The sequence below is a fragment of the Phragmites australis genome, chromosome 16, assembly GCF_958298935.1.
Source record: "Phragmites australis chromosome 16, lpPhrAust1.1, whole genome shotgun sequence".
Taxonomy (NCBI): Eukaryota; Viridiplantae; Streptophyta; class Magnoliopsida; order Poales; family Poaceae; genus Phragmites; species Phragmites australis.
Genome location: NC_084936.1, coordinates 15,104,800 through 15,176,888, shown reverse-complemented (window position 1 = coordinate 15,176,888; position 72,089 = coordinate 15,104,800). Strand labels below are relative to the sequence as shown.

At 42.4% G+C, this 72,089-nt stretch overlaps 1 protein-coding gene across 2 annotated transcripts; it reads left to right on the top strand.

Annotated features, from left to right (window-relative positions):
• The first annotated feature begins 51,473 nt into the window (after nt 1-51,473).
• LOC133896503 (pre-mRNA-splicing factor ATP-dependent RNA helicase DEAH1-like) lies at nt 51,474-70,216 on the top strand. Of its 2 annotated transcripts, XM_062337133.1 has the most exons (27): nt 51,474-51,866; nt 51,985-52,115; nt 52,206-52,403; nt 52,480-52,563; nt 52,673-52,759; nt 56,233-56,266; nt 56,350-56,404; nt 60,989-61,048; nt 61,149-61,220; nt 61,392-61,455; nt 62,162-62,241; nt 62,345-62,412; nt 62,567-62,624; nt 63,541-63,598; nt 63,679-63,741; nt 65,381-65,449; nt 66,201-66,290; nt 66,567-66,653; nt 66,773-66,888; nt 66,970-67,036; nt 67,127-68,167; nt 68,263-68,325; nt 69,152-69,275; nt 69,416-69,516; nt 69,640-69,702; nt 69,784-69,856; nt 69,951-70,216. In XM_062337133.1, exons 1-27 carry the CDS (start codon nt 51,767-51,769, stop codon nt 69,995-69,997), a joined length of 3,153 nt encoding a protein of 1,050 aa, XP_062193117.1. In that variant the 5' UTR covers nt 51,474-51,766; the 3' UTR covers nt 69,998-70,216. The 2 variants fall into 2 exon arrangements, with proteins under 2 accessions (XP_062193117.1, XP_062193118.1); XM_062337134.1 differs by lacking the exons at nt 51,474-51,866; nt 51,985-52,115; nt 52,206-52,403; nt 52,480-52,563 and adding an exon at nt 53,076-53,211.
• Nucleotides 70,217-72,089: the final 1,873 nt, after the last annotated feature.

Sequence of the window (72,089 nt, the reverse complement as noted above, 5' to 3'; positions counted from 1 at the left end):
AACCTCTTACAGTATGTTCCTTTATTTAAGGTTGCATGTCATTAATTTCCACACTTGCGAAGTACGATATGTATTCACACTTACTATTTTCATCTAAATGTACATCAAACGCTGCTCAGATAATGAAATAGAACCAGACTACTACATCGATGAAGATGAAGATTGCTAGGCTGGTGAACCCCGGGTCAATTGCCTGTGAAAGATGGGAGCTTCGCTGTGTTTTGTTAGTGTGTTTTAGTTAAATACTTTGAGATCTTTCTATCTTGTTTAAGTTAAATGTTGTAATAATTGCAATATGTGCGATACACTAATGAAGTCGCTACATGTATGAAACTTGATCCTGGCATATATGTTAGAATGGTAAAGTCTTAAGGATTATTTTGGTTAAGAAAACTATTTTCAAAAACTCTGTCTTTGTTTTTCTATGCTTTTCTTGGCTAATTTTGTTCGAATCCTGTTACTGACTTCTTTTTTCCCTTTCAAAATGTTGTAGATGGCCCATACTCATCTGACTACACACAAGAGCACAAATGGTCGTCTCCTTGCTAGATCGTTGACCCTGACCCGTGTTATGGCCTTTGCAATACTGCAACCGCCCCGTGTTTAGCATTGGAGCCATGTCTACCACTCTGATGGATGCCGCGCAGGATGGTTCCTCGTCAACCTTTGGGAGATACTTCACAATCTAGGATCCGAGAAGGCACCTGAGTACGCAGAAGTAAAGACTGAGTACGCCGATGCTCCTCCTGAGTGGAAAGTCAAAGTGGTGATCTATGGTTCGCTACCAGAGCGTGGAGCCTATGAAGTGACAAGCATCCACCACGCCATCTCACCAAGAGCTACCTTCAATGTGGGAATCCATGATGCCGCACGCCAAGCCCTTCTGGTCCCCTACCACCGTCACAGCGAAGGGCTGATCTTCACCCAGTTTCTTCACTACCCTCAGTGTATTAGTGGATTCACCAACGTCACCGTTCTTCCTGTCCTCGCAAAAGGCACTACCAAGCTTGGAGAGCAGACCACCCTAGCTTTGGAGCTGAGTCGTGAATTGGACCGTACCACTGAGGAGTTGCAATATGTCAGAGGCAAGCTACCTCAGGCATAGAGTGAGCTACGCAACAAGAAGCACCACTACCTGGAATGTTGGGAATCTTCTTCTTCTGACTCCGAGTCTAAGGAAGAGACTCCACGTTCTCTGCCCTACCTCTAGGCCCATCGTTTCCCAGCACCAGCACCCTGAGGCTTCAGCAGAGTCATGAGTTCGTTTAGGAGGTTACCCCTTTAGATGTTATGAGTCGTTAGAATCATGTGCTAGTTAGTGAGCTAGTTGAGTTTGGTGGTGTGCTATGTAATGATTTGGATCTTTGTTTGAGTGGGTGATGTATTGTGAAGAGCTTCACAAATGCATCCTTATAATAATAGTAATATATTAGTTAGTTTAGGTATCTATCTTTGTTTATCTTGTTCGTTCTTGCTGCTATTGTTCTACCTTTCTCCCCTTCTCCTCAACTTCTCGTCTCTATGTCAGATGGTGAACCTAAGGAACCACGCCAATGCTAATGGAAATGCTTGTGATGGGCAAGGCAATGACAATCCACCTCCACCACCGCAGCCTTCCCTCGAGCAGCTTCTGGCAGTGAAACTCAGATTCTACAAGGAGTGGCCCAGATAAAGGCCCAAATGCAACAGAATCTCCTCGCCACTGCCACAACAACCTCGTGACAAGCTCGAAGAATTCCAAAGGACTAAGCCGTCCAGCTTCTCTTATGCTATTGAACCTATGGATGCTGATGACTGGCTCAAGGTCATCGAGAAGAAGCTTTCAGTCGCTCAGTGCAACATCAGGGAGAAAGTTTTGTTTGCGTCACACCAGCTGATGGGACCTACCATAGACTGGTGGGATGCCTATGTCGCTGCTCATGAAGAACCGGACAGCATCAACTGGCAGGAGTTCAATAATGCTTTCTGTGCTCATCATGTACCCCAAGGAGCTATCAAGATCAAGAGAAAGGAATTCCTAGTACTCAAGCAAGGAGGAATGACTGTGAGTGAATATGTCACTAGATTCACTCAGCTGTCCCGGTATGCACCAGAAGATGAGGATACCGATGAGAAGAAGCAAGATTGTTTCTTGGAAGGACTTAATGATGGACTTTGGTATTCTCTGGCTTCTCATGATTTCAAGAACTTCCAGGCCCTTGCAGATCGTGCTCTTATCTTGGAGCATAAGAGAAACAAGATTGAGCGCAAGTGCAAGATGGACCGCCTAGGTCAGTCAAGCAACAACACCAGGCCTTGTTATGAATCTTCTTATTTTGGATCTATGAATCATTCTGGTCAGCAGTACAATCAGCCCAGGACCTAGTCTACAAATTAAAGCTCCTCTAGGAATGCAGGACAATATCAGCGCTCCAACTTTCAAGCGCCCCGCACTTCAAATCAAGATCCCTCAAAGGAACAACAACACTGGCAACAACACTCAAGCCTCCGCCAAAGAAAACCTTATTTCCATTGTGGAGTAGAGGAACATTTTGCTTTTCAATGCACTCAGAAGCGTCCAAATCAGCCACACGTCCAAGGTGCAAACCAGCAGAACCACAATGTGTATTAGCCCAGAATCAAGCAAAGCAGAATGCTGTAGAGGCCGTGTGAACCATGTGGTAGTTGATGAAGCTCAAGATGCATCATATGTCATGATCGCTATGTTTCTTATCAACTCCAACCAAACTGCAGTGTTATTTGATTCTAGAGCATCATAATCTTTTATATCAACCAAGTATGTGACAAGATATAATTTACCTATATCTCTTATGAAGCATAGAATGGTTGTTAGCTCCCCGGGTGGAGAAGTAAAAGCAAGACATGTATGCCCTAACCTTAGTATTGAAATAAGGGGGGTAGAATTTCCTACAAACCTTATCATTTTGGAATCCGAAGGGATAGATATTATCCTTGGAATGGATTGGTTAACCAAATTCAACGGAAAGAGTCGTTCGTCTATCTACTAAAGAAGGTAAAAAAGTGGAATACGTTGCAGAAATATCGCCAATGGCTAGAGGGACAGTCAATCAAGCTGATGAATATCCAATCAAGAGCATTCGAGTCATATGTGAATATCCATATGTATTCCCAGAAGATTTGCCATGTATGCCACCTGATCATGACATCAAGTTTTTTATACACCTAGTACCTGGAACGGCTCCTATCTCAAAAAGGCCATATAGAATGGCTGCTAATCAGTTAGCAAAACTTAAGGAACAATTGCAAGAGTTGTTAGACAAAGGTTATATCCGACCTAGTTCATCACCATGAGATGGACTAGGAATTTTCGTACCCAAGAAGGATGGTACCCAAATGATGTGTATAGATTATCAAGCCTTGAATGAGGTAACCATCAAGAATAAATACCCTCTTTCCACGATCGATGACTTATTTGATCAGCTTAAAGGAGCATGTGTGTTCTCCAAGATCAATCTTCGCTCAGATAATCATCAGTTGAAGATTCGAGCATTAGACATCCCTAAAATCGCTTTTATCACCCGTTATGGACTATATGAGTATACGATCATGTCTTTCGGATTGACCAACGCCCCTGCCTACTTCATGTATTTGATGAACAAGGTATTCATGGAGTACCTAGATAAATTTGTAGTAGTCGTTATTGATGACATCTTAGTTTTCTCCAAGAATGAAGAGGAACATGCGGAACATCCGAGATTGGTTCTACAGAAGCTTAGGACAATTAGTTGTATGCTAAGCTAAGCAAATACAAGTTTTGGCTTGACCAAGTTTTTTTCTTGGTCATATCATCTCCGCCGAAGGAATAGTAGTTGATCCCAGAAAGGTGGAAGACATTTTGAATTGGAAGCCTCCCCATAATGTCTCCGAGATCCGTAGTTTCCTTGGATTAGCAGGTTACTACCGTTGGTTCATAGAAGATTTCATCAAGATTGCAATGCCTATCACAGAGTTACTTGAGAAGGGTAAAACGTTTGAATGGACCCCTGCTTGTGAGGTAAGTTTTAAAGAGTTGAAGAAAAGACTAACATCGGCGCTAGTATTAGTCACACTAGATACACAAAAGTCGTTCTCCATCTTTTGTGACGCCTCTCGTTAAGGATTACGATGTGTTCTTATGCAAGAAGACCATGTTGTAGCATATGCATCAAGGCAATTGAGGAAGTATGTGGAACACTACCCTATACATGATTTAGAGTTAGCCGCCATGGTACATTCACTCAAGATATAGAGACACTATTTGATTGGAAAAGGATGTGAGATATATTCGGACCATAAGAGTTTGAAGTATATCTTTACTCATCCAGATATCAACCTTAGGCAACGAAGATGGTTAGAGTTCTCCTACAACAATAGTTATCAGGCTAGTTTGTTGAAGCTTTGTATGGAAAAAAATGTAGGACATCGTTGTACTAGAATGAGACTGGCGAAAGTCCAGTGCTTGGTCCAGAAATTTTGAGAGAAGCAGAAAGGCAAGTACAATAGATCAGGGAAAATTTGAGAGCAGCTCAAACACGACATAAGAGTTATGCTAATCATCGACGTCGTGAGTTGACTTTTGAAGCATGTGACTTCTTATATCTACAAGTCTCACCGATCAGAGGTTTCTGTAGATTTAAAGTCAAAGGAAAACTTGCACCCAGGTTTATAGGACCTTTTAAGGTGTTAGAAAAACTTGGAGAAGTAGCGTATCAATTGGAGTTACCACCTCAGCTAGTAAAAGTTCATGATATTTTCCACGTATCACAGTTGTAGAAATGTCTATCAGTTCCTGAGGAGCAGATGCCCCTAGAGGAAATAGAAGTTAGAGAGGATCTCACATACCTGGAGTACCCTATCAAGATTCTAGAGACGTCATAGCGAATCACCAGGAACCGAAGAATCCGTATGTGCAAGGTGCAGTGGACTCACCATTCCGAAGAAGAAGTGAAATGGAGAAGGGAATCTGATCTGAAAATCGTGTTTCCGCAGTTCTTCCTCTATCCTTCAAATCTCAAGGGTGAGTTTCATTCTAGGGGGGGTAAGTTTGTAACACCCTAATTTTTTATTTTGTAATTCCCTAAAATTTTGCTAGAGTTTAATTAGGGTTTAAAATAAATAGAAAGGTCAAAACCTAATTTCTAAAATAAATTTTATTTTGCATTAGGATATATTTTTATATTGCATTCATGCTGGAATAGATGCATTGGAGTTTTTATTGTGTGAAAAATGAATTTTTGAAATCTCGAGGTGTGCCGTTTGAGTTTTGGAATAGTTAGAAAAGGTTTTGCAAAAGAAAAATCTTTTTTCTTCTTTTTGGTCTCGTTTTCCTTCTCTTCCTCTTTTTCTTTCTTTTTCCCAGCGGCCAACTCTTCTCTTGGCCCAGCCCGAGCGCTCCCTCCTCCTTTCCCCCACCTCCCGCATGGGCCACGTGTGCTGGCCCAGCTACCACCCTCCGGCTTCCTCTCCATGCGCGCTCGCCCTCTCCCGTCGTGCGTCGCCGACAGGTGGGGCTTGTCCCTTTCCTTCATCTCCAACCCGGACACCAGCCGAGTCTGACTCGAGCTCGGCAGGCCACCACGCGAAGTCCCAGCTGACCCTGAGTGTCGTAGCCCTAGCATGACCCCTAAGAAGAGCCGCGTATATATAGGACCACCACCCCGCTCGTTTTTCACATATGCTCGAAGCCCCAGTGCCACCACTACCACCATTGCCGCTGCACCTGAGCTTTGCCTCCAGCCATTTTGACCGCCTCTTGTTGTAGCCGAGTCACCCACAAGCTTCACCGTCACCCGCTGTGTGCACCGGTGTCTTTGCCTTCACGTTTCGGCCACTGGAGCTCCTCCCCGACAAGCACCCGAGCGTCGTAAGCATCTACCTCACCGCCGACCGTCATCCTGTGCCCCACCGCTCGAGGTATACCCTCAAACAGGTTCCCCGTACCCCCAGATCTCTCCTCTGTTGCTCACCGTCTCTCCCTGTGCCCGACGACGTGGTCTCCGCCCCTCTCCGGCGAGACCACCATCGTGTTCCCCTCCCGCTGTCGTCTTCTCTCTACCGGTGGTTGACAAATCCCCTCACCCACCTCTGAGCCGTCGGATCGAGATGGATGGCTGTCACATCCCAAAAATGCTAATTACGTAATTACTCCTGCATAATCGTAATCGCATGTGGTTACATGTGTTTTTTCTATCAAAAACTAGTTGAACATATTTCAAACACCTTAAGGATGGTTTAGAGCACTTTTGAGAATCCCTAAATACTTTGTAGAAAGAAAAGAATAGAAGGAGGATGATGTGGGGAGACTTAGGAAAATTCAGCAAAAGAACCCCCTCACAGTCTGACCAGAGTCATCCGCGATCTGACCACCAGGTGCGCTGCCACATGGCCTGTCACGTGGATTTCCCGCGGTCTAACCACCTGAGCTTGCAGTCTGACTACCAGCACACAGATCTTTGGGTTAAGTAGATCGATCACTTTCTTTTGCTCTCTCCCTCTCACTTTTCTCTCACTCTCCCTCTCTTCACTCGACCCTAGAGAGAGAAAGAGAGGTACGTTCGTTGTGTTCGAAGGCTGGAGATTGGAGGTGGGAACTCCGACGAGCTTCCTGGAGGATTTTCCCAAGTTTTCCCTCTCTTTCCCTCGCCGAAAAAGCGTTCCTTGGGAGTTTCCTCCTCCATGAGCTTCACCACCACTCCAGGAGACAATCCGTGAATTGGAGCCTCCCCGAAGCATTCCAATCTAATAGAAAGCTTCCATAAGTTGAGGTGAGCTATCCCATACCATTTCCCCTTTTTTTTTTGAGCTCGATTCGACCCACGTGTCATTTAGGCCCAAGTTCAACCTAGCCTAGAACCAATCCATGAGGTATTTTGAATTTAGCTCGGTGAATGATGTCAAAATCACTTTAGGAACACTCCACTAGTCTCATAGAGCATTTTGATACCCTTCGTTGTCAAAGATTTCACCGGAGTCTTTGTCAGCGACCCCGCAAAGGCGCTGCCGGCAAGGTCTAGTAGTTTGAACGCCACTAGGGCTAGTCTGACCGCTAGTTGGGACCAGAGAATCCGAATTAAAAACTTATACATGAGTCTGACCGCCACTAGGGCCGGTCTGACCATTGGTGGGCGGTCTGACTGCCACCATGCCTACGGTCAGACTACTAGAGGCCAAAACTCTCTGCTGGCCGCCAGTCAGACCGACACCTACACGTTGGTCTAACTGCTAGCCTGTTAAGGCTAGGTATACAAATGTTTATGAAACATGACGCTCTATTATACTTCAAGCATGCATCATTTTCACATTTTTTTCCATCATTCATTTGTTTGTGCAATGCATTTTGATTCGTTTAGAGGGCGTTACACCAACGGTCCAAGCGAGTGAAGGCGATGCCAACCTCCTGGAGTTTTGCGAGTGTTGTGCGAGAAGTATCAAGCAAACCCCAGAGTAGTAAGGTAAGCATCTAAGCATATTGCACCCTTTGATTTGAATTGTGGAGTCTAAAATTGATAAACTATGATTTATGTAAGTTTGCATATTCAATGAGTCGATATCGGGCGCATATGGGTAGAACCTATACGATGCATTGTCCTACCTTTGTATTTGATGATCCATATCCTTATAGCCTTGATAACATTATTGATGTCTAACATGAAAGTTATTCGAAATGCATAACGATGCATAGGTCATCGATAAAAGTAGAGCGATGGTGCAACTATTGTTCACGAGCTTAGGGCTTACTTATTGTTCACAAATATTGATCACGATGTTGATGGTGGGATGAGATGTGAGCATGAGATAAGATGTGAGCGATGTTAGGGGTGTCTTCTGCCATAGAGGAGTTCCTCGGGGTAGTTCGGGAGAGGAGTCTAAGCACCATACACCGCTTTGCATCGGTTAAGCACCATTTGTCAGTGCAGTTGGCTTTAGCACTTTCTGTACTTACTACATGTCGCATATGAGAACGATAAGCCGAATACCTTTGTAGTGAGCGGGTGGGCTTGTAGGGGTATCCAGTTTGCTCCGAGAGTAGTTCTGGATGATCCCCGCATCAGCGCATGATCAAACGGTTGGGGCTTATTGGGAAATGTTGACATGAGTACCCCCTCGCATGGGCCTGTGTGGACATGTGAGTCGTATGGTCCTCAAGTCGTGTAGGTAAAGGAGTACCCTCCTGTATGGTGTAAACACAATTCAAATTGAAGCGCTCTCAGTTATGAGCATCCTTCTGTCCATTTGCATCGGTTGTAGAGTTATGAATGTGAGATATTTGTATGGTTGGTATGTTGGGTATTGTTGATGACTGGCTATTGATGTATTACTATGGTTGCATTTACATTTATGTGCAGGTTACTAGTTACAAGTTTAGAAGGGTATGTTGGTGATGTTTAGATGCTCACACATATGTGTCTAGGTTGCGGGCGCATATGTTTAAATCAACCTTGTGGCCTTTTTCCTTACTAATGACTCAATGCATAATCCTTAGAGTCGAGTTATTTATATGTATCTTATATGGATTAAATCTTGTGAGTACCTTCGTACTCAGCTGCTCTACAGGTTTTGTAGGTGAGGAAGAGGCAGTGTTTGGCTACTTCATGCCCGTCGATGCTAGCGACGGGAATGAGTAGGCAACTACTCAGAGGTCGTGCTTTTAGGGTGAAGCCTAAGGGCATATGGCTTCACTCTTCTTTTGCTGTCTTTAGATTTTGTTTCTGCTTTCTCTTTTGGCTAGGAGTTGATCAGTTTTAGTATCCTCCTAGATCCCTTTTGTTGTAAATTGTTAAACATATAAATGGTTAAGAACTGATTTAATTCCTCACTCTTTATTAAGCTTGGTTATGATTGCTTATGTTCGAAAGGCATGTGTTCTGATCTTGGGCACAAAACACGTGACAGGACTACCGGGATGATATTCTGGTTAATCATTGAAGTCATGATTATGTAAATAATTGACTTGGTGATTAACTGGAATATTATTTGGATGAATCACCCACAGCTAGTATTAGAGCCTAGTTTAATGGAGTAGCCTAAAAACACTTGGAACGTGGGTTAAGCGTCAAATCCACTAAACAACCCACAAAAATTTCTTTTATGCCTCCACATGATTAATATGTACGAACTTGTCATATTATGCCCCTAAGTGTAATGCATTGTTATGTGCGATGCTCATGTCATTTAGTTTCGTATTGTGATGTACCTTGTCATGAATCATGTTGCATCGACGAAAAAGGTAAGGAATGCACTCCGATGGCGGTAAATATCAAGGGCTCAACCAGCGCGAGGTAGGGGCCTAGTGTGTTCCATACGGTGATGGTACGGGACGTGAATATGTTGGCAACAACGTATGAAATAGTGCTTGTAAAACTCACACTGTTCGCGCAAGAAATAAAAGGTAGAGCGAAGGGTGATGATTAAAAACTAGTGTATGTATGAATGCTTGTGATCTTGATGTTTGTTGCAGAGAGACGCATTCGAGAGAGAAATGTGTAGATAGGAATCGAGCATACTTTCATTTTCTATAGCTCATGAGCATGCATTTTTCCAAATACGGGGTGTTATGGGTAAGGGTAAATGATACGGCTAATGCTATTATACTAAGTTGGAATTTGACTTTTTCTTCTTCATATTATCATCATAACAGGATAAGAACCTTCCTGAGGGTTCCAATGAGAATAACCCGCCTCCACCACTCAATATGGTGGATGTTCTGATGCAGATCGAACAAAACCGTCAAGCCCAGACAACGCTCCTTGATGCTCTTGTGCACAACATGGCCCCTCATGGGGGAGGTGGGGCTGGGTGCCGAGATGACTTCTTGGATTTTCTAAGGACTCAGCCGCCTACCTTCACATGTGCTGAGGACCCCCTTGATGCTGATCATTGGCTTCGCACCATCGAGCAGAAGCTCATGCTCCTTCGGTGCGATGACCACAAGAAGACGCTCTTCGCCGCCCATCAGCTCCAAGGCTCGGTGGGCGTGTGGTGGTCCAAATTTCTAGCCATGCACCCCGCCAATCACCAGGTATCTTGGGCGGTGTTTTGCCAGCAATTATGTGACTTTCATATTCCTAAGGGCCTTATGGGGATCAAGAGGCGGTGGTTTATGGACCTCAAGCAAGGAGGCAGATCGGTGATGAAGTATGTGCATGTGTTCAACCACCTTGCACAGTATGCTCAGGGTGAGGTCAAGACCGATGAGCAGAGGCAATACCACTATGTGAACGGCCTTAACTCCAAGATGCAAAACCGGCTATCAACGCATGAGTTCGCTAACTTCAACAAACTAGTGAGCATCTCTCTCATAGTGGAGTTCAAGCTTAAGAACCACCAGGAGGAGAAGAAGAGCAAGAGGGTCCTATCACCTTCCTTGGGTGGGAGTTCTCAACGTGCACGGACGGAGAGTCAACCTCCACCATCTCACATGTCAGCTTTGACTACTCCACAGCCAATGTGGATAGTGTGTCGTCCATGGTTCTCTGCTCCATAAGGACATCCTCCAAGACCCATTGGTTCTCAAGCGAGTGTGAATGGTGGCCCTGGCGGCCCATGCTACAACTGTGGACACGTTAGGTATTATGCGCGTCATTACCCTTATCTGAAGCCGGGAGCCATGGTGACTGCTCGAAGGCCGTCACTGTCAGCTCAACCCCCTCAGCAAGCCTCCTGAGCTACACACGTCCCCAAGCATGGCCGAGTGTTGATGGGTATGTTATTTGTGAATTTATCCCCTACAATTGTGCTTTTCGATTCTGGTGCATCTCATTATCTTGTCAAGGAGAATTACATCTTGAGTCACAGCATGGTCACCAAGATTTTACCTTCCTATTATCATATTGATGCACCCACTGCTATGTTGAGAACCAACCATGTCGTTCCTTTGGCTAAAATTCTAATTGAGGGAGTTCAATTTTCCGCAAACTTGATCTGCTGAATACTAGAGGAGTGCATGTCATATTGAGAATGAATTGGATTACCAAAAATAAGGCCGTTATTAATTGTGCTCATAGGACTGTCACTCTTAATGGCATGTCTGGCACCCAAGTCCATTTGAAGCTTAAGCAGATCCATCCTTACTTTTATGCCCTAAAAGTCATCTTAGCCATAGATCTTCTGAGTATTTCGATTGTTTGTGAATTTCCTGATGTCTTCCTAGAAGAGTTGTCAGGAATGTTGCCCGACCGAGTGGTAAATTTATAAATTGATCTATTTCCCGGAACGGTCCTAATTTCAAAGAAGTCTTATAAGATACCTCCAAATGAGTTAGTCGAGTTGAAGAAACAAATTCAGGAGTTAATTCAAATGGTTTCATTCACCTGAGTTCCTCACCTTGGGATGCTTGACACTCTTTGTGAAGAAAAATGATGGCACTCTATGGATGTGTGATGATTACTGTCCGCTGAATGAGGTCACGATCAAGAATAAGTATCCTCTTCCTAGGATCAATATTCTGTTCGATCAGTTGACCAGTGCTCAGGTTTTCTCGAAGATTGACTTGAGACTGGGCTATCATCAAATCAAGGTCCAACTGGAGGATATTCCAAAGATAGCTTTTTCAACTCTTTACGATCTTTATGAGTTCACCGTCCTGTCCTTCGGCTTGACGAATGCGCCGGCATTCTTCATGTATTTGATGAACACTGTGTTTATGGAGGAACTTGACAAATTTGTTCGTGGTTTTCATCGACGACATTCTTATATACCCCAAGACTTAGAAAGAGCATGCAGAGCACCTCCGTGCTGTACTTGGCCGTCTTTGAGATCACCAACTATATGCCAAGTTCAGCAAGTGCTAGTTCTAACTCAATGAGGTCGCATTTCTGGGTCATGTGTTGTCTAAAAGTGGTGTTGCAGTTGACCCGAGCAAGGTTCAGGAGGTTCTCGATTTGGTTTAGTCCAAAAATGTCACTAATATCCGGAGTTTTCTCGGACTTGCGGGCTATTACCGCAAGTTCATTGAGAATTTCTCCAAGATTGCCAAGCCAATGACTGAGCTATTGAAGCAAGGAAGTGTATTTGAGTGGTCGAGTAAATGTGAGTCAGCTTTCTAAACCTTGAAGAAACTACTCATGACCGCTCCTATTCTCGCTCAGCCTGAAGTGGACAAAGGTTTCAACGTCTATTGCGATGCCTCCCGCTTATGCCTTGGATGTGTCATTATGTAAGAGGCAGAGTTGTGGCCTATGCCTCACGTCAGTTGAAGCGTCATGAGGAGAACTACCCAAATCATGACCTAGAGCTTGTGGAAATCGTGCACGCTCTGAAGATTTGGCGCCACTATGTCCTAGGAAATTTGTGTTGTATCTATACCGACCACAAAAGTCTCAAATACATCTTCACTCAAGCTGATCTGAACATGAGACAGAGAAGATAGCTTGAGCTGATCAAAGATTATGAGCTGGAAGTACATTATCATCCCTGGAAGGCGAATGACGTCGTCGATGCACTGAGTCCAAAGGCTCGATGCAATTGCCTCTCGCTCTAGCCCAGGGTCATCACACTTTATGATGATTTTTGACGGCTTGGACTCAAGATGGTTTTGAAGGGATTAATTATAAATTTGCAGATCAAATCCACCCTCATGAATGACATCAAAGCAGCTCAGAATGATGAAAAGGGCATGGCCCAAATCCCAGACAAATGAAGAAAGACAAGGCTATCTATTTCTCTGAAGATGATCAAGGTGTCTTGTGGTTTGGGAACCGGCTAGTGGTTCCGAGAGTCGACGCATTGAGGAAAAAGTTCTGGATGAAACTCATGACTCTCTGCTATCCATTCATCTGGGGAGTACTAAGATGTACCAAGACATTAAGCCCAGATTTTGGTAGACCCGCATGAAGCGAGAGATCGTTCTATACGTTGTTGAATGTGATGTCTAACGAAGGGTGAAAGCCGAACATCTCAAGCCATCCGGTACACTCTAGCCTTTGCCTATTCCCTCCTGGAAATAGGAGGAGATCAAAATGGATTTTATTACTGGATTACGAAGACCTCAAATGGATATGACTCGACTTGGGTCATTGTGGGCTGATTGACAAAGTCCGCTCATTTCCTTCCCGTCAAGACCACATATTCAATCAAGCAATATGTGGAACTGTATCTCACTCGAATTGTTTGCCTCCATGGGATTCTGAAGAAGATCATTTCTGATCGATGCCCTCAGTTCACTTCTCATTTTTGGAGAAGCCTTCATGAGGCCATGGGAACTGAGCTCTTTCACAGCATTGCTTACCACTCTCAGACCGATGGTCAAACTGAATGAGTGAACCAAATTCTAGAAGATATGCTCCGAGCTTGTGTGGTCACGTATGGGAAGAAGTGGGCGATTTTCTTGCCATTCGGCGAGTTCTCATACAACAATAGCTATCAATCAAGTATTGAGATGTCCCCGTTTGAAGCTCTCTATGGTCTTAGATGTTGAACTCCATTGAATTGGTCTGAATCCAGTGAAAGAGTTTTTCTAGGTCCAGACTTGGTCAAGGAGGCAGAAGAGCATGTTCTGACTATTTGGAAGTGTTTCCTCACATTTCAGTCATGACAGAAGAGCTATGCGGATCGCCGCTAACGAGAACTTGTGTTCGAGATTGGAGGTTTTGTGTATCTCAAGGTTTCTCCACTTAAAGGAGTTCGACGCTTTCAAGTTAGAGGAAAGTTAGCACCCCGATATGTGGGACCATTCCAATTGTTGCTTGACGTGGAGAGGTGGCCTATCAATTGGACTTGCCTCCGTCCCTCTCTGTCGTTCACGATGTATTTCACGTGTCGTAATTGAAGAAATGCCTTCGAGTTCCAACCGAAGAGATCGAAGTTGAAAACTAAGAGTTGCAGCCGAATCTTTCATATTGTGATTGACCAATCCGAATCTTGCATGAAGCGGAACGCAAAACTCGGTGGCATTCGATTAAGTTCATCAAAGTCCAATGGAGCAACCACACCAAAGGTGAAGCGACTTGGGAGCGTGAGGATAAAATCTACTCCAAATATTTTGAACTTTTTGAGAACTTGTAAATACTATTGTAATTTTTGCACATTAGAACATCTCACATGTCTATATTCATCGCTATATTGAATAGAAGTTTTGTTCCCTAACCGATGTTGGTCTACCGGTCTGACTGCAAGTGTCGTTTGGAACTCAAAACTCTCTACTCCCTGGGCGGTCTAACCACCTAAGGCCCGCAATCTGACTATTGATTGGCGGTCTGGCCGTCAGCACACCATCGATCTGACTGTTGATTGGCGGTCTGACCGTCACCACACCATCGGTCTGACCGTAAGAGCTCAAAACTCTCTATGTACATTTTGGTCTAACCACCATTTCCGCGGTCTAACCGACCCGCGAGCTGACCAAGCCTAACTACGATCTGACCGCCAGTTCACAAAGAGGCCTGATGGCTATCTTTGCATTCCATTGATGAAGGTCGACGTGATTCTTTCTCCAATAGTGGAGAATCCTTTTCCATTTCATCACCGTCTCCTTCTCCCAAGAATTTTTGAATCTCGGGGTGAGATTCTTCTTAAGGGGAGAGGTTTGTCACGTCCCAAAAATGCTAATTACATAATCATGTGTGCATAATCATCATCGCATGTGCTTACACTTGTCTATCAAAAACTAGATAAACATGTTTCAAATACCTTAAGGATGGTTTAGAGCACTTTGGAGAATCCCTAAATACTTTGGAGAAAAAAAAAGAATAGAAGGAGGATGATGAGGGGAGACTTAGGAAAATTTCAGCAAAAGAACCCCCTCGCGGTCTGACTAGAGTCACCCACGATATGACCACCAGGTATAGTGCCATGTGGGCTGCCACATGGATTTCCTGCGGTCTGATCGCCCGAGCTTACGGTCTGACCGCCAGCACACAGAGGCTTGGGTTAAATAGACCGATCACTTTCTTTTGCTCTCTCCCTCTGTTCACTCGACCCTAGAAAGAGAAAGAGGGGTATGTTCGTCACTTTTGAAGGCTGGAGAACGGAGGTGGGAACTCCCATGAGCTTCTTAGAGGATTTTCCCAAGTTTTCCCCCCTCTTTCCCTCGCTGGAAAAGCGTTCCTCAGGAGTTTCCTCCTCCGCGAGCTTCACCACAACTCCGGGAGCCGATCCGCGAATTAGAGCCTCCCCCAAGCACTCCAATCCAATAGAAAGCTTCCATAAGCTGAGGTGAGCTATCCCATACTGTTTCCCCATTTTTTTTCCAAGCTCAATTCGACCCTTGTCTCATTTAGGCCCAAGTTCTTCCTAGCCTAAAACCAATCCATGGGGTATTTTGAATTTAGCTCGGTGAATGATGCCGGAATCACTTTAGGAATAGTCCACTAGTCCCATAGTGCATTTTGGTACTCTTCATTGTCGAAGGTTTCATTGGAGTCCTCGTCGGTGACCCCATAAAGATGCTGTCGACAAGGTTTGGCGGTCAGACCGGCCCTAGTTATGGTTAGACTAGGGAGAATCCGAATTTAAAACTTATACATGAGTCTAACCGCTACTAGGGCCGATCTCACCGTTGGTGGGTGGTCTAACTGCCACCATACATATGGTTAGACCGCTCGAGGCCAAAACTCTCTGCTGGGCGCCGGTCAGACCACCACCTACATATCGGTCTGACCGCTAGCCTGTTAAGGCTAGGTATACTTAGGTTACCTTGTCCGGGGTTTCAAACTTCGAAACCCTAATCACTTAGCGGTCCTTTGCAAATTTTTTCGAAACACAACGCTCTATTATACTTCAAGCATGCATCATTTGCATGTTTTTCCATCATTCATTTGTTTATGCAATGCATTTTGATTCGTTTAGAGGGTGTTGCGCCGACGGTCCAAGTGAGTGAAGGCGACGCCAACCTCCCGGAGTTTTACGGGTGTTGTGCGAGATCCTTTTTGTTGTAAATTGTTAAACTTGTAATATGATTTAATTACTCAATCTTTATTAAGCTTGGTTATGATTGCTTATGTTAGAGAGGCATGTATTCCGATTTTGGGCACAAAACATGTGCCGGGACTACCGGAAAGATATTCTAGTTAATCATTGAAGTCATGATTATATAAATGATTGACTTGGTGATGAACTAGAATATTATTTGGACGATTCCCCCATAATGGCCTAGTTTAGAACCCAAAATACCCCTTTGTCGAGCTAATCCTGTGGTGACACGTGTCACCTCATAATCCAGTCAATCGCCCTATGCCACATCAACCGGCCATGTCATCCAAATCGCCTACGTGTCAATGCCACATCAACAAGCTTTTATCCAGTCAGCTTTTCAATGTACTTTAATTCGGGAAAAGTGGTAATTTTTCACTTTAGCCCCAAAACTTTCCAGTATTCACCTAAACGCCCCTATCTTTTTACATCTTAGTCCCTAAACTTTCCCATATTTACAAGTAGGTCCCTTTGTTTTTGAAGAGTCTAAGCAGTTCGAGAATCACCAAGTCCAAGTCTTTGAAGAGTTTGAGCAGCAAGTTGGAAGAGCAAGTGTCCTTGAACATTTTGATCCTAGCTTTTCAAATGTGTTCTTCATTTCAAACATGTATGCTGTTATTTTGAACCTATTTACTTATAGTACCATATTCCATATATTCCTTGTCGCCTAGTTGTCAGTAGTGGTTAAGTTGGATAGCTTGTGCTTAACTTTGTGCAAAGGTATGGATGGGTAGTCAAAATTAAACATGACTAATGAACTATGCAACTATGGGTTGGGAAATTTTGGTAATAGTACAACAACATAAAATCTTAGGTCTTGAGCAAAGAGATACTAGTGATGGTGGTTACTCAAGTGACCTAAGTAAGGACCAATTCGTGAGAGACAATCCAAGAAGTATCATACCAATCGTGAGACCTGGTATGGGACAGGTTTGGCCTATTAATTAGTGGATTCTAGTGTTGTGCGTGTCAAACCGTAAGAGTGGATATGTGAGGATGGTTAAGGCCAAAACCATTTGATTAGTAGTATGGGATGTGTAGTGGAATGGAAGAGTGAAATCTTGTTGGACCTACAAGGCGCAAAAGGGGGCCTCTGGGTGGCGTGAACACCACTTTGACGTCGATGAAACCTAGCGGACATTCAGGTACTAGATGAATTTGTAACGGCCTTGTAGTGATTTTTCGGGCGACATACCATGAGCGTGTGTTAAGTGTTTCGCGGGCATAATAACAAGAAAAACACAACTCATAGTGAAAGCTGGACAACCTCTACAGAGTGTAAAATCTAATATATCATTCGTGCTCATGGTCATGAGAGACTTAGGTCCTCGCATGCTTAGTTGGTTTGATTGGATGGTTCTTGGTTACCTGTGGAGGGTATCAAGTCAGATGGTTTGGGAACATGGAGTGGTTTTCAAGTAGTCGGGAAATATATTGAGATGTTTCTAGAAGATGGAGGTTTAGTGATGAATCACATGTTAAATAACATGTTTTTATAACTCTACGATAGCATAGTTGGTATTTATGCAAAATTTAACCCGTTACAGTCTGTTCCTTTATTTAAGGTTGCATGTCATTTACTTTCCATACTTGCGGAGTATGACATTTACTCACACTTGTTATTTCCATCCAAATGTACATCAAACGTTGCTCAGACAATGAAAGAGAACCAAACTACTACATCGATGAAGATGAAGATTGCTTGGCTGTTGGACCCTCGATCAATTGCCTGTGGAAGATGGGAGCTTTGTTGTGCTGTGTTAGTGTATTTAGTTAAAGACTTTGACATCTTTATATCTTGTTTAAGTTAAAGGTTGTAATAATAGCACACGTGTGTGATACACTGATGAACTCGCTGCATGTATAAAACTTGATCCTGGCATACATGTGGTTTATATCTGGTTTTGTCCCTTTATAAAACCGGGTGTGACAAAAACCACCGACTATAATGTCAACAATGCATATGGCTTATATATGACGACCATCTTCACTGTTTAATACAAAATATATGTTTGTAAAACTCCTCACAAAGGAGCATGTGAACAGAGCATAAGAATATCATCAGTACTATAGAACAAATTTATACTTTGTATTGCAACAAATAAGTCAATTGTGCACCATCAACGAATACTCTCATCATCTTGCTAGTCACTCAGTCATGGAATCTAATAAAACATTGTCAACAAAGCACTAAATAATGCATCAATTGACACCAAATATATAGAGACAACAAATGATGTGCAAAACCCCGAATCAATTCACCAAACACAACATATAAACAAATAATAATTAAAAAACAATTTTGGTGGCTTACTAATATAACCGTTGGCAACATGTAAAACATCAAGTCGGTTCCAATAGAGAGTCGTCTGGACTATCATTCTGACAAACAATTATTCCCTACAACAATCTATAGAATCCTTCACCTCCTTTTATAGAGTGGCATGTTTGACTAACTATTGTTCTAGAATATGTAACACAGAGAAATAGAAACAAATTTTCACAGCCATATCAAGCAGTACAACTAGGTATTTATTGATGCGTGTTTGCCCGATCTTCCAAAGGTAATATGATAACTTGATTAGTGGAGTTTCAACGTTGATGATCTAAAGACTCCGATCAGAACAGATCAAGAACCCTCGCAACCACTACACCACTACTACGTGGTTATCAACCGTGCTAAGACGCGGTTGACCTCGCCAAGAAGGTTTTTCCAAGCAAATCAAGAACACAAGCAAGAACAAGCAGATGCAATCTGAATATTACTAATTACCAATGAAGCACTCGAGTTTGGGGTTCAACAAATCGATAAACAACGAAACTATATCAAATAGAATAATCTAAGATAAACCCAAGCCTAAACTACGACGGCTACTGTGTATATATAGATGGGTGTGAGGAGGTCGACCAAGGGTTGTGCAACCGTCGAGAGAGGCATGCACAACCTGGACTCTGACTCCGACACGATTACAAAACCCGGTAGGGTTCAAAACGGTGATGCAGCACCTTATTCCTTTCACTTTGACTAAATTATAAGGAATGTTTGTTCGATCTCATATTCATTGGAAAGGGCTCGTCGTAAGCTTTTTAGAATATCCAAGATTGCCTAAAATGGACTTCGTATGAGAGAGTTATGCCCGTTTTACTTATGTGCTATCCTGGAACTCAAGTTCGACCACGACCACGACTAGAGCTCAGCCTTGAGTCCGAGTAGACTTGGCCTTCGAGGAGTGACGTCCAAGTAAGGTTGTGGTGCTTCTTCCATGTTCCTATGCAATAGAACATCACAAGAATTTAGTAGTAATCCATCCAAGAAAACATAAACAGCAAGCAACAAGTTCACCTGGTGGTCTAATAATCGTGCACGTGCTCTTGTAATTGGACCTTGTATGATTTGAGAATTATTGGTGGTATTGATCATATCCAAAGGAGCCATGGGGTCATCATCCTCCCCCTCTTGAATTGGAGTCGTCCTCGACTCAAGCTCATCTTTTTCTCCCAAATATGGCTTCAAATCTAAAATGTTAAACGTGGAACTAACCCCAAAATCTGCAGGTAGGTCCAATTTGTATGCATTGTCATTGATTTTCTCAATTATCTTAAATTGTCCATCAGCTTTAGACATCAACTTTAATTTTCTTATTTCTGGAAACCTATCCTTCCTCAAATGCAAGCAAACTAAATCACCCGGTTCAAATTTTATTTCCTTCCAACATTTACTTCCAGCAATTTTTACTTTTCAGTCATGCACCCTATATTATTTTTAGTTGTGTCATGCAATTTAAGAATAAACTCAGCACGTTTCTTAGCATCTAAATTAAGTCTTTCAAAAGTAGACAAAGGTAGTAAATCAATAGGAGCATGAGGATTAAATCCATACACTACCTGGAACGGACTTACCTTGGTGGTGGAGTGTACCGACCTATTGTAAGTAAATTCAATATGTGGTAAACAATCTTCCCACATCCTCAAATTCTTCTTTAGAACTGCCCACAACATGGTCGATAATGTGCAGTTGACGACCTCTGTTTGACCATCAGTTTGGGGATGACACGTAGTAGAAAACAGCAGCTTTGTCCTCAATTTATTCCAAAGTGATCTCCAAAAGTGACTCAAAACTTTGTGTTACGATCCGAGATGATAGTATTAGTCACTCCATGTAGTCGAACGATTTCCTAAAAAACAAATCAGCTATATTTGTAGCATCATCGCTCTCATGACAAGGCATAAAATGAGCCATTTTAGATAATCGATCCACAACTACAAATATACTATCCCACCTCCTCATTGTCTTAGGCAATCCTAAAATAGAATATATGGAAATATCCTCCTAATGTACACTAGGAACAGGAAGAGGCATGTAAAGGCCATGTGGATTTAAGCGAGACTTAGCTTTATTGCAAGTGGTGCAACATGACACGTAGCGCTCGACGTCACGTCTCATCTTTGGCCAAAAGAAATGAGTGGCTAACACATCTTTAGTCTTCTTTGCTCCAAAATGTGACATCAATCCTCCTCCATACGCCTCCTGCAACAACAAAAGACGAACGGAGCTAGCTGGAATGAATAGCTAGTTAGCACGATAGAGCAATCTGTCATTCAGCACATATTTATTCCATGCTTTCCCTTCTGTACAATGTTCAAGCACTTCTTTAAAGTCTAAATCAGCAGCATATAAGTCCTTAATGGTCTCTAAACCAAAAATCTTATAATCAAGTTGAGATAACGTGGTATAACACCTAGAAAGTGCATCAGCAATCACATTGTCTTTTCCTTTCTTATGATTTATGATATAAGAAAACAACTCAATAAATTCTATTCATTTAGCATGTTATTTATTCAGTTTAGCTTGACTTCTAATATGTTTCAACGATTCATGATCAAAATGTATAACAAATTCTTTGGGTCATAGACCATTAAAGCTTCTTACTTGAGTAATAGTCTCAGGAATCGGCTAGCTCTTTATGGCTTCGATTTTTGCTTCATCCGCCTCTATTCCCTGTGGAATAACAACATAGCCAAGAAAAGAAACTCGATCCATGCAAAATGTGCACTTTTCGAGGTTACCGAACAAACGTGCATCTCTCAAAGCATTAAAAACATCACATAAATGATCAAAGTATTGTTCTTGTGACTTGCTGTAAATAGAGATATCATCAAAATAAACCACCACAAATCTTCCAATGAAAGCACGTAAAACTTCGTTCATCAATCGTATGAAAGTACTAGATGAATTAGTTAACCCAAAAAGCATTACTAACCATTCATACAAACCAAACTTAGTTTTAAATGTAGTCTTCCATTCATCTCCAAGTTTCATTCTAATCTGGTGGTATCCGCTTCGCAAGTCAATTTTAGTGAAAATTATAGAACCACTCAATTCATCAAGCATGTCATCTATCCTAGGGATAGGGTGACAATATCTGATAATAATATTATTCATGGCTCTACAATCAACACACATACACCAACTACCATCTTTCTTAGTAACCAAAAGAAAGGGAATAGCACAAGGGATAAGACTTTCTCGTAAATACCCACAGCCCAAAAGGTCTTAGACTTGTCGCTGAATTTCCTTAGTCCCTTCTAGATTGGTCCTATATGCATCACGGTTTAACAAAGTTGCTCTCAGAATCAAATCAATTTGATGCTCAATCCTTCGAATAGGTCGTAATCCCGAGGGTACGTCAGCTGGAAATACATCCACAAACTCCTGCAAAAATGTTAGCAACAGCAGGAGGCAAAGAGGTAGATATATCTTCAAGTGAAACTAAAACATCTTTGCATATGAAAGCATAGCATGGAAGCTCATTATCACAAATTTCAGCAAGGTCAAATTTAGTGGCAAGCATAACACACCCTTTCAGTTTATTTCCATCGAACTTAGAAGTTGTTGTTGCTTTCTCCTTTTTTGGTGGAAAAACTTTTTCCGCTACTTGCTGATTTTCAGATTCATTCTCAAGCTCTTTTCTCTTATTTTCAGCTATCTCTTGTTCACATTTCACAATTTCTGCAAGGTTTAAAGGTAGAAAAGTTATTTTCTTTCTTTTATGCATAAGAGTGTACTTATTACTTCTACTATGATGTGTTGCATCAAATATCAAACTCACATGGTCATCCTATCAAAAGAGAGCATGCTTGCATGGAAACTACATCGAAATCAGCACAATCATGGTATGAATCAATAGAAAAACGCATCCTAACTGTTTGCATTACCTTCACCTTACCGCTATTATTCAACCACTGAATGTGGTATGGATGAGGATGTGTTCTTGTCGGAAAGGAAAGTTTCTTGATCAAATCTGAACCTACCAAATTGTTGCAGCTTCCTCCATCAATAATGACTTGGACACGAAAGTCCTTGACTATAAGGAACATCTAAAATAGATTATGGCGTTGTAACTGTTCCGCTTGTTCCATTTGAGTACTTAACACTCGTTGCACAATGAGTGTCCTATAATTCTCCGTAGCAGCTACACTCAATTCTTCCTCATGGTCAATATCCGTCTCGAGTTCGTCCTCTTTACCTGCAAGGTTAGCTGCAAGAGTATATTTGTCCTCAACATCACTAGCACTTACATATCAACCGTCCTTTATTGTAATGTATGCTCACTGACTTGGGCAATCCTTCATGACGTGGCCCATTCCCTTGCATTGGTGACATACAATCTTGGTCGATCAGCCTGTAGAATCAACCGAAGAAGAGCTCTTGGCTGGACCCTACACACTTACGGATTTGCTTACCTCAGGATTGTGTGACAGTGTTGAGGGTACCGCTGAACGCGCCCTACTCGAGAAGGGGGTAGCAGACCATGAAGCTGAACGTGGGGTTGTTTGTCTTGACCCAGCGTTGATTTTGAAGAAGTCGAGCTTCCAAAATTGTTCCTTGGCCTCTATTGTCGTCCCTGCAATTCCTTTTTGCCAAGCACGCAAGTTGGAACAATCTAAAAACACTACCCTATTCTTTGTAATCAACTATGTCCTGAATTTCACACCTTAACCCTCCATAAAAGTGTGTCATTGCAGCCTCTTCATCCTCAATAATATCACAACGCAACATACTAATTTGTAGCTCCTGATAATATTCTTCTACGGATCTATCACCTTGGTTTAAGCGCTGCAATTTCTTACGCAAATCATGTTTAAAAGAGGGTGGAACAAATTTGTTACGTATAGTAATCTTTAAACCATTCCATGTTGTAGGCGCTAATCCATCGATGCAAACTCTATTCCACCAAATGATTGCAAAATCTTTAAATTCACTAGTGGCTTGCCTAACTCTATGCACTTCAGGAACCAAATAAGCATTAAACTTCTATTCGACCGTCATCTCCCAATCTAAATACTTTTCAGCATTATAAGCACCCACAAAAGATGGTATAGTAAACTTAACCTTAGTAAATGGATCATCATTAACACGTGGGTTATGTTGCTAAAAATCATTACCTCTCATACCTTGACGGTTGAAGTTCAATCGATTTTGTTGTCGTGCATCAAGGGCGTCACGTTCTTGCCTCAAAATTTCATCATCTGCGACGGACTCCTCTTGTTCATGAGGTGCAACATGAGTTTCCAGTCGACCATTGTTCGGTGGTAGATTAACCAATCAATCAAATCGTGTATTGAGTATTGCAATACTTTCATTGAGTCGTTGCAATGCGGTATTGGTTCCCGCAAGCTTCTTATTAATGTCGTCACTAATAGTTTGCCGATGATCATCCAACAACATTGTGAGTTCTTCTCTCAAAACACACTCTTTCGCATCCGATGTTTCACCTGCCATGGTTAGTAGTAGACGACAGATAACAAAATATATTATCCGTATCGACTACTAGGTGGTGAAGCTGGAGTCACACACTCTCAAGCATCTTACCACACTCTTGCAAGTGTTCTTACCATACACAGTTGTCAAAACCGGTGGCTGGTTCATGATACCTTATTGGGTGCGAGTGAGGCGGTTGCAAGGGGAGAAATCATTCTGATCGAGAGAATGTGTAGCTTGGATATGTAATATTTAGTAGCAAGGAATAGCAATAATTGAAATCAGATTAGCAAGGTTGAATAAAAGTCTACAGTATTCATCACTGTTACTAGCCTGAACAAGTTCCTAGAACTAGCTCAAGCAAGCCGAAAAATATAACAGACACTAGCACAATTGAACAAAATTCACAATGCAAACTGATTCTTTTTTTGAATTCTCTCTCTTCTCTTTTTTTTTTTTGCACTCTTTGCTTCTTCTCTTTTTTTCTTTGCTTCTTGCTTTCTTTTCTTTTCTTTTTTTTTGCGAATGTGACACAAACTCAAAACTCTTCTACTGTCTTTTCTAAGACCAGTGAGGTATGTGGGTCACAAACTTTTTTTTTCGGAAAGTAAGAGTATAAAGGTATTAAAAAGATATTCTCTCTTTCTCTGAACTCTGGCTACCTCTGTTTCGGCTATGGTGGTCGAATCTGAGAAGGTGGACGACTCCCACTAAGTGGTCGGATCCGAGAAGGTGGGTGGAGTGACTGGTCAGACAATGAGTGGATGGTCGGAGTGACTGGTCAGACCCCGAGTGGTTGGTCAGAGTGACTGGTCGGTGGTCGGGGACCCTGAGTGGTTAGTTGGAGTGAGTGGTCGGGACTCGAGGGGTGGTTGGAGTGACTGGTCGGGACCCCGAGTGAGTAGTCGGAGTGACTGGTCGGGACCCGAGGGGACACAAACTCGTCTATAGCAGACTAGGCAAGCCGAGTAACTCGACGACTAAAATAGCAAAGACTTGACGCTAGAAACTAGAACACGATGACTCGACCAGCAACAAGACACCAATGATGGACTCAAACTCAACAGCGCGAAAACTGAAAACAAAATTGCGAAAGGCACAAAGTGGTTTGAACAGCTGAAAACTAAGATCTAAATCCTTCCTTTTTGGGGTAATTTTCTAGACTCTAGGTAAAGGAACTCGATGAAACAAAAGAGATAACTGAGATTACCTAATGGGCAACCGAGACTCTGATACCACTTGATGCGCATTTGCCTGATCTTTAGAAGGTAATATGGTAAGTCGATTAGTGGAGTTTCGACGTTGATGATCTAAAGGCTCCGATCAGAACAGATCAAGAACCCTCGCAACCACTACGACGGCTAAGCTAAACTATATTAAACAGAATAATCTAAGCTAAACTCAAGCCTAAACTATAAAGGCTACTGTGTATATATAGGGGGTATGAGGAGGTCAACATAGGGTTGTGCAACCGTGGAGAGAGGAGTGCACAACCTGTACTCCAACTCCAACACGATTACAAAACCCGGCAGGGTTCAAAACGGTGATACAGCACCTTATTCCTTTAACTTTGACTAAACTATAAGGAATATTTGGTCGAGCTCATATCCATTGGAAATGGCTCATTCTAAGCTTTCTAGAATGTCCAAGATTGCCTAAAACGAACTTCGTATGAGAGAGTTATGCCCGTTTACTGACGTGCTGTCCTAGAACTCGACTTCGACCACGACCATGACTAGAGCTCAGCTTTGAGTCCGAGTAGACTTGGCCTTTGAGGAGTGACGTCCGAGTAAGGTTGTGGTGCTTCTCCGATGTTCCTATGCAATAAAATATCACAAGAATTTAGTAGTAATCCACCCAAGGAAACATGAACAGCAAGGAACGAGTTCACCTGATGGTCTAATTATCGTGCACGTGCTCTTGTAATTGGACCTTGTATGAGAGAATTGTTGGTGGTATTGATCGTATCCGAAGGAGCCATGGGCTCATCATTTATAATAAAATTAAACTTATCTACACATATTGTAGATGATTTCTTATTAAAGCTACGATCATTATTCAGAAAGCATACAGTGTTTTCTTGAAGCCATCACCATTTTCAAACAGCAGATGGAGTTTTCTTTAAGCTGTCGGTTTTATCTGCATTCTTTTTTCCTTTTTAAGCAAAGTCTTACATGACTTTCTGCTCAATTGAACCTTGCATACAAGGTCTAAAATTCAGCATAATATCATTTCTATGTGTAACCACATTTCATATTTGCTAGAAGGTAGCCAAATTTACATGTTAAATGAAGCCAAACTTGAGCTACGACTGCCACTACATGTCCAAACTAACACTAGCTAAAAATATACATCCATGCGGCTTGTAGGCCACAATGAAGCTCAAATCGATCACCATAGGCTCGCTGCTCCTACTTACATTGTCTACATATCTAGCTGCTATACTACTACTCTAGCTTCCTTCTCTTTGATGTTGGGTTATTGCCATCGTCGTCGCTGTCACTTTCGACGCCTTCATCCGTCGACTAAAGCAAGGCCTAATCTGGGCTGTTACCACCACCATCGTCCTCATCATCCATCAACCAAAGCTTGTCCCAATTTGGGTTGCTGCCACCGTCACCATCGCCCTCATCCTCCTCATCACTCTCTTTGGCGCAGTCCTTGTTGTTGTCGTCTGCCTCCTCCCTATCTTCATTCTCATCGCCATTCTCCTCATCCTCCTCCTCCTTATCATCGTCATCACCCTTAGCGCCATCCTCTACATTGACATCCTCCTCCTCCTCGGCACCGTCCTCATCGTCCTCCTCCTCCTCGTCACCCTCGGAGCCTCATCACAGTCATTGTCCTCCTTCTTAGAGGTCTCATCATCACTATCGTAGCCATCATCGTTCGTCGCATCCTCACCCTCCTCCTCTAAATCTACCACCTTGCCCTCCTACCCATCGTTGTTGTCCTCCTCTACCATACCAGATCCTCCTCATACTCTTCCTCCAGATCCTCATCCTACTTATCAGCATGGACATTGACCTCCTCTAGATCTTCATCATCGCTCTCCTTGTTCGTTGCGAGGTCCTCATCGGAAGAGAAAGTCGGTGATAGTGAAAGTGTATCTAGGACCCCTTTGTGAGTTTTGGTTAATTGATAATAAACGATTAAAGGACTAATGAGTTTATCGAGATTATGAATAGGTTTTAGTCCCATTGAAAAGGTTAAAAGAAGTTGGCGTTCCTCAAAAAGAAAAGAGAAGCGGCATGTAAAAACTCAGTAGGCTTTAATTAATTTTACTTTTGAATTTGAGTTTAGGAATGTCGTACTATCAAGAGGGATGCATTTTGATAGTCTTGATGTTGTCTTAGTGCTCAAAGTATCCTTTTAGAACCAAAAGTTGAGAGACACAATCACCCACGAAAACCAGGAAAAAGGGCAGAGTTGTCCGAACCTGGAGTCTCCTGGTTAGCCCGGATACTCCGGATCTGTTAGTATCCCAAAATCTCCAAGTGAGACTCTGAGAGAGAGAGAGTCTTCGTTTGGCATAGGTGTTAAAGCCGGAGTCTCCAGGTTGGTCCGGAGTTTTTGGGTCCTGATGCTTCCAGACCGTTTGGGCAGGCTCCAGACTGAGATCTCGACTTTATTCACAAGTGTTACCCGGAGTCTCCGGGTGAACCCGGATACTACGGGTTAGTATAATTGTCCTGTAACGGCTAGTTTCTGATAGGGTTCGGTGCGTGTGTTTTGTGCTACTCCAGATCTATTCAAAAAGTACTGTAACGGCTAGTTTTTGGGGGAAAGGTATAAATACCTCTTCACCCCCTCCATTCCATGCTGCTGGACTACCCGTGAACAAACACCTCAAAAGCATTCAATAGCTCTCTCAAACCCCTCTAGTGCTTTTATTCTTGCAAGATTAGAGAGCTATGGTTTGGGGAGTGAAATCTAGAGCTAGAGAGCAAAAATCCAATCTTTGAGCATTTGAGTTCTTCGCCAAGCTTTCATTTGCATTCTTTACTCTTGGAGCTTCGTGCTCCTAAGCAAGCCATCGCTCGTAGAGCACCCAATATTTGTGGAGTGCCACGGGAAGTTTGTATCACCTTTGATTTGAGTAAGAACTCTAGCTCAATCTTTGTGGTCGCTTGGGTGAGGATAGGGTTGAAAGAGACCCAACTCTTTGTGAGTTCCTCAACGGAGACGTAGGTACTTCTTTGTGAGGTGGCCGAACTTCAAGAACAAATCCTTGTCTTCATTACTTTCTTGTATTTTACTTGTTCTAGTTGATATTTAGGGATTTGCCCCAATCTTGTTGCTTGTGGGTATTTGGGTACAGGTCATTGTTGAAAAGGGGCATATACATCTTATAGAGCCTTAGGTAACTCGTAGACCAAACTAGACTTGCTTAGGTTTACTTTGATTTCGAGTTCCTGTATAGTCCGGATAATCCGGGTGAACTCAGATACTCGGAACCTGGAGTATCCGAGCACTGTCTAATCTACTACGAAGTTTTATTTTTCAGAAATGCCTATCCCCCCTCTCTAGTCGACATCAAGTACTTTCAATTGGTATCAGAGCCTAACCTCCTACAAGGCTTCACCTCTTGGAGGATTTAAAGATGTCAGCATCCGAAGAGAAAAGTCCGAGGAGTCCTAAAGGTGAAACTTCGGGTGGTGGCTCAAGAAGGCAATGGATTCGAGTGATGCCTCAACAGCCGGTGGCTCCAAAGATAGAAGGGGAGTCGAATTTAATTTTTTTTATAGTAAATTGAATTCTTCAACTAACAACTTCATCTCTGTGCCTTCCGGGCGTGCGCCGTTCTTTGATGGCACACATTACATCGCTTGGAGGCACAAGATGAAGATACATTTAATCTCACTCCATCCAAGCATTTGGAAGATCGTGTGTGTAGGTCTCGACTTTCCGGCGAAAGACATTGAGCTCACACCCGAACAAGAGCAAGCAATCCATCGAAATTCTCAAGCAACAAGCATTCTACTTAGTGCCTTAAGCCTCTAAAAATTCAACAAGGTGGATGGGCTTGATGTAGCATCTAGGCCCTTTAGAAAAAGGTAAGAGTTTCGGTGATTAATGACAACCATATCATTGTGACTAACATTTCAGCTTTTAAGAAACAAAGAAAGACTCAATTGTCAATGGTGACTTTACACTCTTGCCCATTAAAAGATTTATGTGATGATCAAAGGACCGGAATGTGAAGAATAAGGATCTTCTAGATCTAAGTGTCACAAGGTCATTGTTGAAAAGGGGCATATACATCTTATAGAGCCTTAGGTAACTCGTAGACCAAACTAGACTTGCTTAGGTTTACTTTGATTTCGAGTTCCTGTATAGTCCGGATAATCCGGGTGAACTCAGATACTCGGAACCTGGAGTATCCGAGCACTGTCTAATCTACTACGAAGTTTTATTTTTCAGAAACGCCTATCCCCCCTCTCTAGTCGACATCAAGTACTTTCAATTGGTATCAGAGCCTAACCTCCTACAAGGCTTCACCTCTTGGAGGATTTAAAGATGTCAGCATCCGGAGAGAAAAGCCCGAGGAGTCCTAAAGGTGAAACTTCGGGTGGTGGCTCAAGAAGGCAATGGATTCGAGTGATGCCTCAACAGCCGGTGGCTCCAAAGATAGAAGGGGAGTCGAATTTAATTTTTTTTATAGTAAATTGAATTCTTCAACTAACAACTTCATCTCTGTGCCTTCCGGGCGTGCGCCGTTCTTTGATGGCACACATTACATCGCTTGGAGGCACAAGATGAAGATACATTTAATCTCACTCCATCCAAGCATTTGGAAGATCGTGTGTGTAGGTCTCGACTTTCCGGCGAAAGACATTGAGCTCACACCCGAACAAGAGCAAGCAATCCATCGAAATTCTCAAGCAACAAGCATTCTACTTAGTGCCATAAGCCTCGAGAAATTCAACAAGGTGGATGGGCTTGATGTAGCATCTAGGCCTTTTAGAAAAAGGTAAGAGTTTCGGTGATTAATGACAACCATATCATTGTGACTAACATTTCAGCTTTTAAGAAACAAAGAAAGACTCAATTGTCAATGGTGACTTTACACTCTTGCCCATTAAAAGATTTATGTGATGATCAAAGGACCGGAATGTGAAGAATAAGGATCTTCTAGATCTAAGTGTCACAAGGTCATTGTTGAAAAGGGGCATATACATCTTATAGAGCCTTAGGTAACTCGTAGACCAAACTAGACTTGCTTAGGTTTACTTTGATTTCGAGTTCCTGTATAGTCCGGATAATCCGGGTGAACTCAGATACTCGGAACCTGGAGTATCCGAGCACTGTCTAATCTACTACGAAGTTTTATTTTTCAGAAACGCCTATCCCCCCTCTCTAGTCGACATCAAGTACTTTCAATTGGTATCAGAGCCTAACCTCCTACAAGGCTTCACCTCTTGGAGGATTTAAAGATGTCAGCATCCGGAGAGAAAAGCCCGAGGAGTCCTAAAGGTGAAACTTCGGGTGGTGGCTCAAGAAGGCAATGGATTCGAGTGATGCCTCAACAGCCGGTGGCTCCAAAGATAGAAGGGGAGTCGAATTTAATTTTTTTTATAGTAAATTGAATTCTCCATCTAACAACTTCATCTCCGTGCCTTCCGGGCGTGCGCCGTTCTTTGATGGCACACATTACATCGCTTGGAGGCACAAGATGAAGATACATTTAATCTCACTCCATCCAAGCATTTGGAAGATTGTGTGTGTAGGTCTTGACTTTCCGGCAAAAGACATTGAGCTCAGACCCGAACAAGAGCAAGCAATCCATCGAAATTCTCAAGCAACAAGCATTCTACTTAGTGCCATAAGCCTCGAGAAATTCAACAAGGTGGATGGGCTTGATGTAGCATCTAGGCCTTTTAGAAAAAGGTAAGAGTTTCGGTGATTAATGACAACCATATCATTGTGACTAACATTTCAGCTTTTAAGAAACAAAGAAAGACTCAATTGTCAATGGTGACTTTACACTCTTGCCCATTAAAAGATTTATGTGATGATCAAAGGACCGGAATGTGAAGAATAAGGATCTTCTAGATCTAAGTGTTACAAGGAGATGAAGGACACTTAGAGTAGTATAGGTTCTTTTTTCTTCTTAGTCTTTTGATCGTACTATAAAGAGGGGTTAAGAGTTGTAGCTTGACTTAGGAGAGTCTAGACATAGTCGATGCACACTTGTGACTTTTCATTACTAAGTTAACCTCAGAAAATCATTGGTTCCGAATCTCGAAGGTAGAACTCAAAATTGCTTTGAAATAGATAAAATCAGCGAAATTTCAGTTCACCGGATGATCCTCTGTATCAGAGTGAATTCGCCGGAGAAAATTCCTAAGAGTTCTGACTTGAAAAATTGTTGAAGACCACGCCGGATAGTCCGGCATTCGATAGGTGAAATCACTGGATAAATAGAAAGCCATGAAGTCCAGAACTAATTCTACACACTGGATAGTCCGGCATAGCAAAATATTATCACCGGATGAATTTTTACACAGAGGTTGTAAACTATCATCTGGCCCATTTCAATGCACCGGATGATCCGCTGTAGGCCAGGATTAATCATCGGAGTTTTAACGGCTAATGGAACAGTTAACGGCTATTTTGTCAGATGTATTAGCACCGGATATTCCGGTGTGAAGCGTGTTATTCACACCGGACCTTCCGGCGTTAAGAAAAAGTTCTGGGTTGTTAGGCAACGGCTAATTTTCGATCCTTAGCCTATAAATACCCACCCATTTGGACCTCTCTCCACCTCTTGCGACCCTGTAGCAGCTCATACACTTGGTGTGTCATTTAGAAGCAAGAGATAGAGTACTTGTGCCAATTCTAAGTTCTTAGTTGAAGATTAAGAACTTCTTTGAGTGCTTGAAGAGTAACAAGTGTGCATCTAGCTGTTGTCTAGGCTAGATCTTTATCAAGTGAAGCTTGAGGCTTGTTACTCTTGGTGGTTGGCAACACCTAGACGGTCTTGGTGATCGAAGGACTTCTCGGTGAGCTCTTGGAGGAATTTTGGGAGCCCCGGGAAAAGAAGGTGCACTTGATTTGATACCCACCAATCCGGAGATGGAGAAGGGGTAATCAAGAGGGAGCACTTGAGCCTTGGTGACTCAAGGGGGAGCGATATTCTTGGTGGATGCTCCAACGAGGACTAGGGGGAAGTGCCAACTTCTCGAAACCTCGGGAAAAAATCGGTGTTCTCTTCTCCAACTATTTACTTTCCCGCATTTTACTTTGAGTATCTTTGCTATTGCGAGTCCTTCTTTAAAATTCTCTCTCTTGGTTATTTTGCTTATTTAGTTGCCTTGTCCTAGTTTAAATTACGTAATCGCATTCTTTTTTATCTAGGCTAAGGTTTTATTTGTTTAAGCGGTAGAAGTTTTAATTAGTGCCCAATTCACCCCCCCCCCCCTCTTGGGTCATTCGATCCTTTCAATTGGTATCAGAGTCACGTTCTCTTGATAAGCTTAAAATCCTAGAGAAATGACCCCGGGGAGCGGAAGTAGAATGCCAAGGTTCGAGGGAAAGAACTTTGCCTATTGAAAGTTTGCATGGCGAGCTATCTTGAGGCTATTTCCCCCGAGTGTTGCCATGCAACCTTCGTTGGGTTTGATCAATCTTTTACCGAACAAGAAGTTAGATGGAATGCTAAGGCTAAGAATGCCATATTTGAGGGAATTAGTGAAGAAGTTTTCTCTAGAGTTAGAAGTAAAGAATTTGCTCATGACATTTGGGTCGCTCTTTATGAAATTCTTGAGGGATCTAGGAGAATTCGTGAAGAAAGATATCATGTACTTATGAATGCTCTAAATCAATTCAAGATGCTTCCAAATGAATTATGCAATGACATGTATTCTCGTATGAACATGCTTGTGGAAGAAATCAACTCTCTTGAACTCACTCAATTGTCTGATGGAGATGTTATTCGTAGGATCTTGATGGTACTTCCCAAGCCACAATACAATATTGTTATCTCTCTTCTTCATGAAAGGGACATCAATGACATGACCATCACCGATGCCGTTGGAAAGATATGTGCACATGAGATGTTCTTGTTTGGAGATCATGAGTCTTCATCCAAGAAAAACCTTGCTCTCAAAGCAAAGATGGTCAACAAGAAGAAGAAGAAGAAGATCAAGCTTCCATCATCATCAAGTGAAAGTGATGAAGATGATGATGATGACTCCGACACCGAGCTTGCTCTTCTCATGAGAAGAACCACAAGGATAATCTCTAAGTTTCAAAAGAAGGGCTACAACTATGATCCCAAGAAGAACAAATTTCGTTCAAAGAAATTTGACAAGTTCGGTGGTGGAGACAAGAAAAAGTGCTACAATTGTGGTAATCTTGGTCACATATCATATGATTGCCCTCATCCTGACAAGAGAAACAAGAACAAGTCCAAGAAGATTGATTCAAGTGAGGATGAGGACAAGCACAAGAAGAAGGATCATGACAAGAAGAAGAAGAAGCTCTTCAACAAGAGAGGTGGAGGACGTAAGGCCTACATTGTTGGTGAATGGGTCTCCGATGAGAGCTCAAGTGATGACTCAAGTGATAATGATGACAACAACTTCGCGGGTCTCGCAATCGTCAATGAAGATCCACCTCTACCTCCACCACCTATGTGCCTCATGGCAAAAGGTAACAACAAGGTGAGTAGTGAAGAAGATGATAGTGATGATGATGATCTTTCTCCTAATGATCTATCTAAGCTAATGAATGACTATGCTACTATCATCAAAAGGCAAAAGGCTAGAATCAAGTTGCTTGAAAATGCTAATTCCATGCTTAGTTCTAAACATGATGAATTGCTCACTAAACACAATAATTTGCTTGAAAAATATGATGAAGTAGTTGAATCTAACAAGTCTCTCAAAGCAAATAACTATAAGCTAAAACTTGAGCATGATGGCCTAATATACAAACACCAAGAACTTGAGTATGCCTATGATGCCATTGATCGTAGATTAGATGAATTGGTTGATAATGATGTAGTTAAGGTCAATGCATCTACCTCTTGTGATGATCTTCTTGATATATCATGTGATATTACATCATCATCTAAGACTAACCTTGCAAGGGAGCAAGAGCTTGAAAGTGAGATTGCTAGTCTCAAATCTTGTGTGGCTCGGTTGACTAAGGGGGAGTACAAGTACAAGGAAATCCTCATGAAGAATGCTTTGTACTACAACAAGAAAGGACTTGGATGCTTCCCTAACCTGGTAAAAAGGGTCATAAAGACACCAGAGATCAAGAATTGCTTCATCAAGAAAGTTGGTTCATATTGCCAACATTGTCAAGTCACCGGACACCAAACAAGAGAGTGTCCAATTCCTACTAAACCTCTCCCTATTTTGCCTTCTAAATACAAGTCCACATTTAATGATCATCATTTTCTATTGCATAAGCTTAAAAATGGTAAAATTATGGCAATATTCATTGGAACTTAGGCTAAGGGCAAACTTCCTAGGGAACTTTGGGTGCCTAAATATCTTGTGTCTCACATAAAAGGTACCAAACTTGGTTGGGTATCTAAACAAAAAGCTTGATCACATGTGTGTAGGTGAACTACAAAGTCGGTGGAAAACATTGGATGCTTGATAGCGGATGTACACAACATATGACCGGCAATGTAACGATGTTCACCTCTCTAGAAGATGAAGTGGATAATCATGATAAAGTTACTTTTGGTGATAACTCTAAGGCAAATGTGGTAGGTTTGGGTAAGGTGGCTATCTCAAAAGATCTCTCTATTTCCAATGTTCTTTTAGTAGAATCATTTAGCTTCAATCTACTCTCCGTAGCTCAACTATGTGATTTGGGTTTCACATGCTTGTTTAGTGATGTTGATGTTATCATAACTAGTAAAAAGCACAATGACCTAATATTCAAAGGGTTTAGACATGGGCATATCAATCTTATGGATTTTTATTCTAATAAAGCTAGCTTGACTACATGCCTCTTCACCAAGACATCTATGGGTTGACTTTGGCATCGTTGGCTTGCACACATTGGGATGAGCAAACTCAAGAAGGTATTCAAGAATGGGAAGGTGGTTGGTGTGAAGGATGTGGTTTTCGAGAAGGACAAGTTGTGTAGTGCGTATCAAGCCAAAAAACAAGTTGCAAGTCCTCATCCATACAAGTCCATGATGTCTACGTCAAGACCCTTGGAACTTCTACACATGGACCTCTTCGGACCAACTACCTACAAAAGTCTTGGTGGTAATTTATATTATCTTGTCATTGTTGATGATTATACAAGATATACTTGGACTTTCTTTTTAGATGACAAAGGCAAGACCGTTGAAATCTTTAAGAAGTTCGCAAAGAGGGCTCAAAATGAGTTTGAGTCCACACTTGTGAAGATCCAGAGTGACAATGGGACAGAGTTGAAGAACACTCAAATTGAAGATTTTTGTGAAGAAAGAGGCATCAAACATGAGTTTTCATCAACCTACACACCTCAGCAAAATGGCGTAGTGGAGAGGAAGAATAAGACCTTGATCACACTTGCAAGAGCAATGTTAGATGAGTATGGTACCCCCGAAAAATTTTGGGCGGAAGCAATCAATACGGCGTGCCATGCATCTAACCGAGTCTACCTCCACCGACTATTGAAAAAGACGCCATACGAGCTTCTCATTAGGAGAAAACCCAATGTCTCCTACTTCCAGGTGTTCGGGTGTAAGTGTTTTATCTACAAGAAAAAGGAACACCTAGGCAAGTTTGAAAAATATTGTGATATTAGTTTTCTTGTTGGCTATGCATCAAACTCCAAAGCATATCGAGTATTCAACAATGCCACCGGCTTTGTTGAAGAAACTTGTGATGTGGAGTTTGATGAATTTAATGGCTCCCAAGGAGAAGATATTTCTTGTGATGATGTAGGTGATAAACCCTTGAGAGATGCAATGAAGAATATGGTAATTAGGGATATCAAGCCTAAGGAGGATGATGAAGATGTACCCTCTACTTCAATACCGCACACCTCAATGGCACCCAAGTTGATAAAGATGAAGACAAAGATGATCAACCACTTTCATCACATGACGTCCATATCTCTCAGGAGGAAGCTCAAGCTCAAGCTCAAGATGTTGGACCACCACAACATACACCTCAACAACCACAAGTGAAGCATACACATATTTCCAAGGATCACCCGATTGACTTGATCATTGGGAGTCCATCTAGGGGAGTACAAACTCGCTCTCGTTAGTGTGCCTCATTTTGTGAACATTACTCGTTTGTCTCTTGTTCTGAACCCACACATGTAGATGAGGCTCTCAAGGATCCGGATTGGGTGTTGGCAATGCAAGAAGAACTTAACAACTTCACCCGCAATGAGGTATGGATACTCGAAGAGAGGCCTCAAGACAAGAATGTGATTGGAACCAAGTGGGTCTTCCGTAACAAGCAAGATGAACATGGTATGGTGGTACGCAACAAGGCAAGACTTGTCGCAAAAGATTTTGCACAAGTTGAAGGTTTGGATTTTGGCGAAACATTTGCTCCTGTGGCAAGGCTTGAAGCCATCCGTATCCTTCTTGCATTTGCTTCACATCATAACATAAAACTCTATCAAATATATGTGAAAAGTGCATTCTTAAATGGCCTTATTAATGAACTCGTATATGTTGAATAACCCCCGGTTTCGAAGATTCTAGATATCCTAATCATGTTTATAGGTTGGTCAAGGCGCTTTATGGACTCAAGCAAGCCCCACGGGCTTGGTATGAACGCCTACGTAACTTCCTCATCAACCAAGGATTCAAGATCGGGAGGTGGACACCACATTATTCACAAAGATCATCGACAATGAGCTTTTCTTGTGTCAAATTTATGTTGATGATATAATATTTGGTTCAACTAACAAAGAGTTTTGCAAGGAATTTGGTGACATGATGTCTAAGGAGTTCGAGATGTCGATGATTGGCGAGCTAAATTACTTTCTTGGATTCCAAATCAAGCAATTGAAGGAAGGGACATTCATCCATCAAGAGAAGTACACGAGGGATATCCTCAAGAAATTTAAGATGGAAGAGTGCAAGCCAATCAAGACCCCCATGCCTACAAATGGACATCTCGACTTGGATGAAACGGGTAAATTGATTGACCAAAAACTCTATCGTTCTATGATTGGATCACTCCTTTACCTTACCGCATCTAGACCCGATATTATGTTTAGTGTATGCATGTGCGCTTGTTTTCAAGCTAATCCCAAGGAATCACATCTTAGCGCGGTAAAAAGAATCCTTAGATACCTAAAGCATACACCTAGCATAGGCTTGTGGTACCCAAAAGGCGCTAGTTTCGTACTCCTTGGATACTCGGATTCGGAATTTTCCGGATGCCGTGTGGATCGCAAGAGTACTTCGGGTGGGTGCCACTTGCTAGGGCGATCCCTAGTCTCTTGGAGTTCTAAGAAGCAAAACTCAGTAGCCTTGTCCACAGCTGAAGCAGAATACATTGCTGCCGGAGCATGTTGTGCTCAAATCCTCTATATGAAGCAAACCTTGTTAGACTTTGGTGTTCGTCTAGAGAAGGTTCCACTCATTTGTGATAATGAGAGTGCCGTAAAAATTGCTAACAATCCTGTTCAACACTCTCGTACAAAGCACATTGATATCCGTCATCACTTTTTAAGAGACCATGTGGCTAACAATGACATCTCCCTTAGTAGTGTTCGATCGGAAGATCAATTGGTGGATATCTTCACTAAACCTCTAGATGAAGCCACTTTTAGTAGATTGCGAAATGAACTAAATGTGATCGATGCTTCTAATGTTATGTGATACCTTGTCATATAGATGCATTCATAATAGGATCTTGTCTAACCTTCTCAAGATAATGGTGAACATGGGTTTTGCTTGAGATGGTGGATCACTAGTTCTTCTCAAGGCATGTTGTTGGGTTCACTATGAAGAAGCTTGAGAAGAGAAGTAATATGACAAGATAGATTAATTCTATGCTTTGCATTCGCATGTCATATAGTATGCACTCATGTTTACTTTCATGAATGAACCTTGCATTGGCGGTAGAGAGATCACAAAGGAGAATATCACTCTTTGAGATGGTTGCTCACTCTTGATGTGAGCATGCAACTCTATGAGTATGCTTAAATTGATATAAGTGCTTAATGCCGATTGAGTCATATCCTATCGAATTTAAGGTCTTAGTCTTTAAGTTCGTAGGAACTGTGGCTCAAACATTTCCATTTGAGTTCCATCTCTTACTCTTTAGATCTTATTTGCCTATCTCAAAAATTATATATATACTAAAGCCTTTTGGCAAATATTTGCAAAGGAGTGTTTGAGAGGGTAAAGATTTCACTCAAACCGGTCCAAATATGTGTTTTGTTGAGTGGTTTGTTTAAAATTTGGACTCGGTAAGAGATTTTAGTTCAGCGCAACACTCTATCACAAAATGATCCGGAGTCTCCTCAGAGTCATCACCGGATTATCCAGTCAGTTCAATCAGAATAAAATCAAAAAGGCCTTGCACCGGAAGATCCGGTGCTCAGCTCCCGCCTCAGAGGAACATCTGGCGTGCAGAAGATACTATTTTAGGCAGATTAGAAGTGCTCTCTGGAAAAATTGCTCCGACGTTTGTCCGGTGTTCAATATATGACTCAGAGGACCATCCGGTGTATAGAAGATGTTTCTTCAGCAGTTTGAAAGCTCTCTGGAAAATTTGTTCCGGCGTATATCCGGTGTTCGGTAGCCGAGTCACCGGACTATCCGGCGCTCACAATCTAGGGTGAATATGTCTCTGGATTTTTGATCCGGTGTATTTCTGGTGCTAAAAACTTATCACAGCGGATCATCCGACGTTCAAAAATTGAGCGGGCCCCGCCTGTCATATAAGCCTTTCGTCGAGCGCCCTCTCTCTTCTTCCCGTCACCGCGCCGTCCCGCCGCCCGTCCTCTTCTCTGTCGCCGACCGCTGCCGCCACTCGACCTCCATCTCCGCGCCGGCGACCTCAGTCTCCGCGCCGGCGACCTCCGTCTCCGCGCCGGCGATCTCCGGCAACCTTTTTTTTTCTCCCGACGCGCCGCTGCCGCCGGCTTCTTCCTCCGCACCGATGAACGCCCAGCTCCGCCGGTGATTACCCGTCCAAATCTTCTCCTCACCGTCGCCTCCATAGATTGCTAAGGTGTGAAATTAATTAGAATCATTCAAACCTCATCAAGATTTCAAAATACCAAACCCTAACTCAAAATTTCATCAAAATTCGTGTGAAATTCATCCAAATATCCTCAAACTTTGAGCAAATTGTGTTGCATTAGATCATATTTCATCAATTTCATATACATTCATCGATCTATGCTGAATTTGGTTAAAATTCATGCTAAATTCGATCAAATTTAGTAAAATTAAATCGAATTTCATTCAAATTCAATTAAATTTCTGTCAAAATTTGAATCACTAGCTTAATCTTCAACTCATTAAGTAATACTACACATACATACATCAATTTGCGTTTCAGTTTATCAAATTCATGTCTTTTCATGCAAATTCAAGCCAATTTGGTAAAATTCAAGCAAATTTCGTTCAAAATTCAAAATCCTCAGTAACACTTGCCTCAATAGCTTCATTTTCAGCTCATTCATTAATTCATGCGTTAATTGGTCACAATTATGCACATTCAAACTAAATCTATTCATATTCATGCAAATTTGAGTCAAAATCTTGAAAATCATTTCATTAACCTTCAATTTTCAAATTTTGAATATATGTTCATCATTTTTGAGTTTCAATTAATCAATTCGTCAACATGATCCAATATTTTCTTAGCTTCTAAATTTTCATCAAATTGATCTTATATACTCTGCAAATTGATCCATCATCTTATATCGCAATCCAATTCTAGCATAATCATCTTTTTCATCCTTTACATGCTTAGGATCCGTTTCAGAGTCTCTTATCACCAAAATCTCATACACTCTATGCAATCACTCATCTTGGCATCATCTTTTATCTCTTCAGATGGGTCATGAGCGAACTGACAAAGGCAAAGGCAAGATGGTCAAGAAGGCCAAGAGAATACCATCTGAGAAAGAGTGGGAGAGAGCTACTGCAGCTGTAGATGCATATAACAGGCAGCAGCAGGGTCAGGGTATCCAGATTCGAGATTCTACTACCCCTGTTCGGCGGTCGACTCGCTCTCGATCTACCAGAGGAGCGAGCTCGACACCTTCCGGTCAGTCAGACAGCCGGAAGAGGGCTCGTCAGGAGCCAGAGCCTGAGGAGGAGGAGGAGCAGCAGCAGTCAGCAGAGCCACAGCCACAGGTCGAAAGGCAATTACGTGACTTGACTTCTTACAAGTCACCAAAAGTTAAGAAGCTGATATTCGTCCCCATTGCTGAGTGGTTCCCTGAGGAGAGAGATGAGGGAACAGATCCGAGATTCCACACTCTTTTGCAGGAGAGCTTCTATGTCTCATATCAGAAGCTGAAGGTCAGCCTGAGTATCCACAAGACACTTAACTGGAGATATATGAGGATAGCTGCAGGGGGAGCAGATGTGAGGCGTCATTTTGATCATATCCCAGGACTCACTGACCTGCTGACAGATGTGGATCACTACGTGGAGGACTGGGTGAGAGTTTTCTATGCCACAGCCTGGATTGCAGAGGATCGGTCATTTGTGTAGTTTATGTTCCAAGGAGACTTTCAGCGGCTGTACAGGACAGACATTCTAGAGGCTTTGAGGTTGCAGGAGTCTGACAGGAGCTTGCATGAGATTGTTTATCCAGGTGCCAGTGCTCCTCGCCGTGGTCTGACTGGAGGGATTTTCCCGACCGATGATCAGATACGTCCATTGTTCAGGCCGCCATTCCCTCCAGGATCTCAGAGACTGCCAGACATGCTGATCCCAGAGGTGCGCGTCATTCATAACGCGTTGAGGCACAGTTTGCTACCGAGGATTGGGAATGCCGAGTCGATCACCAGCCTTCAGCAGTGGCTGATTCTATCCATCTTCACTCACCAGCCGTTCGACATTATTGATTTTATTCTGTGTGAGATTGAGAATGTGATCGCCGATGGGATGACGATGGTCATACAGCAGCCGTATGCCCATATCATATCTTTCCTGCTTGCTCAGACCACCAAACCCCAGAGTTCTTTGAGACTTATGAGTCATCTCGGTCCTTCAAGGTTTATGCTCCAGCCCCTCCTACAGGCAGACGTCGTGGCCAGCGAGCGATGGCTCACGCTCAGGAGTAGATCCCTCCTGAGGATAGAGAGAGAGTGGCGGCTGAGGATGAGGCACTTGCAGAGGCCGAGGCTGAGCTACCACAGGCATTCTTAGATATAGCCTCTGACAGTGACTCTGACTCTGCGGATCAGGAGTTTTTACCGCCTCTCCCTCGCCATCATGATCACGAGGCAGGCGGGTCTGCTCAGGGTGCTCAGCATGCAGCCTCTTTTCCTTCAGCACCTGAGACGACTCCCCCAGTGCCACCTCCTACTGCACCGTCTTCAGAGTTTTCACAGTTCCTGCAGATGATGCAGCAGCAGCAGCAGATGTTGATGCAGCAGCAGCAGATGATTATTCAGCAGCAGGCAGCCCAGGAGGAGAGGCAGTTGAAGTATCAGGCTGATACTATTCGCCAGCAGGAGCAATAGACATTGATTATTCAGTCTCTCCAGCAGCAACAGCAGGCCATGCTTACAGCGCTTCAGCAGCAGCAGCAGGCTCTGTTGGCCGACAGGGAGACCAACACTCGGCTATTCTCCTACTTGTTTCAGCAGCCAGGGCAGCAGTTGCCAGCACCAGCTCCAGTCCCTAGTCCCCTCCCTGGCGGCAGCACCGGTCTGCTCAGTACTCCGGAGTCCAACTTTCCACTGTCCGCTCTTTTTGCTACCGGAGTTCTCTCAGAGCCTGTCGGGACATCTCAGAGGCCAGTGTTACCTTCTTTGACTTCACCTCTGCCCACTGGTCCTCTACGCTTCGAGGATACTCCCCAGCCGACAGTTCCTGAGCCGCAGCAGCCAGTCGTGCCTCCACCAGTCTCTGAGTCTGCACTAGATGAGCCCGATGCTACCCTTCAGTCAATGCAGCGTCAACTTGATGACGTGACAGCAGCTGCGGGGCACAGTCCGTCCAGCTCAGATGACGGTTCTCAGTTTGTCGTGGCCCCCTCTTCTACAGCAGATCCTCAGTCTCCTCTCGCTCCAGATGTTTAGTTGTGTCCTAGTTTCCTCTTTTTGGTACTTCGATGCCAAAGGGGGAGAGTCTAGTGATAGGGGGAGTTGGTAGAGAGAGAGTAGCTGGAGAATCTAGTGAGTTTTTGATTCAGGGGGAGCTTAGATTTTTGGGCAGTTTTTAGCTCAGATTGTTGGATCTTATGGCTTTTGATATAATGGCAGGCTATTTGGCTCTCTATATGGATGTGTTTCGCTTGTCATTACATTGTGTTTACTTTCTTGAGCGCATAATTCTTATTTATTCTATCATGTTTTATTGCTCAAATTGATATATGCCGATGATTGCATAGTTGCTCTTAAATTTCACATTCTCTTAATATATATGTTGTCATCAATCACCAAAAAGGGGGAGATTGTAGCATCTAGGCCCCTTAGAAAAATGTAAGAGTTTCGGTGATTAATGACAACCATATTATTGTGACTAACATTTCAGCTTTTAAGAAACAAAGAAAGACTCAATTGTCAATGGTGACTTTACACTCTTGCCCATTAAAAGATTTATGTGATGATCAAAGGACCAGAACATTAAGAATAAGGATCTTTTAGATCTAAGTGTCACAAGGAGATGAAGGACACTTACAGTAGTATAGGTTCTTTTTTCTTCTTAGTCTTTTGACTGTACTATAAAGAGAGGTTAAGAGTTGTAGCTTGACTTAGGAGAGTTTAGACATAGTCGATGCACACTTGTGACTTTCCATTACTGAGTTAACCTCAGAAAATCATTGGTTCTGAATCTCGAAGGTAGAACTCAAAATTGCTTTGAAATAGATAAAATCAGCGAAATTTCAGTTCACCAGATGATCCTCTGTATCAGAGTGAATTCGCCGGAGAAAATTCCTAAGAGTTTTGACTTGAAAAATTGTTAAAGACCACGCCGGATAGTTCGGCGTTTGATATGTGAAATCACCGGATAAATAGAAAGCCATGAAGTCCAGAACTAATTCTACACACCGGATAGTCCGGCGTAGTAAAATATGATCACCGGATGAATTTTTACATAAAGGTTGTAAACTATCATCTGGCCCATTTCAATGCATCGGATGATCCGCTGTAGGTCAGGATTAATCATCGGAGTTTTAACGGCTAATGGAACAGTTAATGGCTATTTTGTCAGATGTATTAGCACCGGATATTCCGGTGTGAAGCGTGTTATTCACACCGGACCTTCCGGCGTTAAGAAAAAGTTCTGGGTTGTTAGGCAACGGCTAATTTTCGATCCTTAGCCTATAAATACCCACCCATTTGGACCTCTCTCCACTTCTTGCGACCCTGTAGCAGCTCATACACTTGATGTGTCATTTAGAAGCAAGAGATAGAGCACTTGTGTCAATTCTAAGTTCTTAGTTGAAGATTAAGGACTTCTTTGAGTGCTTGAAGAGTAACAAGTGTGCATCTAGCTGTTGTCTAGGCTTGGTATTTGTCAAGTGAAGCTTGAGGCTTGTTACTCTTGGTGGTTGGCAACACCTCGACGGTCTTGGTGATCGAAGGACTTCTCGGTGAGCTTTTGGAGGAATTGTGGGAGCCCCAGGAAAAGAAGGTGTACTTGGTTTGATACCGGCCAATCCGGAGATGGAGAAGGGGTAATCAAGAGGGAGCACTTGAGCCTTGGTGACTCAAGGGGGAGCGATATTCTTGGTGGATGCTCCAACGAGGACTAGGGGGAAGTGCCAACTTCTCGAAACCTCGGGAAAAAATCGGTGTTCTCTTCTCCAACTATTTACTTTCCCGCATTTTACTTTGAGTATCTTTGCTATTGCGAGTCCTTCTTTAAAATTCTCTCTCTTTGTTATTTTGCTTATTTAGTTGCCTTGTCCTAGTTTAAATTACATAATCGCATTCTTTTTTATCTAGGCTAAGGTTTTATTTGTTTAAGCGGTAGAAGTTTTAATTAGTGCACAATTCACCCCCCCCCGTCTTGGGCCATTCGATCCTTTCACTTGAGAAGGCTAAAACAATTTGAGATACACTCCAAGTCTCCCATGAAGGTACTATTAGTGTGAGAGTCTAGATAGAATTGCTTGAAGAAAAAATTAGGAAGATTCGTGATGAAGGATGATGAAACCCTCCAAACCATGTATGACCGGATGATGGTGTTGGTGAACAAAATTAGAGGGCTTGGACGTGAAGAACTTGATGATCACAAGATAGTGAGGAGATTGCTTAGAGCCTTCGCACCAAGAAACCCCACCTTGGTCACTCTCATCCGGAAAAAAAGAGACTACAAGAGGCTCACCCCAAGTGATGTACTTGAGAGGATACTTGCTCATAAGCTCATAGAGGAGGAAGCAAATGAAGTAAAGAATTTAGCCAAGCAAAGCTCCACCTCCAAGAACAAGGAAGTTGCTTTCAAGGCAAGCAAGAGCAAGCAAATTGAAGAATCAAACTTAAGTGAAGATAAAAGCTCCGATGACGAAGAGATACCTTCTTTCTTAGAAAATTCAAGAAGTTTATGAAGAAAGCAGGCTATAGCAAGTACAAGAGAGATATGCCCAAGAGAAGAACATTCAAGAGGGCATGTTATGAGTGTGGCAAAGTTGGCCATTTCATAGCCGATTGTCCTAACAAAAAGAAGGGTAAAGACAAAGATGAAAAGAAGAATAAACCATTCAAGAAAGACAAGTACAAGATACACAAGAAGAAATATTTAGATCAAGCTCATATTGGCGAGGAGTGGGATTTCAACTTTGACTCCGACTCCGATGATGAAGGATTCACCACCATCGCCATTCGTGCCCCTACATTGACAAAATCACTTTTTGGTGACATGAGCAACGACGACATGTCCAAGTGTCTAATGGCGAAAGGACGCAAGGTAAAATCACAACCTAAGTTTCTAGTTAGTGATAGTGATAGTGATAATGGTAGTGAAAGATCCATACTCCACAATCTACTTTCTATACTTCTTATATGCTCAAGAGGAATCACCATGGTAAAGTGGTTGCTCTATATGTTAGTGCACGCACAAAAGATAGAGTTATGAAAAGGAGTGTGTGGGTACCAAAAGTACTTGTCACTAATATGAAAGGACCCAAACAAATTTGGTTACCTAAAGCAAGAGCTTAAAATTGTTTTGTAGGCATACTCCTCCGGTGGATCAAGTTGGGTGCTTGATAGTGGATATACAAATCATATGATCGGAGAGAAGAGTATGTTCTCATCATTTGAAGAAGATGGAGGACCACATGAAAACATCATTTTTGGTGATGATGAAAAAGAAGAGGTAATTAGTCTAGGTAAAATTGATATTTCCAATTATCATTCTATCTCATAATTATATGAGATGGATTACAATTATCTTTTTACTAATGAGGGTGTGACCGTATCTAGAAGGAAGGACGCCTAAATAGTTTTCACGGGTAGGTTGAAGGGTAAACTTTATCTTGTTAATTTTTCAACGGATGAAGTGAGGCCTAAAACTTGTTTGATTGATAAGTCTAGCATGGGTTGGCTATGGCATCGCCAATTAGCCCATGTTGGCATGAGAAATTTGTCTAAACTCCTAAATGGGTAGCACATCCTAGGACTAACAGATGTTTCTTTTGAGAAAGATAGAATTTGTAGTACTTCTCAAGCGGAAAAGCAAATTGAAGCTCCTCACCCCGCCAAGAATGTGATGACGACCACAAGGCCATTGAAACTTCTTCACATGGATCTATTTGGACCAATCGCCTATATAAGCATTGGCGGTAACAAACATGACTTAGTTATTATTGATGATTATTCTCGTTTCACTTGGGTATTATTTTTGCATGACAAGAGTGAAACACAAGCCATATTCAAGAAATTTATGAGAAGAGCTCAAAACGAATTTGATGTGAAGATCAATAGGGTAAGAAGCGACAATGGAAGCGAATTCAAGAACACTCAAGTTGAAGAATTTCTTGATGAAGAAGGGATCAAGCATGAGTTCTCGGCAACCTAGTCCCCTCAATAAAATGGGGTTATCGAGAGGAAGAATAGGACTATCATAGAGTCGGCAAGGATCATGCTTGATGAATACAAGGTATCGGATCAATTTTGGGCGGAGGCCATCAACACCGCATGCCATGCAATTAACTGGTTATATCTCCACAAGATTTTGAAGAAGACCGCCTACGAGCTTCTAACCGTTAACAAACTAAATGTATATTACTTTAGAGTTTTTAGTAGCAAATATTTTATTCTAAATAAGAAAGCAAAATGTTCTAAATTTACTCCTAAAGTAGATGAAAGCTTTTATGCTTGGTTATGGATCAAATGCCTATGCATATCGTGTTTTCAACAAAACCTCTGGTTATGTTCAAATCGCGCGTGACGTGACATTTAATGAATCTAACGGCTCCCAAATGGAGCAAGTTGATCCTAATATTTTAGGTGATGAAGAAATTCCAAGCGAAGCAATCAAGAAGATGGCAACTGGTGAAATCAAGCCTCAAGAGTCATAAGAGCAACAAATGGCCAATAATGATCAAAGTCAACCATCTTCATCAACTCAAGTGGAGCCATCAACATCAACTCAAATCAATTTCATGTATCTAGATCATGGAAAGGTGACTCATGGAACAACAACTGGGATGAAGCCTTTCTACAAGTACTTGAACAACTTGTTCCGACTCACTTTGAATCCTAAGAGTGGTGATGCTACAACCGTTCAAGGCATGTCAAGGAATCTACTTGCTAGGATGTCAAATGTGGGTGAGCCCTTTAGTGTGATTGACTCTGTTTGGGAAAAAAATCATATTACATCTTACACTCCCAACAAGAGTTGTGCTTATGCTCCGTACATTATGCGCATGATTGAGAGAGTCATCAAGAAGAACTTTTTCAAGGAAGTCCAGCATGAGCCATATAGGATAAGGGTTGTGAGCACAAAGTCATCACCTCCTCTTTCACCTCCTCCCACAGCTCCTAGTGCTCAAAGGACGGCTCCAAAGCGTGCACCTCCCTCACGTGGATCTCAATCCTTCATAAAGAATGCTCTCAAGGCTATCTTCAGCATTTGCACTCATAATGCCACAAAAATCAGAGAGACAAATGTGAGGATGAGGGAGATGGAGGCAAGGCAAAAGGCAATTCATACTCATTTGGGAATTCAACCCCCTTGCTCTCCTATTGTCTCCGAAGAAGAAGCTAGCGAGCCGGAGTTTGAAAATCCATAGACTTGGTATGATGAGGCACAAATAGCTGTTGAGGGTACTTCTCATGCACAAGATGTTGACGATGAGGAGACCAAAGAAGAGGAAGAGGATTTGAGAGAAGCCGAGGTGAGTTCTTCGGATAACAATGATGATGATGGCAACGGATCCGATGATGATGGGGACGAAGACTTTGAAGTGGACAGCGCCTAGATCTTCATCTTGCTTCTCTTTCCTTTTTGGTGCTTGATGCCAAAGGGGGAGAGAAACCCTTGTGTTCTGTCATCTGTTTGTTCAGTTCCAACCCGAAGTCTCCGGGTTCTAGACTGTGTCCTGTCTCGTTTCTTTTTTAAACTCTTTATCGTTTCCATTGGATAATTAAAACATATGTAATAATTGTGATGAACTATGTGTGGTGTGCTCGTAGTTGAATTTTTAAAATTTGTAAGACTATATGTGTGCCAGTGTGATGCTTGATGTAGTATTTGTTTCTCTCGTTCTTATGATTTGTGATGTATCTTGTCATATGCACCACAGATATTCATGTTCACTCATCTCTGCACCCCACGGATGCTAGGATATAGGGGGAGCCCTTGCAAAAATTCTTTTTAAATATGTGTATTTGATTTCAAATCAAGTTTCAATCAATGCACATATTTAAGGGGAGCTCACCATATATCTTAAAATTCAAAATCTTTAAATTCAATTATCTTTTATAAGCTTTAATCGTGTTGTCATCAATCACCAAAAAGGGGAGATTGAAAGTGCATCTAGACCCCCTTTGTGGGTTTTGGCTAATTGAAGACAAACAATTAAAGGATTAATGAGTTTATCGAGATTATAAACATGTTTTAGTCCCATTGAAAAAGTTAAAAGAAATTGGCGTCCCTCAAAAAGAAAAGAGAAGCGGCATGTAGAAACTCAGTAGGCTTCAATTAATTTTACTTTTGAATTTGAGTTTAGGAATGCCGTACTATCAAGATGGATGCATTTTGATAGTCTTGACAGTGTCTCAGTGCTCAAAATATCCTTTTAGAACCAAAAGCTGAGAGACACAATCACCCACGGACACCAGGAAAAAGAGTAGAGTTGTCTGAACCCAGAGTCTCTGGGTTAGCCCGGATACTCCGGATCCAGTTTGTGTCCCGGAATCTCCGAGTGAGACTCCAAGAGAGAGTCTCTATTTAACATAGGTGTTAAAGCCGGATTCTCCGGGTCCTGATGCTTCTGGACTCTCCAGGCAGGCTCCGGACTGAGATCTCGATTGTATTCACAAGTGTTACTTGGAGTCTCCGGGTGAACCCAGATACTCCGTGTCAGTATAATTGTTCTGTAATGGCTAGTTTCTGATAGGGTTCGGTGCGTATGTTTTGTGCTACCCGGATACTCCGAGTATGTTCGAAAAGTACTGTAACAGCTAGTTTTTGGGGGAATGGTATAAATACCTCTTCACCCCCTCCATTCAATGCTGTTGAACTATCCGTGAACAAACACCTCAAAAGCATTCAATAGCCCTCCCAAACCCCTGTAGTGCTTTGATTTCTAGCAAGATTAGAGAGTTAGGGTTTGGGGAGTGAAATCTAGAGGTAGAGAGTAAAAATCCAATCTTTGAGCATTTGAGTTCTTCGCCAAGCTTTGATTTGCATTCTTTACTCTTGGAGCTTCATGCTCCTAGATGGCAATGCGTCACCTGTAGAGCATGCAATCTTTGTGGAGTGCCACGAAAAGTTTGTATCACCTTTGATTTGAGTAAGAACTCTAGCTCGGTAATTCGTAGACCAAACTAGACTTGCTTAGGTTTACTTTGATTTCGAGTTCTTGTATAGTCCGGATAATCCGGGTGAACTCGGATACTCTGGAACCCAGAGTATCCGGATTGAGCCGGAGTATCCGGGCACTGTCTAATCCGCTGCGAAGTTTTATTTTTCAGAAATGCCTATTCACCCCCTCTAGTCGACATCAAGTACTTTCATATAGCCAATAGATTGGAGAGGGGGTTGGCAGAGAGGGTGTCTGGGAAGCCATTGTTGGGTGCCGTAAGTGGTGGTGGAGAGTGGAGAGAGACTAGGGTTTTCAGAGTGGAGAGAGTTGTTCCCACACATGGCAATAAGTAATTCCCGTCGGCTCATATTGCAGATGGGTTCAAAGAAGAACCAGCTACAACTAGATGACTTTTCAACTTCCACACATATTGCAAACCGTAAAAGAGACAAGATACAAACATATGTAAAAGAGCCATATGCAATATAGTGACATAAAGTAGACATCTCTTCATACTAGCCATCTGCAATATACTGCCAATGGATCTAGTTAGGCTGTTTTCCTTTGCTCCTGCATTTGCAAATGGGGTTCTTCATAAACTATTTGTTATGTGTCCACTAATTGCAGACAGTTTTCCTCTACAGGCGTCTATGTTATGTTTTCAGTCTGTTATTCTATCCGTCTCAAGTTTTGCAAGGATATTTTAAGTCGATGGCCTATAGAGCCATTTGGGATAAGCTTATTGAAGGCGGGTTTTGGGAACCGTCTACTATATCATGTTAGTTATGACATGTTTTAGTGGTAGATGATCACAAGAGAAGGAAGTATTTTTTTCCCAATGATTTGCATGAAGAGATAGAACCTGTGCCATGGTAGCAGTATTGTTCGTTGCATGAAAAATTAGAGGAGATTTATCCATAACCAACTTAGCATGAACAAAATCTAACCAATAATTTGTTGCACAAAAACCCTAGACACAAATCGATCTAGAAAAGAAGATAACAAAAAAAATATAAATTACTCGAGGAACAATACGGGTTCCTTACCTGGTTTGAAACACAAAGATCGCATTGTTGTCACCTTTCTCCCTGTGTGGCTCATTTTAGATTTTTTAATTGGATTTTGGATTCTCAAAATCATTTTTTTTGCATATAGGGCTCAAACCCAGGGTCAGTGGAATTAGCCCACCATCTCAATGCATTTATTTTCCTTTTGAAAAAAGTCCATTTTGCCTCCCTCAACTATTACACGAGTCCATTTTTGCCCCATCAATCGTAAAACCAGATATTTTACCTTCCTCAACAGTCAATACCAGTTATAATTCCTTCCTAACCCCAATTCAGGGTGGTTTTGGCCGACGTGGACGAAGTATGGTGGCAAACTTGCCATGTCGCACTTAAATAAAATCCCCTCCACTCGCGTTGCGGTTGAGGGCGAGCGCCACACACCCTCTCCACGCCCTCGCCTTTGATCTGAGTCACACGAGCACTTGATCACCCTCCTGCTAGCACCTGTGAACCGTCACATCGCCATCCTCTATCCTCTATCGTGTCGCCCAGAGAAACCAACTATCCTGCTGCCCAGAGAAACCAAATGCACCCGATCCATGGACCGGGGCCAAACCTTCTCCAAGTAGACCCTCCTCGCGCCAACACACTATCCACACTGCCCCCTTCTATTCTACTCAAGAAACCAAGACGTGAGAGCTTGTGGTTTGCTCAGAATAGGAGCTTCTTCTCCAGCACCAGCGGGCTCACGACCGAGCCATTTTCTCCCTGGTGAGTCTCTGTCAAAACCAAGCACGTCATCATGTTCTTCGTACCTCAACGATTCCATTTTTCCATTCATGCGAGGACTAGGACCCGACACAAACTGGCCATACCTTCTTACTCAGCTCCGGTCGCCACCACTTGAATCAACCTAGCTGCCTCAGTGAAGCTCCAACCAATCCCTTGCGCCAACACCATCTCCTACCCTCACTGAGCATTTCCCCTTTGCCAATCGCAAGAGACCGAGACCGAGAGACCATCGCCGTCGTTGAGCTCTTTACGCTATCGTACCTTATCGTCATTAGAGGTCCTTGGTCTCTCTCGGCTTCAACCAAAGGCACAGTGAGAACACTAGAAGCCTGTAGATGCTTAAGCCACCCTCAATTAGGGGAGATCGCCGTTGCCCATGCACTGCCGCAAAGCCCTAGTCACCGCCTCTACCTTGCATGCTGCAGACCGTGCCTCGAGCACCCTGCAGTACCCCGAACCCCACGGTCGGGACTACACAAGCCCCGCACAGCTACCCTGGCCCTCGCCCGAGCAAAGCCGAAGCGTCGTCTGCTTCCAGTGAGGTCCTGCACGCCATGGGCACGCCTTCCCCTGCCTTGGGTCACTGAGAGGTGGCTCAGGTTTGTCGGGTGTGGAAGGAGGGACTAATTTAAAAAAATTTGAGTCTATGGATTTTATTTGAGTGTTGACATGTTAAGTTTGCCATGTCACTTCATCCACATCGGCCAAAACCATCCTGAATCGAGGTTATGAAGAAATTATAATCGGTATTGATTATTAAGGGATGTAAAATATTTGGTTTTATGATTGAGAAGTAAAAAAAAACTCGAATAATAGTTGAGAGATAAAATGGCCTTTTTTTTTTCTTTCCTTTTTTCATGTTTCCTTTCTAGTCCTGTGCTGTCATAAGGCTCAGCAGGTCGGCCCACCTCAGCCCAAGCGGACGCCACTGCCAAGGCTCAACCCCCACGGCCCACGCTATCGCCGCCGCCGCGTGTGTCTCCTCCGCCTCCGTCGCCGCCAACTCCCCACGCGGCCGCCCCTTCCTCCTCTCCTCCGGTCGATCGCTGCTGGAGCCGCCTGTTCATTGCTGGTTTCTCGGGCTCCCGCCCCGCCACCGCCTCCCGTCCCCGCGCCTGCCAAACCCTAGCTGAACTCTCCCGCGCCCATACCGCCCCATTCGACCCGATTCGAGGAGGCGGAGGAAGGAGGACAGCATGGCGAGCGACGGGCAGCTCAGGGAGTGGGTCTCCGACAAGCTCATGACCCTCCTCGGCTACTCCAAGAGCGTCGTTGTGCAGTACGTCATCAGGCTAGGTAGGCGCAGGCGCGAGCTCTGTTTCGTTTCGCGCTGCTGGATTCGTTCCTCCTCACTTAGCTGTTGCGGCTGTCGTTCTAAATTTGGAGTTGCGTGCGTGCGTGCGAGCGTGCGCAGCGAAGGAGTGCTCTTCCACTGGCGACCTCGTGGGAAAGCTCGTTGAGTTCGGGTTCAGCTCTTCTGCAGAGACTCGCGGCTTTGCGGCGGACATCTACGCTAAGGTTCCTCGCAGGGCCAGCGGTATCAGCGTAAGTTTTGATTTCTCGCATTTGTTGTTCATTCCAACGGATATTGCGACAATTATTTGTTTGATGATAAAATGCTTTGTTTCCCCCCAGAATTACCAGAAACAGGAGATGGAGGCAGCAAAGCTTGTCAGGAAACAGAGCACTTACAAGCTTTTGGAAGACGACGATGACAATGATGCTGACAACCAAACATCGATGAGTCGACAGAGCTCAATGAATCCATCATCTAAGAGTCAGAAACATTTCAGGAGGAAAGCTGAAGATCAAGACAGTGGGGATGATGACGAGGTAAGGCCTGTGTGGTATGATCCTTATTTTGGTCTTTCTTTCAAATACTGTCTCAAATTGATGATGTTGTTTCTAGGAAAAAATAGCTACAGATTCTGGAAGGAACGTGCGGAGGCGAACAGAAGAGGAGGACGAAGAAGATGGTGACAACAGTTCTGATGTAAGCTTCTCATCTGAGACTAAGATTTTGTTGTACATTAAAATATGGAATTATGATTTCTCGACTAGGATGTGCTGTTGAATCTGTTTGAATGTTTGATGCCTTGTAGGATGAGCAAGAAATGATAAGAGATCAGCAGGAAAGGGCCCAGCTAGAAAAGAACATGAGAGAAAGAGATGCAGCTAACACACGAAAGGTAATTTTCCAGCAAGCTGACACTCGTTGCCCTGCCTCTGTTTCTTTTGAAGAACCGATAGATTAGCGTCATAGAATTGGAGTATGATCAAATGTTACACATTGTCATGCCCATTAATAAACGCAAAGACCAGAAGTCATTGCATAGCAGAACATAAAACCTAATGCTACCATCAAAATAGACAGTAATTTGGATATTGGGGGCATTAGTTTTCACTGCTCTGCCTTGGCACCTCTGGATCCTTCAGTTTGATATTTGCAGCATGCTGGACTTCCTATTTCTGGTATGTGTGCATTGATGCCTATTTTCCCAGAAGGTGGCACAAATAGAAAGGAGGATCCCATGGATCAGTCAGTATAATCTTCTTGGAGCAAGCTTTTTTTGTTGCTTTCCTGATAGCTCGGTTGAATTTTGAGAAGCCTACTTGCAGAAAAGGATTACACAGGCACTAGGTTACTCCCTTTCTGACTCAGTATATCAGCAGAGTTAGCTTATATAAAGTTTAACCTTTTATTGTGCGCTAAGATCTTTGTGGTGATTGCTAACCTTTAAATCTTCGTGTATGCCTTTGCTTAATTCTCAGTACCACAGTGCAATTCTTGAAAATTCCACCATATCCGGCTATTCTGCAAATTCCCTTAGCAACAAGTTTTCAGTTATAACCAGACAGTAAATCTAGTAAAGAACTCGGATAAAACCAATGTCTGAGTACATGTGAGTATGCGCTACAATATTCATTGCGGGAATATCTTAAAATGATGATTTTATCTTTCAAAAGCTTCTAAAATGTTCCTCTGGAAATTGGTAGCATTATTTAATTCTCCCATACAATCCATACTTAAAGGTTTTGATTGGATTTTTTAAGGATTTTCTACTCTTATGATTGGCACTTCATGATTTGCCATCCTGGCCCACTGTCTTAGACACAGGTGGTCCTACATGTCAGTGAGACATGATGCAAATCCTGAAAGTGCCAATCTTAAGAGTGGTAAATTCTTAAATCTCCCGCTTTGATTGCCCAACTATGTATTCTGATTAACATTCTGAGAGTTGGTGTTTCCATGTTCCAATTGTCGGAACACCATTTAGTTTGCAATTTATCAAGGTTCAGGAAACCTTGATTTTGAGGTTTACAAACTTAAAAATCCATTTAACTAAGCTGTTTTTCCCCTTCACTGCCATCATGCCACGATAATCTAGCTCTTGAGTTTAGTCCACACTTTGAATGATGGTTCTGAGCACTCTATAGTAAGAAAAGCATATATAAATTGGAAGCCTAGTGTTAAAAGCCGAGAAACAGTGTTGCCTATCAAAGTAGTTCCAGACATCATGTTTCCAATCTTAATTTGCCCTTTCTTTTTTTCGGAAAACGGCTGTCTTATCAGGAATGCGTGATTGGTAATTGATTGTTCTTGGACATCAAGGTGAAGGGTGGACTTTTTGTCTAGCTGGATCTAGATATTAACTCCTATTTTTAATTACCTATGTTATTCCAGATGTTCTGTGGATAGAAGCTATTTCACTTTCCAGTCGCAAATTTCATAGATTCTGAACCACACTGAACTGGATGTACATCAAATTGTTCTTTTGAAGGAATCTTGTTACTGAGTTTTTATTCCTGCTGATTTTGAAATATCCTGTTTCCAATTTTTGCTTCCATAAAAAATGAAGACCTGTACAAAAATCTTGTGACACGACTTGCTTGATCTGAAAACTGTATGATTTCAAGATTTGAATCTGCCTTTTGGTTTAACGCCCTAACTATGCTAGAACTAGCAGTAGCTAGCTGGATCGATCGACACAAACTCCACACGTGGAGTTTGCGTCAATCGATTAGAGCGGCCCTTGCTCACACAAGATTTTGGTGAGATATGAGGTCGGTAGCAGACACCGTGCTTCATCTGTCTATCCCGTGCCGTTGTTGGTTTGGAATGTCTAGATCGACAAACAGACAGATGAAGTTGTATCTTCTTGATGTGACAACAAGAATCAATAAAACTTCATTTGTCAAAAAAAAAAACAATCGTTTCGACATGTGATCAGACGCCCGGTGGAAGTGGAACGAAACGGCGTGGAGTTTGGATCGCTCGATCGGTGCGGCATTCGCTCGCTCAATCACTTGTGCTGCCGTAATTAATGGGTATAACAACACATTGATTTTCTTTGCTTGCTTTTGGGGTCGATCACAAGTTTTTGCTTTCTCATTTTTTCCCCAAAGGCCTTGACGTCGTGGAGGTTAATTTGCATGTCAAATACGTCCTTCCGTTTGGTGGAGCTCACGCGGAGACTGACGAGCTATCATGTCAAGCTTGCATTGCTAGGCACTTGTGAAAGTGGATAGTTAGGCGGCATGCATGCAATGATCCATGTGCAAGACGATCGACAGGGGTGGAGCCACATATTGCTAGGGGCAGAGCTGCACATTTTGGTGAGATCTGAGGCCGGTAGGAGACATCGTGTATCATTTGTCTATCCCGTGCTGTGGTTGGTTTGGAATTTCTCGATCGACAGACAGATACAATTGTACCTTCTTGATGTGACGACGAGAGTCAGTAAAGCTTCTTTTATCGAAAAACAGTTGTTTCGACATATGATCAAATGCGCAACTTGACCGGTGGAAGTGGAACTAACTTGGGGCAATGGTGGATGGATTGTTGGGGCAGTGGTGGCATAGGTGGTATGACATCGGAGGAATCAGGGCGGCGGGGTTCTGCGTGAGGGATGGGGGGCGGTGGGGTGCTGCTGCATGGGGGATTGGGGGAAGGTGGGGGTGAGGAATGGGGGTGGCGGTGGAGAAATCGGGATGGTAGGGTGGCGCTGGTGGTGGATTGGAGGCGGTGGTGGAGGAATCACCACGGCGGTCGAAGAACTAGGGTGACACTTAGCTGCTGTGTAGTCAATTGGGGAGCAGTAGCGTCAATGATTACTACCTTAATCTAAACAAATTGTTTGAAACGTCAAGTAAAAATGACTGGAGGGAGAACTATTTACATTTTCCTTGTTGCTTCATTGCAGACAGCTTTCTACTGTGATTTGTCAACATTCTACATGCTATTTTTTATTCTGGTCGTTCTTAGTTTAATCTTTCTGTATTACTTCAGGTACCTGCCAAGAAAATTACTCGAATTATTTTGTTATTTCATCTCAGTCTAGTCTGCTAAATGTTAAGGAAAGTAATAAGTTGTGACCTACAAACCACGAGGGCTTGATAATAAGAAATGATAAATGTTGAGTTCACCTGTAAACCAATGCATCTGGATAAGCTTCACGTTGGTGGTATTCATTTTATTTAAGATTGATTATGTTAAGTTAGACTCTTGATGGTTTGTCCTGATTTGTGCATCACTTGCCAATTAGATAAATCTAGCACAGAGCATCATTCTGAATATCATCGTCCCATCCAATTAATTTCAAACTTACCATTTGACATGGAGTTTTGAACTGATTTTTTGTTATGTGATTTCTCCTTATAGTTGATGGAGCGACAATTATCTAAGGAAGAACAAGGTATAGCTACTTGAACCTGTATAGTTTACACATCTGCTTAATTATTATCTTTGCGATACATATTGATATGAGGTCATTGACAGAGGAGCTTAACAGAAAATCTCAAGCAATGGACAAGAATGACACATCAGATCTAAGGTGTTCACTCTGCAAGCTCTAATTGGTGATTTGGTGTACAGTTATTGTCGTAACTTTCTTTTGTTGTATTACCAATTGCATAGGTAACAGATTAGCTTGATTTACTCATGATTCATTACAATAATGGAAACCTTGTTACTGGAAATAATTGGCCACATTGAGTTATTTTTCAAAAGAGGAAAAGCAATGCAAAAGAAAGGCTCGATGTTGTATATTTGTGCTGCAGTGTTGAATTTATGAGTGCATTTGCCGAACTTTTTAATCTTTGTAACGGTTTCAGCTTTTGAGTGAACTTGTTTGTTCATGAAAGTAAACGATTTGCGTTCCATTGATATAGTGAACTGTGCGGTGGATCATTTTGTACTTCACATCTGGTTGAACATTTTGGAATTTTAGTGTAATGGAGAAATCCCAATTCTGATTCTTGTCTGCTGACGTTTTTCATCTGTGACTAGAACCAGAGATTGAATAACTTCCCAGTTTGTAGCATATTTAATTCATATGATGATGTATTAGTAGAAGTTTGGCATACTTTTTCTACCACTAGAAAGCATAGTTGGAACATACTGATAGTTTGGATGAAACATGGATCATTCTTCCTCTTGGAAATTGAATAACTGTGTAGTGGTGGTTGTTTATTGGAGGGAGGAGAGGAGAGAAGGGGAATGGCGACAACGGAGGTCGCCGGCGGTTATGGTGGGCAGCGGTTAGGGTTTTGGGCGCAAGGAGTCGGCGGCGTGAGAGAGAGAGCGAGGGTCGGCCAGGTGCCAAGCGCCTGGGCGGCAAGAAGAAGGGTTTCCCTTCTAATTTTTGTTTATCTCTTTATTGATGATTTGCTTCTCTTTATACAGAGAAGCTAATTTGACCCATAAGTAATCTATTACAATTTGGAAACAGGGTGGACCGGTAGTTGCTACAGTATACATGGTACTGTTTGCAGGTGTCAACAATATCCACGAGTGGCCTTTTGGGCTGGCCGGTCTTATTGGGCCATGGGCTGGATCTTGACCCATGATATCTCTCCCCCCATTCACTTGCAGCTCGTCCTCGAGCTGCTAATTAGGGAAAGCTCCACACGCTGCAAGGTGGGGGCTATGGTTGAAGCCCGAGGAAACCCTATATTGAAGAACGAGTTCTGCTCCTTGCGGCTCCTTGGCGTGACGAGGCAGTGCCGGAAATGGTTGATGATGAATTCTATTCGTCTTGTGTTGATGATGAAGTCAGTGGCCTGGGGTCGAAGGAGCACGTAGATGATTGCATCGCCATTGATGTAGGTGTAAGAGGTAGACTCGGCGATGAGCGTGATGACGTCGTGTTTTTTTGCTGGAGATGTCGTTGAAATCCACGTACATCGTTGTTGTGTCCATTGTTGAATTCCTGCAAGACAGAGTTAATGTGTACCTTGTGGATGTTGATATCTGTCATGAACTGGAAGACCATCAAATACTGGCAAGAGAATTGGAGATCATGCACGCAACACATGATTCTCCTGTTTCCCATGGAAACAAGGCAAGCAGGTAGGCGATGACGACCATCCCAAGAGTGGTGAAGGTCCTGAAGATGAAGGATGGTGTGTTGCTGACCATTTGGATGATGGAGGCCTGGAATTGTATGTTGCACCCCCTATAAAGGCGATCCTCATGGTCACCTGACATGTCACACAATGCGGGGTCATTGTCGTTGGAGTTGCCGCTGACGAAGGTAAAGCCCATGCAATTTTGGTCTCCTGCTGCATCATGGTTGCTGATGGGGATACCAGCCAACTTGTCGGCTGTAGATGTGGCAAACTGTCGTGTCGTAAATATCAAGACGTTGGTGACACTACTCAGATTTGTCCCTTGAAGATTCGCTACACGCTCCTCCTGTGCACTGCCATCAATCGTGACAAGGCCTCCTTCCCTAGGCACAACGTCGAGGGCAGCAGGTGCAGTGCTGGAACCTATTGTGAGGAAGCCGCTGATGGAGGATGTCACCTGGATGTTGATGGCTGGCGTTGAGTGGGGTGTGTGGCCTTGTCGAGCGTGGAGAGTCGGTGTAGAATGCCCAAGGATTAAGTTGTCGACAACAAGATGGATGCGGTCATTGATCTTGGTTGACTGTAGTAGAAGAGGATAATCGATCGACCCAACACGAAGGACACATGATGTTTGAACGCCTAGAGGACACCCAGTGCTATTGGGGTTGTGCTTGGTCGCTCCGTTGTTTTTGAGGTATAAGCGCCGGTGTCGTGGAACATGGAGATAGTTGTGACCTTGGAGCCTTATCTCGCCATTGAAGGCAAGGTAGTCGGGGAGGGGTACCGCACATAGCCGTTGTAGAAGGATACGAACGACAACGTATAGGATGGCTAACCTGAGGGTGTAGAGGACTCGTCGTTGAGGGAGATGGGCGACAAGCGAAGGCGAGTGGTTGCTGTCGAGGAGGTGTAGGTGATGGCCTGAGAATTGACTTACCCACTTGGGGTGGAGGTTGGATCAGGCGGCTGGTCCGCACCACTGGGTACGGAAGCTGTCGTCAGATCAACGTCGCTATAGGGTCGTTTGGTGTCGAGCTCGAAGGTTTCCCACCGAAGGACTTGCAGATCGGCGGTGGTTTAGTGGCATTAAACGCCCTGGGGCTTCGTGCCTTGAGTGTGAACTTCAGATCGAATTGGGTGGCGAACGAGAGTCCGCAGTTGTTGAAGTGTCAGAAGCCTAGATCCTAATGAAGGCGCTGGTGACCGCCGCATCATTCGGTCCACCAGGATCAATCGGTCGTACAATGGTTTGGTCGCCGATGTATGCAGGAATGCGGCAGGTGACAACAAAGTAATCCTCACAACTTGGAGCGGATGTTGGAGTAGCGATGCCCGGCTTGGTGTTGACGAAGTCATGGTTGTTGGAGGAATTGGTAGCTCCCATCGTCAACATTGTAGCTGTTGAGACTGGAACTTTGGGGTCGGCATTTGGAGATGCTCTAGGGCCTTTTACCCCATGAGTGATCTCCAAGTCGGTCGCAGATGGCAAACGAGAGACCGCGGCTGCTGAAGTGCCATAAGCTTCAATGAGGGTCTCCGTGATCGCGAACACCGCAAAATCCAGTGTAGCGGCCGTGTGTTCCTCCTGAACACTAGGGGTTGTTATAATAACAGGTTCTGTCGAAAGGAAGTCTTCGGTCGGATATTCTGGAGAAGCAGATGATACGGCGTCGTGCGTGTCAAAGAAGATGTTGTGGAGGATAGCGTCGATGCCAGTGGAGGAGTCGTCATCGGGCACACCTAGGGAGACATGGGCAGCACCATCTGGCGTCGAGATAAGGTGGAAGACCGGCGTAGAGGGAACATCGATGTTCGACGTGTAGGTGATGTTGCAAGAGTGTACATCTGGCGGTGGTTGTCGAGAAGCTTTGTTCATAACCTCCGATGAAGCTGCTGATGATAGGGCGATGGCATCTGGCAGGATGACGGTTGTGGGCGGTGAAGTAGCATGCTCCAGATTATCCTTGTTGGTACATGCATCTGAGGTGGCTTGCGGTTGTCGTGATAGGGAGCACGAAATCTCAAGCGTCTCCTTTGAATTCCGTGGAGTAGCGAAGATGGTGAACAACTTATCGACACATTGTCGGCATTCGCTGTGAAATTCCTCAAGTTGCTTGCAAATATCCGCCCGTGAGGGCGCATGATCGGATCTGAGTGGAGCACAAAGATCGGAGGAAATTGGAGCGCCATGGGTATTGTTTATAGGCGGAACAGCGACAAGGGTACTGTTCAGATGAACAGTACCACGGACACTGTTTGTGTGAGGATCAGGCCTGTGGTTGTCGTTGTCGAGGTCGATGCAGTCCGTCCCGATCACATCTACATATGTAGATCTTGAGTTGACTGCAGGATCGATCCTTCAGACGAAATCTATGACATCAGAGTGGTCTTTGATACCAAATGTAGTGGTGGTTGTTTAATCGAAGGAGAAGAGGAGGGGAATGGCGACAATGGAGGTTGCCGATGGCTATGGTGGGCGGTGGCTAGGGTTTTGGGCATAAGGAATCGGCAGCATGAGAGAGAGAGCGAGGGTCGGCCAAGCGCCAAACGCCTGGTCAGCAAGAAGAATGATTTCCCTTCTTATTCTTGCTTATCTCTTTATTGATGATTTGCTTCTTTTGTATAGGGCTAATTTGACCCTTAAGTAATCTATTATAATTTGGAAAGTTCTAGAAAACCCTAATCTACTTAACGGTCTAGAAACGGTGTGGACCCAGCCACGGCTATAGTACACGTGGTACTGTTCACGGGCGTGAACAGTATCCACTAGTGGGATTTTGGGCCTTATTAGGCCATGGGCTGGATCTTGACCCATGACAGAGTGTTAGTGCGACTCTCGCAAATAACTCTAGTGCTGTTTTAGTTAATATGCTTGGACTGTTCAGAGAACGATGTTTTCGTTGCTTTTGCTCATTATTCACCCTTGCGTTTCTTATAGTTATTTTCTTTCATCTAGAGGTACTCTTTATCCCCTTATCTGATTAGGTAGAAAAAAGAATCAAATTACAAAATCAAAAAGATCTTCGGGGAGTACTTTGTATTGACTTTCTGTTTAAATCAACGTGCAGGAAATTCTCAAGGCAAGCGTACTTGCAAAAACGAAGGGACAAAAAAATTGAAGAAATTCGGTCAGTACAAAAATACTTCTAATATAGGTTCATTGCTGTTGACTTTTTTTTCTCTATATGTTGATGCAGGTATTAACATTGTTTTTGTTGGCTTCTGCAGGGACGAAATTGTAGATCATGAGTATATTTTTCATGATGTGAAACTAACCGAAACCGAAGAAAAGGATCTCAGGTGACGATTCAAACTATGTCATGTGGAAATGATTTTCTGAAGCTAATTTTGTACTGAGAATATGGTTACTTAAAAGAAAGATGACATTGTTCTTTTGTTTAGTTTTATACTTATGCTTTTAGACTCTTCATGTGCATGTAAACCTTGACATTGAATGGTTTATATGTGTAGATACAAGAAGAAGATCTATGATCTTGTTAAGGACCATGTTGAGAGTGCCGATGATGTTGGTGAGGTATGTTTTTCTTGGGAATATCATGGAGTAATGGTATTGTCATCCTTTACATATCATTATTTTGCTCCATTAAACTGTTCTATTTTCTTGTTTGTAAATTTGAATAGTGTAGATGGTCATTGTTTTTTATGTGCATTATTTATTCTTTCTATTGGTGCTGTCATGAAGCCAAAAGGTGCCGGTATAATCCTCTTGCTGATCCTGCAGGGTAAATTGGAAAAAAAAAGTATCCATTTGATTTAACCTATAATTCTTGTAGAGTTTGCCCTACATTGATCAGATTCGCTTTTATCATAGAATGGAGGTTTTGGACACATGACCACGTTTGATTATTTCATGCACGTTCAAGTATTCCAAATTGTGTGACTCTACTGGCTGTGCTGATGAGAACTCTTGAACATTAAGCATTCATTTATTTTAACCCATTAAATCCAAATTTTTATTAGCTTCTGTAATTTCTTTATCTCCGACTTGATGTGCTTTTTTGTTCTATATACAGTAACAACAGGAACTTAACCTTATGTTGTTTTCCCATTGAATGTTTTGCTTCATATTTATCTTCATCCATGCCTTGTACACACTGTTTGAATCTTTATGTTGATTTTCTTGGAATTTCATGTCTGCTAGAGAGCTTTACTGTAGCGTTCTTGAGATTGCCTACTAAAAATGTGTCTAATACCACAAACTTTATACACATGAATTTCAGTACAAAATGCCTGAAGCTTATGACATGGGTGAAAATGTCAATCAAGAAAAGAGATTCTCTGTAGCCATGCAGCGATACAAGTAAGTTTACCTTCAAGTTATGTGGTCTTATGTACAAGATGGCATGTAACTTCCATAGAGTTTATTTGCACATCTTGATTTTTTGAATTTCATGCACAAGCAGAGATCCTGAGGCCAAGGATAAAATGAACCCTTTTGCTGAACAGGAAGCATGGGAGGAACACCAAATAGGTAATGCTATGCATTTTGAACAAACTTCCACATCTCTGGTTTGATGTGTGCTGCAGTTGCATTAAGGTTTCAGCATGGTGTCTTTAAACCATTAGGTATACTCTTTGTTATTAGCAAGAGACTGACATGGAGCATAATTATGTACTTGTTCCAGGAAAGTCTAAACTGCAATTTGGATCCAAAGATAGGAAGCGGTCTTCTGATGACTTTCAGTAAGTTACTTTTTTTTTTCTTTTGGTTTGTTCATCAGCAAAGTTTAATGGCAGTGCCACTAAAGACAAACCATCTATCTTGTTACTATCTCTGTTGTATGTAAAAATCTAGACTAAGAGGACTGCCTCCATTTTTTGTTGGTGGGGTTTATTGTGAGTGTTGGAGGTTTCTTTATAATCGCTTGTGGGTGACATTCTGAAGGCATCTGGTGACAGTATGCATTGGAGAAAGTTGTACTATAAGCTTAGAGGCTACCCATGGGCCTGGGTGCCCTATACACTGTGGATGCCCTACAATTACAACATTTGAGTAAGTGACAATGCTATATAAGTTAGGTTTTCCAAGGGACGACTGCTACTTGGCTAGAATGTTGGTTGGATTGGATGTTGCCATGCTGGAGAAGGAAAGGGTTTCCGTTAGCTGTTTTGGACTTGGTCAGCAGAAGGGAAAAAAATACTGGGCAGATTTTCCAGTGGCTTAATATCGAATGAAATTTTTTGATGGTTCAAAACGGAACCGTACAAATGGTAATTACACTCTTTTGTGTGTATTTTTGGTCGTAACAGTAGTCTCCACATGAGATTAGGTTGCAGGTTCAACACCTGATAATGCCCTTTTCCAATTTTTTATCAAAATATTCTAGATTGGATTCAAACGTTTCAGACAAATTTGTCCCAACAATTCTGGTTACCGGCAGTAACCAGAAATCTTTGTGGGGAGGGGCGGGGGTCTGAGTTTTCCTTGGAAACAAACTTTTTGACCTTTGTCGGCAGTCAGCAGTAAACTGCATGTTGTATCTAATGCAAAAAATTATTTGGACTGAACTACTATTATTGCATGACATTGATGTTTATGCTTCACTGCGCCTCTGTTTAACAGTTGATTTCTTCATATGTTACTTTTCCAACTTCTTAGGTATGTATTTGAAGATAGCATTGATTTTGTTAAATCATCGGTCATTGAAGGAACCCAGGTAATCAGTTAAATGCTGTTGATTTCCTTGTTTAGCTTAATGCCTTAGAGATATTGTTGTACTGATATTTCCTATTTTAGGATGAAGACGATTTGGATCAAGAGGACATTGATGCAAAAGATATGTTGAAAAGGGAGCTCCAGGTGAGTGTGACCAGATCCTTATGAAAGATAAAATGAATAGAGGTGTGAGTGGGTGTGGGTGTTATGGTATGGTCTCTCCCTATGGGGGCAGTTCTTGTAATCGATCCGTTTATTCTTTCTTTAATACAGTGATCCGTAATTCCCCTGTATGTTCGAGAAAAAAAATATAGATCATTTATCTAGTTGTGCTTTTCTTAATAGCTGCATACAACAGTGTTACCGGGACACAGGTGCGGGTGTCAGAGTTTGATTTAGGTGTGGGTGTCCGATTCGGTAAACTCTAGAAAATAGGATTCGGGGATGCGTCTAATATATATCATTTTTTAATTTTAAAAATTGAAATTTACGTTGCTAGTGTCATTTTAATGAAATTGTCATTGTCTTTTGCTTCTAAAAAAAGAAAGACAAGAACCGCTAAAGAATTGGACCGGGCCAAGAATTTCTTCCACGTCTCAGATCGCTCGCAGCCCATCTCCACCTCCGCTCTTTGTTCCACCAAGACCATGCCTTCAACTCAACTCCAATTCTAACTCCAAGCGGCGAACCCCACCAACCACCCGCCGCCGCCTTCTCCCCGCTACAACTGCAAGCATGTCGAGGCCACCTCCGCCAGAGCGCGGGGCCCCGAGCGCTAGGCGATCTCGCCGCTCCTCTTGCTGCTCTGTCGGGCGCTCTCCTCCTCCACCGCCGTCAAGGCCCACTCCCAGACGCTTTGGTCCGCACTTAACGCCGCCGTGCCGGCAGGCTAGGAAGCACCGATACGGATACGAGGATACATCATTTTCCCTGGAAACCCAATATGCGGATACAATTTGCACCCGTATGACCTAACAGGTCATGCGGGTGCAAATTGGTTGGGCCGTATCCCTAAAGTGTCGGAGAAGTATCCAATTGTGTATCCGGAATTTATGTAATATTTTTTTCGGATACTTGCCGACTACGTATCTGGCGAGTATTGGTATCGGACACTGTATCCACATTGGATACAGTGTCTTGAAGTATCGGTGTTTCAGAGGCGGTAGGACCAGGGAAAAATTTATCGGCAATAGAATTCCGATATTTCCGATTTATTGGTTGGGCCCGGTAACTTTCTTTTATCGCCTGAAATTTTCATTTTTTTTTAATTTCCGTCTAGCAGCACACCGGTACACCACTCCTGTTGTATCTTTGAATCAGTGATACTCTTTTATTTCTATATTATTATGTGTAGTTTTTTATATTAAATGGTTTGGAGACGATTGGTGTTATTTTCTAGAGAAATTGAGCTTTTTTTCCCCTAAATTTTGATCGAAAAAATTTGTCTATCGCCGATTCCGATAAATCCGAAAATCCCATTTATCGGTGATCCCCAATAAATTTCTGCTACCGGTAAATAAAACCCTGGGTAGGACCCGGCCCAGGTCGTCGTTGTGGGGGACTCACGCTCCCCGCGTGTGCTCCCCTTACTGTGGTTCGATGATGCCCACCCATCCCTCCTCACCTCTCCCTAGTTAGCTACTTGGACTCGCTGGAAACGGGTTCAGTGCGTGTCGACGCAGCAAAAAAATTCTGGAATCGCGAGTCCCGGTAACACTGGCATACAGTCCTGACAATTGTTTATTGTTTTTCTCTTTATTAACATGCTTCTTTTCTGAGCCAGGATGAACGGAAGACACTTCCAATCTACAAATTTAGGGATGAACTCATCAAGGCTGTTGATGAGTATCAGGTTTGTGTTGTTTCTAGCCTTATGTAATGATGTTGCTCGATGGTCATTACTAGGCTTCAATAGCGAACACTCTTAAAGTCAGTGAGATGTGTCAGGATTTGTCAAACAAATTATCCATGATTTGCTTTATTGCTGTCCCATACATCTCCCAGTTTCAGTTATATTTGCATACGGTCATTGATGTTTTATAAAAAGAATTATCAGTGAGACTTTCTGTGATGTTGTCATGTTGAATATTTGTCATATGCTTCGTTCTCTCCAAGATTGTCAGGCACAAGACCTTGGATCGAAGGGAAGATGCTCTGAAAGGAGGCATCCTACCATTGAATTATAGAATCTAAAAGATCCTACCTGATTCTACCAAAATATTTATTTTCTTATTTTACGTTTATTTCAACAATGATAAATTTGTAAATTGTGCATTAAAATCTTTTATTTTGAAATATAGTCCAAATGTATATCTGTCGTTGCTTATACAAATATGTGTTAATGTATAAAAGGTGAAACTCTACAATCAAAGGACGTGTACAAGTATGTATGATTCATTACTAGGATTGGTAGCATTGAGTAGGACCGTCTGCAAACTGTGTTCATGATCCTACCAAGATTTTTGCTACAATCGTATCAATATTGATATTCCACCAAATTAAGATTGTATCTAGGATCAAATTAGCCCACTATATCAATATTAATATAATTATAGGATTTTTGACTCGAATTGATGTTCATACAACCTTTGTTCTCTCTGTAGGTTATTGTCATAGTGGGAGAAACTGGCTCTGGTAAAACAACACAAATTCCTCAGTACCTTCATGAAGCTGGATATACCGCGAAAGGCAAGGTATGACATCTGTAAGCACCATTATTTTGGGTTTCATTGTATATTCAACAATCTTAGACTCACTTATTCCCTTAGTGATGTATACACAAGGTTTTTGGGATAGTTTTAGTTTGGTCTGCTGCACAAAAAAATAAATCTGTATGACATTTTCCCTTGCAACTTTCCATGCTCCAGTTCTACAAAATATGCAAGTAGGTTAGGTTTAGGCCTTGATGTTGTTCTGCTAAATTTGTGGCTTTTGGAAGCTGTGTACTCAAGACGCTTAATTTTGTGCAGGTTGCATGTACGCAACCTCGTCGAGTGGCAGCCATGAGTGTTGCAGCAAGGGTGTCTCAAGAAATGGGTGTTAAATTGGGACATGAGGTTTGATCTTTTTACAATTCTAGTGTCGCATTGTTCAAATTCATGAATGTTTTCGTGCAATGGATCTTCCAGCATATCATCTGAGATTTATGATAGTTATATCTATTACTGTTGTACAGGTTGGTTACTCTATAAGGTTTGAGGATTGCACTTCAGAGAAAACAATTATTAAGTACATGACTGATGGAATGCTTCTGAGGGAGTTTCTTGGTGAACCAGATTTGGCTAGCTATAGGTAACAATTTAAGAAAGCATATGTATTTTTTTTAAAACAAAATTCAAAGACGTTTCTTATCTCTGTTTATTTGTGCCGCAGTGTTGTCATGGTTGATGAGGCTCATGAACGTACACTGTCTACTGATATCTTATTTGGTTTGGTGAAGGTTAGCTAGCTTGATGTATGCTTGTTTTGCAACTATAGTAGATACAATCCCAATCCCTCATGTACATAATATGTTTTTTACTGCCTTCAGGACATTTCTCGCTTTCGGCCAGACCTGAAGTTGCTCATTTCAAGTGCCACCCTTGATGCAGAAAAATTTAGTGACTACTTCGATTCAGCTCCTATTTTCAAGATACCTGGGAGGCGATACCCAGTTGAAATTCATTATACAAAAGCCCCAGAAGCAGATTACATAGATGCAGCAATTGTCACTGTTTTACAGATACATGTGACACAATCCCCTGGAGATATCCTGGTTTTCCTAACAGGGCAGGAGGAAATTGAAACAGTTGATGAAATCCTTAAACACAGAACAAGGGGCTTAGGCACAAAAATTTCGGAATTAATTATATGTCCTATTTATGCAAATCTGCCTACTGAACTTCAAGCTAAGATATTTGAGCCAACCCCCGAGGGTGCTCGAAAGGTGGTTCTGGCTACTAATATAGCAGAGACTTCATTAACCATTGATGGTATAAAGTATGTTATTGATCCAGGGTTTTGCAAGATCAAATCATACAATCCCCGCACAGGAATGGAATCTCTGCTTATTAACCCAATCTCAAAAGCATCAGCAAACCAGAGGGCAGGAAGGTCTGGACGGACTGGACCTGGAAAATGCTTCCGCCTATACACAAGTTATAACTACATGCACGACCTTGAAGATAATACTGTTCCGGAGATTCAACGAACCAACCTTGCGAATGTTGTGCTTACTCTCAAGAGTCTTGGTATTCATGACTTGGTTAATTTTGACTTTATGGATCCACCTCCATCAGAAGCCCTGTTAAAGGCTCTGGAACAACTTTTTGCTCTCAGTGCACTCAACAGTCGTGGAGAGTTGACCAAGACTGGAAGACGAATGGCAGAATTTCCATTGGATCCTATGTTGTCGAAGACGATAGTGGCTTCAGAGAAATATAAGTGTTCTGATGAGGTCATCTCCATTGCCTCCATGTTGTCAATTGGCAATTCTATATTCTATCGTCCGAAAGACAAACAAGTTCATGCAGATAATGCAAGGTTGAACTTCCACACTGGCAATGTTGGGGACCATATAGCACTACTAAATGTATTCTTCCCTGCCTGTTTACTTTTATAAGCATGTTCCATTTATATTCTTTGGATTTAAGCGGTCAAATGCTAATTTCTTATTCTTTCTTCCAGGTTTATAACTCGTGGAAAGAAACAGACTATTCAACTCAATGGTGCTATGAAAACTATATACAGGTTTGTACATGCTTTCTGTTTGTTATCCTCAGGGTTAATTTCTTTACCTGAAAAGGGTCCGTGTATCTGATCGGCCAGTAAATGTTCTTTTTTTAATCTGAAATTGTTTTTCCCCGAAAGGTGAATTTGTGTAAAAGAAATATAAAGCAGTAGAGATGAGCTAGATATTGACACTTAGACAAAATATAGATAAAATAGAATGGAGTTCTCAAAAATCAAATTTGAATGTCAGCCCCATGGGAAAAACTGGCTGTTAGTGCATTTAAATCTGGCAACCACTGTTTAGCAAATGGTTTTCGTTTCCCTGATTACGCTTATTTATTATATGTACCTCAACAATATTAGCACTTCTATTTGCTCTGCTTAAGAGACCACCGACCACCTTTACCACCTTTCTCCAGGTTGTCTTGTGACACTGTTGCGAATTTTGACTATTTTTGTATGAATACCCCTGTTCCCAATAGGATCGTAGGTCATGAATGAGAATTACCATGACAATACTTGGGTATTTTATATTTTCTAAAACCTTGATGCCCAAATCGCATCATGAAATTCTATAAATTGTACAGTAATATCTTAGAGATGAGTAGAATAATCCAATAGTTGCATATTATCTTATTGCTATTTAAGACCGTATATGTAAGGTTTTATATCCATCTTTGTTAGTGGCCATAGCATCCGCTGGAGTACATATCAAACGCCAGTTAGTTTTCATACTGTCACAGAATTCATCTTTACACAATAGTTCTAAATTGTCTGCTACTCTGTTGAATGTTGATCATTGATTCTGCAAATTTATAAGTAAAACTGTCCTTGGATAAATCAGGTGCGCAGTATGAAGAGGGCAAGAGATATTCGAGATCAACTAGAGGGACTTCTGGAAAGAGTTGAGATTGAGGTTTGCTCAAATGCTAGTGACTTGGATGCTATTAAAAAAGCTATAACATCAGGTATGAGCCTTGTGAGTATTCCAGACAACAATGAGTCAATGATGCAACTATTCTTCAGTGCTAGACAACAATGATGCAATTGCTTTGCGTGCAAACTGCCTGAAAATTTCCACATAATATTGAGTACTTGTGTGCTGTAGGTTTCTTCCATCATTCTGCACGGTTGCAGAGGGATGGTTCATATAAAACTGTCAAGAACCCTCAGACTGTACATATCCATCCTAGTTCAGGACTAGCCGAGGTAAGTTTGTTCGATTGTACATGGCCTCATTTTTTTTCTGTCCTCAACATTCATAGTACTGCCATGTGTTCTGCAAGTTTTAGTTCCGATCTCTTGTGCTACATGCTTATTTACCTAATGCAGGTACGTCCACGGTGGGTAATATACCACGAATTAGTTCTCACGACAAAAGAGTTTATGCGCCAGGTACGCCCTGTTATCCAGAATCAGATAAATACATGATGGAGTAATTCTTGTGAATCATTGCAAAACGTTATGGCACTGCAGGTGACGGAACTAAAGCCTGATTGGCTAGTGGAAATAGCACCGCACTATTACCAACTAAAGGATGTCGACGACTGTAAGTGTGGATCATGATGCCATTTTGTTCGTTCAAGCTAGCTTTTATTGGTTGTATGAGCTGTGGCTTACGTTTTTTCTTTTTGCGTGCACAGCTGGGACCAAGAAGCTGCCGAAGGGACAAGGACGAGCTGCATTGTAGCTAGGACCCATGAACCATTTCGATGGATGTTGTTAATTGTATTCAGAGAGCATCAGGCTTAGAGTGAAGATGTACATAACTCATTTTCGCGCATAGGATAGATGCCGTCGCCAGTCGATCCAGATTAGGTTTCAGAGTAACTGATTGTTCACGTAAATTTTGACATGAAGGCGTGCATGCTTACAGCTAAAATTGTTGTATAAGTTTGATTCGTTCGTGTCTGATAATTAGCACGATAGATATATATTTGGAAGGTTTACCACCAGCTTTCGTAGTGTAGTATAGGGCAAATTTTTTAGACTAAGTTTTACTTTGAATCACCTTTAACAGCAACCAAATATTTGATGCTACTCCATTTCAAAGTACAAGGCGTGTTAAGATTTTAAAAAGTCAAATTTTATAAATTTTGACTAACAATTAGTAAAATTATGCCCATATTTAGTATACAAAAGATATATTCGTACTTCACGTATCATTTAATAAGATGTTGATTTTATAGCAATTGTAATATATTATAAGAGAAAATCAATAGTCAAATTATATTATGAAAAACTTTCTTAAATCTTAATATGCCCGGTAAAAAGGAATAGAGGGAGTAATATTTTATTCTACACCGTGTTTAAGGAATCGATTTTTGATCATGCTCATGTGATAAATAGTTCTATTCATCTCAACCCTAAGTATTCATTTGGGAAGGTGGATTGCTGTTTTTAGACCGCTCTCTTCCTCTCAGTTTCATTTTTCGTTGCCTGTTTCTACTCTGGCCTCAAGTTGCTAGCCCATCTGAGTGATCTATTTATAAGGATATGCGGCTGTTTACGTGTCAAAACATCCCTCTTACGACCCAAAAGCACTTGCGCACTGAACTACACTTCGGATGCTGAATAGTCATGGGACTGGGTAGCCCATTTCTTTTTCTTATTTCCTAGAATAATGATATGATCTCATTTGTCCTTTAAATAAGAGGTGCCAGCGCCTGAGTTGGGGAAGACAGAGAACTCATGGTGCCATGGTTAGTGTTGGATCGTGCTTCATATGGATGTGAAACTCTAACGGCTTGCTATGGTAGGCTTGGGAGGAATAAGGAGTTTTCTTCATGCTAGGCGTTGAGGCAGAAGCTATTGGATGTATCAAGTAGCAGTGACACGGTCACAAGAACTCTTCTCTTTACAATAGAGCTGACAATTCCAACCACCTTGGTTCCCGGGGACAAGGGTTGCACTTACAGGGTGCAACTGAAGCATAGACGACATTGAATACCCTGGAGACGCTGCATCACGTGTTCTTTTGGTGAAGCCATTGAAAAATTGTGGCATTGCAAGTTATCGAAGAACTAAATAACCATAGCTGACTAGGTATGCGAAACACACTAAGTCAGATGTGTATCCTTAGACCTCAGTAAACTGGAGAGGAGTTGAAATATCTGGAGTACACGGCACAAACATACTCTATAGATTCAAATATTTCTGGGACTCGCTAGATATTTCACTTATCATACAACGTAAGCACCTCTACATTGTGAAATTATCTTCTCTGGTATATGGATTTGTTAGGAATAAAGCACGACAGGCTCGAACACGAAATACGATTTTTACGTGAAAAATCTTGCGGGAAAAAACCACAGACGCCAATCGGCGATCTTCACTATATCAGAGATGTGTACAATACAGAGATTACAGTTAGCGTTTCAGCTCTCCTTGCAGTTTACAAGATATATTTATAGGGGTGGACACATACGACTCGAGTATAATACAGACTGTTCCGAAATATGGGCCGAAGACATCCCTTGTATGGCCCAACAGGAATTCAGATCACAATCCAACAAACTCCACTTTGAGACGAATTTCATCTTGTAGCAAATAAAGAATCATCAATGAACTCCCTTCAATAATAAATATCACCGACGTAAAAAAATCTCTATGACTCAAACTGTAACACCAACTAAACTTGAGCATAGCTCAAATTTAGTAGCAGGAACTGACTTTGTCATCATATCAGCAGGATTATTATGAGTGCTTATCTTGCATATTTTAATATCACCTTGAGCAATAACATCTCGAATATAATGATACCTCATATTAATGTGCTTTGT

Excerpts from the sequence above, each read along its gene's own strand:
- LOC133896503 (XM_062337133.1), top strand. The coding sequence starts at position 51,767 with ATGGCGAGCGACGGGCAGCTCAGGGAGTGGGTCTCCGACAAGCTCATG. Across the intron at positions 56,405-60,988 it reads AATGACACATCAGATCTAAG|GAAATTCTCAAGGCAAGCGT; the intron begins GTGTTCACTCTG and ends ATCAACGTGCAG. Across the intron at positions 62,625-63,540 it reads CGGTCTTCTGATGACTTTCA|GTATGTATTTGAAGATAGCA; the intron begins GTAAGTTACTTT and ends CCAACTTCTTAG.